At 40.2% G+C, this 65,422-nt stretch overlaps 3 protein-coding genes across 5 annotated transcripts; 1 reads left to right on the top strand and 2 right to left on the bottom strand.

Annotated features, from left to right (window-relative positions):
* Positions 1–11,415: 11,415 nt before the first annotated feature.
* On the top strand, positions 11,416–22,680 carry LOC117271673 (uncharacterized). The gene is made up of 5 exons (XM_033650000.2): positions 11,416–11,488; positions 13,315–13,849; positions 15,552–15,632; positions 17,643–17,723; positions 18,040–22,680. The coding sequence occupies exons 1-5, from the start codon at positions 11,465–11,467 to the stop codon at positions 18,963–18,965; spliced, it is 1,647 nt and encodes a 548-aa protein (XP_033505891.2). The 5' UTR covers positions 11,416–11,464; the 3' UTR covers positions 18,966–22,680.
* A 1,913-nt stretch (positions 22,681–24,593) lies between these two features.
* saga (S-antigen; retina and pineal gland (arrestin) a) lies at positions 24,594–49,507 on the bottom strand. 3 transcript variants are annotated; one of them, XM_033650002.2, is made up of 16 exons: positions 49,219–49,507; positions 43,569–43,651; positions 40,480–40,540; positions 38,261–38,305; positions 37,321–37,520; positions 36,338–36,397; positions 35,686–35,753; positions 35,443–35,578; positions 35,006–35,090; positions 34,758–34,830; positions 31,992–32,129; positions 31,801–31,878; positions 29,922–29,936; positions 29,404–29,456; positions 29,148–29,157; positions 24,594–26,151 (listed from the first exon to the last, which is right to left on the bottom strand). In XM_033650002.2, the coding sequence occupies exons 2-16, from the start codon at positions 43,614–43,616 to the stop codon at positions 26,028–26,030; spliced, it is 1,194 nt and encodes a 397-aa protein (XP_033505893.1). In that variant the 5' UTR covers positions 43,617–43,651; positions 49,219–49,507; the 3' UTR covers positions 24,594–26,027. The 3 variants fall into 3 exon arrangements, with proteins under 3 accessions (XP_033505893.1, XP_033505894.1, XP_078028924.1); XM_033650003.2 differs by lacking the exon at positions 29,148–29,157; XM_078172798.1 differs by lacking the exons at positions 29,148–29,157; positions 49,219–49,507 and adding an exon at positions 46,600–46,708.
* Positions 49,508–52,836: 3,329 nt separating this feature from the next.
* Positions 52,837–62,550, bottom strand: cldn15la (claudin 15-like a). Its single transcript, XM_033649884.2, has 5 exons — positions 62,147–62,550; positions 55,698–55,862; positions 54,972–55,053; positions 53,622–53,735; positions 52,837–53,323 (listed from the first exon to the last, which is right to left on the bottom strand). The coding sequence occupies exons 1-5, from the start codon at positions 62,361–62,363 to the stop codon at positions 53,245–53,247; spliced, it is 657 nt and encodes a 218-aa protein (XP_033505775.2). The 5' UTR covers positions 62,364–62,550; the 3' UTR covers positions 52,837–53,244.
* Between the last annotated feature and the right edge of the window lie 2,872 nt (positions 62,551–65,422).

The following is a 65,422-nucleotide window of genomic DNA, read 5'->3' as shown; positions in this document are numbered from 1 at the left end:
ACAGTCGAGAGGAAAACCAGAGAGGACAGAGCTGCAATAATCAATACGAGATGTAACCGAAGAATGAACGAGGATAGCAGTGCTGTGAGGTGTGAGTGACGGGTGAAGACGATCAATGTTGCATAGATGAAAGTATGCAGACTGAGTAACATTACTGAGCCTCAAAGGTCAATGTACTGTCCAGGATGACACCCAGACTCTAAACCTGAGGGGAGGGACAGCCTTTGGAGTCTGGAGTCAATGGTCAGAGAGAAACTGTGGTTTAACCAAAATAGATTTAGTACCTGGTTGTCAAGGTTGTCCCTTGTCACCAATCCTGTTTGTGACCTTCATGGACAGGATCTCGAGGTGCAGCCGGGGGGAGGAAAAGGTCCAGTTTGGGGACCTCAGAATTGCATCCCTGCTTTACGCAGATGATGTGGTTCTGTTGGCTCCATCACACCGTGACCTCCAGCATGACCTGGAGTGTTTTGCAGCCAAGTGTGAAGCAGTTGGGATGAGAGTCAGCACCTCCAAGTCTGAGGCCATGGTCCTCTGTCGGAAACTGGTGGATTGCCCTCTCCGGGTTGGGGGAGAGTTTCTGCCTCAAGCGAGGGAGTTCAAGTAACTCGGGGTCTTGTTCACGAGTGAGGGTAGAATGGAGTGTGAGATGGATAGGCGGGTCGGTGCAGCTTCTGCAGTGATGCGGGCGCTGCACTAGTCCATCGTGGTAAAGAGGGAGCTGGGCTGGAAAGCAAAGCTTTCGATTTACTGGTCCATCTACGTCCCAACCCTCACCTATGGTCATGAGCTCTGGGTAGTGACCGAAAGAATGAGGTAGCAGATCGGAGCTCGGAGTAGAGCCGCTGCTCCTTCACATCTAAAGGGGTCAGTTGAGATGGTTTGGGCATCTGATCCGGATCCTCCTGGGCGCCTCCTGTTAGAGGTGTTCTGGGCACGTCCCACTGGAAGGAGGCCCCGGGGCAGACCCAGAACACAATGGAGGGATTACATATTTCATCTGGCCTGGGAACGCCGCTGGGTCGTCCAGGAGGAGCTGGAAAGCGTTGCTGGGGAGAGGGACGTCTGGGGTGCTTTGCTTGGCCTGCTGCCCCCGTGACCCGGCCCCAGATAAGGGGATGAAAATGGATGAATGGACGGATGGATTTAGTACCTACAACGAGAATATCAGTTTTATCACGGTTAAGTTTGAGGAAGTTGTTCGAAAAAGGTCCAGTGTGTGGGATTACAGGTGATATATTGGCATTAATGGAGTATATATGTTCTCTTAAATGTAGATTCTATAATCTTCACTGGTCTATTTGTTTTTGAGAGACCTCTGTGGATGATTCAGCTTCCCGTAAAAAACCTCCTGAACACTGAAGGAATTTGAACCAGGAGAAGTTTCAGCTGGTTGCAATCTGCAATCCTCACCACTAGATGCAACTAAATCCCCTAAATCTGACACACTGGTCCTTTAATTTCATGTAGCGCCAACATCATTTTATCTTTCCTCCTCTCTCGTTGTCTCCCATTCAATAATGTCCTCTCTTATCTGTTTCTGTCTTCTCACCTAGTTTTTTTAAATATCTTACTGCGTTTGTTTTTGTCTGTGATCTTTAAATAAAAATATTTAAATCATGTTACATTTCTTTTGTTTCTCTTTTGTGTCTGCTCCTCTTCTTGTGTCTTGTTTCCTTTTGACTCCTCTTCTTTTCTGTTGTTCTCTGCTTTTTCATTTTTTTTCCTCCTCCTCACCACTAGATGTCACTAAATCCTCCTAAATTTTGCAAACTGTTCCTTTAAAGGAGCTGTATCAGCTTAAACATCAAAATGGGAAACTTTCTTTACTAAACTCTTTTATGTTGCAGCTCAAACCTGCATTTCACTGCATATCAGAGTGAAAACCTGAGTGTGTGGATGTGAAAAATGATTTGGTTGAACCCAATAATTTATTAATTTAGACAGAGGTTGGCAAAATGCACAGATTCACTTACGATAATTATCATCAGCAAAGATCAGTGTACAATACACCTGTGTCACTAAGTTGAAGGCAGAACAAAATGGAACTTGTCTGTTGACTGAAGTTTCAATAATATCAACAGAGTGAGACGTCCTCTCTCCAGACGAGTCACATTCTCCCAGTTTAACTATTAAAATCATAATAATTTAAACATAACCTTTATAGTTTAAAATCAGGACCTGCAATATTTGGATCAAGTGTGTCCGATTATACAGACGGATGACAATAAAGCCTCTCTTATCTTAAATAAATTGTTTAATTAACCATATTTTTGCATGGAGGCTCATTATTTTTTTATTGATGCTTTTTATTTGTAGCACTTAGAGGGAGGACAACAGGACTTTCACTGAGGATCAGTTTAATTACCTATGAATCATTTTGTCAACCTTCAGCATCTGTATCAGTATTATCAGTATTATGCAGAATTCTGTCTGTCCTGTGGATCTGTTTGCTTTCTAACCATGTTAAAAGGGTGTGTGACTTCGATCAACGTGGATTGGTGGACGTTTAAATATCTGAATATATGAAACACAGTCAGTTGATTCCACATCAATACAAATCCAGAGCAGACAGAAAACATGATGTACCTGTTCAAAGTGTGCGAGCTACAGATGACGACAGACTCCTGCAACAAAAACACAGACAAAAGTCAATGTTAGAAAAATGGCTGATGATAAAGATATAACGAGGCGTCTGAGACCTCGATACAGCTTCTTTTCAATTTGGAATTACGTAACACCCACGCAAACACACACAAAGAGTATAAAGACTGAGGCATCAAATAACTGAGATCAGAAAGATATCAAGACACAAATGGAGATTAGGAAAAGGAGAACATTTCCTCACAAGCACAAAAAAATGTTTATGCAACAGAGGACAGTGCACTGACTTACATGTATTCCCCCGTAGGGATGCCAGTTTCGGTTTATTTTGCTTTCAACAGCCCGACACACATTAACCAGTAACTAACTAATTACGGTCTCAGAAAAGAGCAAACTTAAAATGACATGAACACAAGAGGCCTTTCCTTTTGGTTGGGCGCTCCATCAACTCAGTGAACTCTAGCTCCACACTTAAAAGTGCTTCTCATTTAATTTTTTGCCTTTTCTTTTATTTTCTGTTGGCTTTGCTAACAGACAGCCGACCAGCTGCGCTACCCACCCTGCCCTGTCCACCTTCTGGTCTCCACTGGTTAGCTAATGTTAGCCTTGGTTGCCCTGCACTACACACCATGGTGGCCACCATCCAGTCTCTCTTAGGTTGCCCCGTTAAGTAAGCGGCTTCATTTTGAGCCACAAACCCACTTTAGCATTGTTAACTACGTTAGCACCACTAGCAATGCTGACACTGCTGACGGTGCTAACATCACTAACAGTTAAGTTAATAATGCAAAAGGGGGATTGCTGATCCGCTTTAAGTAAATTTGGCCTGAAAAAAGCGTACGCCACTTCCTACGCAGAAGTTGTGATCTATAAAAACTGACTTTGACCCATGCACACAAATATTTTGGAGATGGGAAACTGGCAATGCAGAGGGTGAGGTGGAGGCCTGACTGTAGTAATTGTCAAATATTTTCTGGCACTCGCCATTTTTGGCTTTTGTCCGTACGTACATTTTTATCATGGATCCTACGCACTATTTTATAACTCAGACCCCAAATGAATAAAACTGAAAACAGTTCCATGTTACTAATCAGTGTAACTCCGGCGCTGCACATTGCAGTTTGGCTTCTTACTACAGTGGCGGATGTGAAAACACAAATGGCCATATCGGGAGCCAGTGTTTGAAAACAAGACTCACTCCCTCTGTAGATATAAACGGCTCATTGTGAGGTAAGAACACAACGATTCTTACTTTCAGGTCATTACACACTAAAGGAAACACTTATGTTATATTATATTCCATTCCTGCTGTGAACAGGTCAAATCAGAGGCCTTTGTGCAGTGTTGGTCATCTCTGCCTCCAGTTGTCTGCCCTCCACCTTGACAACGCACTGACGTATTCCTAGAATTATAAGTTATCAGGTCTCTGGCAGAAGGAACCATCATCTCCATTTTATTATGAATGAAGCTCTGTATGTTGAGCCATGAACAGACCAACATACTGTTTGAATATCATGTGTCACAGTGGTCACATGAGCCTCTAAAAACGTGACCTCTCTCCCTCAGGTGACATAGATGACATTTTTTTGTATTCTTGCAGCCTGTTGGAGCTTCAGCTGACCTCAGGTTGCCTGTCAATGCCGCCCAATGCACAGTAAAACCCTTCAAACAGGAATGCAGGTCTTGTTGTTCACTGTGAACCGGTACAGGCGTGAAATCCAGGCCGGCCTCCGGGGTGTTGCAGAGCGCCGCTGGCTGTGGAAACCAGGACAGATATTAAGGTTAACTATTCATCCTCTTGTCTTCTTCTGTGCCTTAGCCTTGTTCCCTCAGCTCGCTTTACCTTTGTGTCCTCCTCTGTTTTAATTTTTCAGACTAAAAGCAGGCCTGGGGACATAAAAGAGACGTCTCTGGTTCCACGGGCGACTCTGTGATGGGGTGACTAACAGCGTTTTGGAATGAGACCGAGGGAGGGTGCGGCTCTGTCCCAAGTGTGTCTTCTTGTGATAGAAGTCTGAGAACTGGCCCGTCGCCTGCTGCTTTGTGTCAGAGATTTCTGTTTGTTCCCTTCACTTCCCATGAAATAGTTTAAGGACGGGATCAGTGTTTGCGTGTTTTTGTCTGCAGAGTGCAATTTGTCTGACACAAGTTTTGTTGAACAGTTTTGATTGAAGGCGCCGATAGTTTGTGTTTATGATGAACTTCAGTTTTCTTTACAACAAGAACTGCAAAATATTCTGATCCAAATAAATTTACTTCCATTGAGCAAATAAAGACTTCATAAGATTTGACACACAAAAATCATCAACTACAAAACACTATCCTATTTGTACATCTATGAGTCACTCAGTGTTACCCTGAACCTGTTTTTCTCACATCTTTACAGAAGCGGTAAACATGAAGATTTATTGATTGGGAACATGTTTAATATGAGAAATCATACCATAAGTTTACAAACTAGGACACAACTCGAGTAGTATAATCCAAGTCTCATTATCCAGTCGTACGCCCAGTACTTCCCAAACGCATGGATTTTTGCTAAATCATAATAATTAAAACCAAACTGACAGTGAAACTTATCTGTGCTCTTTTCAAAGCCAGTCTCCAATACTAAGGCTACTTCGGCAGGTACTGAGCATACCGCTGGTAAATGAGACTTGGATTACACAGCATGAGTTGTGTGAGACTTTGAAAACAGATGTTTCAATATAGTTTTCTGTTGTTAAACATGATCCCCAACCCATCAATAAATCATTATGTTCATTGTTTCCTTGGAGGCATGCAAGAAAAGAAAGTTTGCATCACCAATTCAAGGTAACTCTGGATGAGTATAGTTTGGTTTATTTGCACAAACGTGTGTACAAATAACACGTTTGTGTGTATCACTATTCCCTCTAACTTGTAGCTGTTTTTTCGTTATCTTTTGAATTTAATATGAATTATGGAACCGTTTTTGTCAACGTTTGTTTCCCCCGTTTTGTACAATAAATTGTTGTTTAAAGTTTCAACAAGTTTCTTTTGGAGTGCGTGACACAAGTGTGTTTTGAAAACGACCGCGGACTGTCACCTGCTCAACGCATCAGTACCTTCGGATGCCATGACAGTAATAGATTATAGATTAATAGATTATAATAATAATGTCAAAATATCATTTACAGACCGATTTAACAGACGATCACTGCTGCCCGACCTGCAGGTCCATTTGTGGGTTCCGCGGGTTACAGGTCGACCCGCGCATCACTACTCAGCTCAGTCTATAAAGGCTGTACACAACAGTAAGGCTATAGACATTATATTCTATTCAGTCCGGCAGAACCAGCAGCGCATCGGCTCTACAGTGCACGGCACTGCTGATTCACCATTTTATTGCAGCACAGAGTGTCTGCCAGCAACGGTTCTGATTTAATCAGAAGACAAATTAAACAGGATGACTAGCCAATGTGAAAATCAAAAGAAAGCATAGAAGCATGTACTGAAGGAGACTGTTGTGCCATCACATTATTTTGTGGTTTGAGAGCAAAGATCCGGTCGCCGCTGTGCAAAAATGAAAAAAACCCGGAGTCCGCCTCCAGAGCCCTAAACAGAGATTGTGTTTTGCGTTTTCGCAAATTAGAGTCCTTTTCAGATTTTTTTGAATAGTGATAGTGAGATGCTGGCTACAGACTGTATTCATAATCAGTACGCCACAATAATATAAATAACCAGCAGCAATTCATCAGCCAATGAGAATATGTGTGTGTGGGCGGGGCATAAGCACACACAGCCAGCAGCAGCAGTGACTCGCCGCAGCAAGCCAACAACCCGTCTGCGGTCATTTTGACTTGACCAGCTGACTTCACTACAAGCTGATTGGCTGTAGAAACAAGTGACGTGCTTTAAAACCAGCCGCCGGCCATTTGACCAGCTGAGTGTCAGGTGACGCCATCAGCCGGCTTGAGTCGAGCTCAGACCGACCAGTTCACACTGCTGACACTTTTCTCTGCAACGTTCTAAAAAGATTTTGTCTTGTCACGAATCTTTGGTCTGAACTGGGCTTAGTTTTAAAATTTGAAGGCTTTTAACACATTATTTATTTGAAGTTGTGAATTCTGGTCTGGGACAGGTTTAGAAGTTAAAAAGTATCTTAAAAACCAAATTTATTTCACATATGTAAAACCTTTAGAAAATAATGTTTCACCTGAGAAGCAGAATTAGTCCATTGATAAGTTAGGTAGAACATTATTTGTCCCAATTCTCGATCTCGAATGGGGTTTCAAGTTTAAGTTTAAGTTTATTTACTTTATTAATCCCCCTGAGGGGAAATTCAATGTTTTCACTCTTGCTTGTCAATTACACACAGGTCTGAAAGACACAGACATGCACAAACAGGACCTATACATGCACAAAGTGGAGAGATGTCAGAGTGAGGGGGCTGCCCTTGGTGAGGCGCCCCGAGCAGTTGGGGGGTTCGGTACCTTGTTCAAGGGCACCTCGGCAGTGCCCAGGAGGTGAACTGGCACCTCTCCAGCCACCAGTCCACGCTCCATATTTTGGTCCGGACGGGGACTCGAATAGACGACCCTCCGGTTCCCAACCCAAGTTCCTATAGACTGAGCTACTGCCGCTAAAACGCTAAAAACAAGAGTTTAGGTGGGAGCTACTTCCTGGAATTATTTCATGACGAACAATGTGACTTAACTGAATAATGATTTAACTCATAAACCATTTTGTCTCAGCTTTAGTTCACTTTTAGTTTCTCTGCAGTTGAATTGTTGCCTGAAATTCTGTCTTTTTCACAGGATGAACTGAGGAGGAGCGTTAGTCTCGACAACAGAAGCAGCAGTGAATCTTCTGAGGGAGATTTGTTTACAGTCTGAGCTTCTTATCACACACTGACACCAAAATGACAAAGACACCACAGAAGAAAAGAAGAAAGGAGTAAAAAGAAAAGTGAGATGGAGGTGAAGAGAGGGAAGAAAGTAGCCATATGTACACAGCTTTACTGAAGTAAAAGTGTAGAGTAGTTTCAGCGATCATGCGTCAGCATAGTAAACTTTATGTTTGCAGGACATTTGAGTAATGAGTTTCATTTTACATTGGTTTATTTTTTCCCGTGTTTGTAATTAGTTTGATTAATATCGTGGACATGGATATCATTACAGAATGAAGTCATTATCGTCTGCTGTTAACTGCTGAAATAATAAAAGTAGGCTCCTCATTGTGAGGACTGGATGCTTTCACAGTGTTAGATTACTGTATTGTTGAGCAGCTGCTTGTGCCACAAGAGCTGTTTGTTTAGAGGATGGTAAAAAAACATTCTGCAAAGTACACTGGGAAAGTCATTCTGGTCCATTACGGAGTCCTAAATACTTTGTTTTCCCATATTTCAACTTGTCAAAGCACTTTCTGGTGGCGAGTGTTACTAAGGAGACGGAAAAAGAAAAAGACACTTGTTCACAGAAAAATCTTGTTTGACTTTATGTAATTAAATAATATATAATAATCTAATCACTCAGGCTGAGTGTTTCCTCACTTGTTCTGAAAGTTTAGTTTTCCAGGTGTGGTGAAGATATTTTTGTTTAATTGTAATTTTAATTCATTTAAAAACCGGAATTACCACGTAACAGCTATACCTTCACACACCAGTCAAGTTGCAGTTACAGTTTACATCCATGTCTGTCCAGACTCATATGAAGCCATGACAGCTGACAATCCTTCAAATGTTGCTACAAATTCTTAAACATGGATGCTTCACACACAGAAGATCTATACAATCAGCACAGTTTCAAGATTAGAGTCACCAGTTCAGTATCTGACCAAATGTCTCCCCTTCTCTTCCTGAGATATCACACTGAATAATGGCCAGAAAAGTGTTTTGCAGAACATTATGATATCATCACTTCATTATTTTATCCTATTAGACATTTGTGTGAATTTGTTTCATAATTAGCATACAAATTCTTGAGTTACGGCCAGAAACGTGTTCTGTGAGGTTACATTGACCTTTGACCACCAAATTCTAATCAGGTCATCCTTGTGTTAAATTAGACGTTTGTGCCAAAATTGAAGATATTCCATCAAGGTGTTTTTGAGCTGTCACATTCGCGAGATTGAGAGAGACAAGCTGACAGTGACCTTGACCTTTGACCACCAAAATCTATTCAGTTAATTGAGTCCAAGTGGACGTTTGTGCCACATTTTAAGAAAATTCCTCAAGGCGTCCTTGTGATATCGTGTTCATGAGAATGGGACGGAGGGACAACCACTGTCACTGGCGCAGAAGCATAACAAAGCTGACTATAGAACTGTTAATCTGAGTATGTAATCTGAATAACATGTAAGAGCTAACAAACGAGTTCACACTATCATCTTGTTCACAATAATACCGGTATGTTTTTGAATATCATATGAAAAATTCATATTGTGATACTCGCAATATTTGGACTTGTTGACATACAGTACTGACGTCATACTGTTACCCCCGGCAACAACAAACATGGCTGAAAGCGAAATAAATTATTACTCTTAGTGAGTTACAGTGAGTTACCCTCCCTGCAGAGGGAACTCATTCAGCGGCTCCTCTGGCAGCTGCACAGCGTCTCTCCCTCTCCTCTCTCGCCGTGCGCACACAGGAGTCGGTGTCGACAAGTGATTAAACCTTTGGTGATGTAAACCTACGTGAATAAACTCCATATATGTGAATGTGTGATAGTTGTGGTATCATAACAGCCTGTCACGGGTTACAGCCTGATGATTAGAGGAGAAATGGCCAAGCATAAAGGTCCAGGTGAAAAAAAAACAACAACTCAATTTAGGATTTTACTAAAAGAAGGAAATCACCTGCTGATTTACATAAAGAGATCCCAGGGGACTGGGAAATGTGTAATTTGTGGTAGATTTGATTTAGTTGTACTGTTAATATTGTAACAGAATCTGAATCTCACTCTGAGTTACTACCGTCAGATAGAGGAAGTGGCTGATATCAAGAAGACCTACCAGTGGCTGGAGAATGCTGGACTGACAGACAGCATGGAGGCACTAATCATGGCAGCACAAGAACAGGCCATAAGCACAAGGGCCACAGAGGCCAGGGTCTACCTCAGCCCATCAGACCCAAGGTGCAGGCTGTGTAAAGATGCCCCTGAGACGGTACAGCACATAGTGGCAGGGTGTAAGATGCAGGCAGGATCAGCGTACATGGAGAGGCACAACCAAGTGGCTGGGATAGTGTACAGGAACATCTGCACCCAGTATGGACTCCAAGTACCCAAATCCCGATGGGACACAGCTGGGAACAACAGGGCTAAGATCCTGTGGGACTTCAGCTTCCAGACTGACAAACAGCTGCTGGCTAACCAACCGGACATAGTGGTGGTTGACAAACACCAGAAGAAGGCAGTGGTGGTAGATGTGGCAATACCAGCCGACAGCAACATCAGAAAGAAGGAACAAGGAAAGGTGGATCAAGGGTTGAAAGAACAGGTGGAACAGATGTGGAAGGTCAAAGTTGACCCCTGTGGTAGTCATAGCACTCGGGACAGTGACCCCCAAACTGACAGAGTGGCTCCAGCAGATTTCAGGAACAACATCTGAAGCCTCAGTCCAGAAGAGTGTAGTCCTAGGAGCAGCTAAGGTACTGCACAGAACCCTCAAACTCCCAGGCCTCTGGTAGAGGGCCCGAGCTTGAGGATGACACAGATATTTGTCATATCGTCATTATGTGTGAATTTTCAGAGACATGATCAGAGAGATGAGCTAATGTGTCCCAGAGGCCGAAAAAAAAACATTTCAAGTTACATATCTGATTGTGTCTGCAGGTCCCAATCCTGTAGTTCTGACCCACAATAAAGCAGAAATGACCTAAAGCCAATCAGCGTGCAACATACAGAGCGATGTAAATACTGTTTATCGGGGGAGGGGTAGTAACACCTGCTACAAGACATCAGCAAGCAAAACCAACAATTCCTGCTGCCTGCATCTCCTCAACCATTCTTGCACTGGTGCTATTATTCTTTGAGAATTATTCCAGTAGAACAACAATGTGGATTAATCCGCCACTGTAAATAGTCCACAGAAAATGCTGTTTCCTTCTGTTTGTTTAATAAAAACTACAGTGACCATCTGCTTAGTGCGGAGACTTTGAAAACAAGTATTAGTTTGTGTTTTTAAAGATTCAAGTCTTCTGTAGGACCCAAGGTGCTTGGAGCTGACAGCCACAGACAGGAAGTCAGACAGCATTGAGAGATGAACCAATATGTTACTGGTTTTGGTTTTCTTATGGGTTTTATTGATAATGGAAAATTGTAAAATATCACCAGCCTAATTATTTCAAGTGGAGTTTAGTTTACGCTTTATTGTTTCTGAAGGTTTCAACTGCTTTGCTGCCCTAACAGGAACAAAACTCTGCAGAACACAAGATTAAAATAAAGAAATTAAATCTATATGTAACTGTGCAAAATCTGGGACTTTTCTGTCCAAACTGGTCAAACGATGAACGTGATGATGGATAAAAAATAGAGCTGTGAAAGGAAAGATTAAAAAGAGAATCTTGTTTTCTGAAAGAATGATGAGAGAAAAAGGAGGGTGGAGAATGATGGAGAGATAAACAGAGAGATGTCTCTTCTTTCGGCTCTATAATATATTTTAGCTGTTTCATGGTGAAGGAGGTCACATCGCAGGCAGAAGGCCCAGTTCTTCCCCAGCAGGACAATGAAGACGCACCTCTCCTCCCTCCCTCCTCCTCCCTCCTCGTCCTCAGCCTTTGTCTGCAGGCCCAGCAAGTGAGCCGGAGGCTGAAAGAAGTTTTGTTTTGGGCGAGGTTTATAAATGGATCAAAGCCTCCTCGATAGTGCTAATCTTCTCACAAGTCCTTCTCAAGACCATGTTGCACATCTCAGACGGAGCGGTGAGTCTTTCCTTTAAATACCTCGCAGGATTTTTTTTTTTCAAGTCTGGCAGCAGTTCAGGTTCACTGGAATATATTGAGTTTAATTTTTTTTAAAAAAACAAAAATCCACTTTTGACTGGTTGTTAAAGCAGATTTCTGCAAAAGTGAAATCAGTAAAGGAGCAGGAAAAAAAGTGTGTATAAAATTATACACATTTTTTCAACTATAGTCAACTCAAAGCTCTTAAATAGACGATACAAATATTCCAGTATTTTAAAATTATCATTATTTTTTGTTTGTCTTGAGCCTTAGCAAAAAGCAAATTTTTAATGCATCCAACAAGCATTTCAGATTGATTGATTTGATTTGATTTAATGCACTGTGCTCCAGTCAATCACATTCAATCTTACAGAAGGCGCACCAAGCTATTGTTTATCTCATCCCTGATCAGTTCAACCACTAATTAATCTGTGGGTGTGAGCGAGAGGCCGTGAGGATGATAGAGCTTTGGTCTTGACCGTGGTTCAAAAACGGGACTCATCCATGTGACTGTTTGTAGATATCAGTTAGTTATCCCGCCTAACTGCTGCTGTAACTAAACTGCTGAAGTGCAGAAGTTCATCTTCTGTAAGTTATCAAACAGCTTCAGGTGCATCACTGCCTTCCTCTGAGCCAGTGGCGTTTTGATCCTAACTTATAACATAGCCCAGAAAAAAAGACAGACTGTAATCAGATTTGTGATTGAAAAAACGACACCTGATTCTGAGGAAATCCTGAAACAAACTGATTTGCATTCTATGAGAACTATTTTTTAGTTATGAGGGAAAATATGGACAAACAGACTGAACACTCAACCTAAGGATGTTTAAGTGCGGGCGAAGCAAAAAAAAAGTGTGTAACGATGTTGCATCATAGAAAAGCTTTTACTAACCACCCAACGATTGAAAAAGGTTTCATTTTTAAAAATCTTTAAAACATTAACAGTGTTCGCTGCTCTGAGATGCTGGGGGTGTTGCCTCTGAAGGCAGTGAGCTGAAGAACGAGCCACTTCAGAGCAACAGACTCTTTAGCGGCCTAGATGAGCTATAACTGTAGCTCCACTTCACTGTGCATATACATGTACTGAGACTCTCATCAGCAGCTAACTCAGTAATACAAAGCATGCATGCATACACACACAAGCACACACACACACCCCAAGTTACAGAATGAGCTGTCACACTCTTGTTAGCAGCAACCCCAGAAGCTTTGGTCTATGGTAGCGCAGCACACACCCTCTTTTGCACATAGATAGCCTCTCGTTCAGCAGCTAATGTTAGCTCAAGCACACACCCACAACAGTGAGCAGTAACTGCCGGCAGGCTGGGTAACTGATTCACTGATTCAGGCTCAAATACTGAAAAGTATGTTAGTGACCACTGTTTTACTTGTGTTTATACCATTGTGGCATTTAACAAAGATATTTATCAGACTGAAAGAACTAAGACAGGTCATGGGACGTCCCATCAGCAGGCGCCCGAAACAACACTGATGCTATGACCTCTAACCTTAGAAGTAACGTAGTTTTTATATATAAGAGGAGAGGTTATGTTAAGAATGGCTCCAGTCCATCATCGCGCCATGATTTCAGGCCCGACCAAAAAAATCAGACACAGAAATATTGAAAAATATAGTCTAACTCCATCATTCTGTACTAAATAGTTCCAAATCTTTTCAAAACATGTGTAATGCGTTTTCTGAAGAAATTATTGATTTTGCTTTACCTGGACTTAAAAGATGCAGATTTTTCCCAGTGTGATTAGCTTACCATCTTTCTCTTGCCTCCCATCATCCTCTTCCTCTAGATGTTGTCGAGGCTGCTGGGACTCCTCGTCCTCTCCTCCCTCTGCTCAGCCATGCTGAAACCAAATTTCAATGACTCCAGTACAGAAGACCAAGGCACCAACTGGTCTCACCGCAGCCGTAGCATGCCGATGCCCTCCGGCTACATGCCATTCAGCGAGGGGCACCCTGACGACATGGACTCCAAAACGCAGATGAACCAAGGCGACATGTACTCTGGCGACACGGACTCCAATGCGCCGATGAACCAAGGCAACATGTACTCTGACAACATGGACTCCAACACACCAATGCGCTATGGCAACATATACAACATGAACACAGAGGACACAAACTCTGGAGACCCCCCAAAGACCATAGAGTCCCGGATGTTTGGAAGCACCGATCCAATGATGCCCCCCATGCCTGATACTGGGATCTGTGAAATGCTGATGAACTCGGCAGCGCCTGTTGACCAGATTCCTTTTTTCTGCCTCTGTTGGCACTGTAAGGGCACCGTGGGGCCCAAAGGAGACCGTGGAGACCGGGGCCCTGCGGGTATGTAGATCACTTTAAGTTTCCCGTTTTGGCAGGAAAGCAGGCTACGTATGAAAGCTGACAGCAGCGGTGGGTTTCATTTTTGGTTAGACTCCTCTTACAGGAGGCTGGGGGTGATACACAACTGAAGTTAAACAAATCTGATTCTCAAAGGAGCAATGATCAAATTAGAGTGCTCGGATGCTGCAAGAAAAAAGGTTCAGGTTTGCAATAATCACTCAGGCAGCAACATGTAATGAACAAGAAGCACAGACTTCTGACCAAAAAAGGAAGAAAAGGTGATTGTCAGTGAGCTAAAACATTAAATTATAAATATGAAGAAGCTCGAGACACAAGAGATGCTCTTGAGCATTTTGTTGTTATGTGTAAAAACTATATACTGCATAAAATAATGTACGTAGCCACCGGGATATCACCCATTGGTTTATGGACTCCTGTTTTGAAGCCTTGAGCGTGGCGTTTTGGCGATCGCCTTTTGGAGTTTTGGAGCCAGAAGTGACTATTTGGATGAGAGGATGCAGCTCTGGGGGAGAGAGGGGTGGATCTGACGCAAAAGCCCTTTTCACACAGAGATGCCGCTATACAGCCGCTACAAAGTCCCTTCTTTACACCACAATTGCATTTTGAAACAGAACCAAATAATGGCGACATCATGCCACTCCAGTGTGTGATTTCAGACAAAAGGGGCGTGAAGGGTGTGACGTGTAATGCAACAGCATTGGCCTTAAATGTAACATACAAAATAACAGCATAACATGACAATAATAATCATTTATCATCCCTGTTATATGTCGGCTGATCTCATCCTCTGCTCAGAGGGTAAAGAGCTCCTGGACCTCATTTTTTTCCTCAATCTGAGGACATTTACAGCCACTGTTCTTCTTTGAGTTAGCTGCTAACTGCTTCTTGCTACTTTTTAAATTCCCGGCCTTGGGTTCCTCACACGTTATGTTGTCAAAAGGTCAACATTGTTACATCCATTTTGTTTGTTTTTTTACAGACCTTGTTCTGCCGCTGTAACTACCTCCGTTGCCGGCTTAAAGAGGAGGCAACTCTGTCTCCCCAATCCGTCATCATACCTTTTATACAGAACAGCGAGGCGGTGTAATGGCATGAATTTCCTGCCTTTAGGAGGCAATGTAAAAGAGGCTGTAGACTGTGGTGATGCATCGTAGACAGCCTGTCACTTAAGCAGCCCCGTCCTTTACAATGCATAACTTAACCCTTAATTAAATGTAAATGGGTGAGTTATATAAAAAGTCTCCCCCTCGTACAGTTGTCAAGAACAGGGAAATAAGCTATAAAGATGTATATTGGTTTTTTTGCACCGGGTTGTAAACATGTTTATTTCTACTGTGAAGTTGGACATTTTAAAATAGGAGTCTACGGGGACTGACTCGCTCTTTGAACCAGCCTCATATGGCCATTAGAGGAACCACAGTTTTTGGCACTTGAGGTTGCTGCTTGGTAAAAAACCAAAGAAAGACATTAAAGTATCTGATGAGAAACATGCATGAAAAAAAGACATGCAGCTCATGACTTAGATAACTTTTCAATAAAGTTCCTTTTTTGTTTGTTTTGAAACACCAGGTGTTTGAGAACCACTAGTCTCTGCAAGAGGAGTGAGGACTGTGATATCAGCAATAAAAAAAGTCAGTGAAACAAGTAACCAACAACTAACCTGAGTGTAATTTTTTATCAGGTGCACCTGGGAGTCCTGGAAGAAGAGGAATGATGGGGTTCCCTGGTCAACCAGGATTCACAGGCAGTCAAGGGGTGAAGGGTAAGTTACACATCAGGAACTCTCCATCACCTCACTGTTAATGACAACATAACAAAACATCAGTCTTGGGCTGCAGTTTTGGCTTTTTTCTATGTCTGGTTATCAATGAAGAAAACACCTTTCAACAACATTGAAACTGTCTGTTTTGGGCCATCTTCTTATCTGATACTGGATTAGACAGAAAAAAAAATGTTGGGCTGCTCTACAAAAGCCACCTTGTGCCCCAACAGAGGGGGACCAAAAATGGGGACGGTAAGGAATGGTTCTAGTGGTACCATCCACAACTTTTCACAGTGGAAACAGAAAAAAAAAGCGTACCAAACTAAATTAAACGTATCGTACTGCTCAATGGAAACGGGCCTCATGTGTCTCTGTTCAGCCCATTCATCTCATACAACTTGTCCACCAAATCAGATCTGGTTCTTCAACCAATTCCGTCCAGGACTCTTGGAAACGGTTGTTGTACCATGCGCAAAACAAGAAAACAGTAGGAGTAAAATGGCAGAACACACTGATCACCTGCCAACTTCTGTTTCATTATTGCAGATATTTGTTTTTCTCCAACTATTAATGAGACCAATGCACGCCATCCACGTTTCCCTCACTTGCATCTCTTCCTTGCGTAGAGAAATGAGAGTCTTCTCCTCTGAAGCGCCACGTGAAGCGGCGTCCATTATCAGCTATAGAAACTTTTGATAGAGTTTGTGTCTGCACACACAAAATGTTATATATACATATATAATGATAAAGATTCATTTCTCAGTAGCAGAGCAGCAGTGTTTTCTCTCTGTCTAACAATCAGCTGCACATGAACAACAACCTGCTTTCTGTATTTATAATCTATATCGATATTCTGATTGTGATCATCCAATAACCCAGAATATGATCGCTATGTCTTTGAACACTGGAAATTATTTATTAGGCCAATTTTTTCAGGGAAAATTACAATTCTGTAACTCACCGACCCGATGCTCAGGAATGATCAGCCTCAGTGTGACTGAATGGAAATGATGGTCAGTGGTGTAAAAAGTGTTACTTGCTGACAGACAGACTCTGACTTTGATTGTATCGATGATTGAAGTTGATGAGGGAAGTACCAAATCGTGAAAAGAAAGATCTTTCTAATAAAACAATAAAGTTGTCTGTTTCCTTTTCTTGTTCAGATTTATAACTCGATGGTGAATCAGAAAACAAATTAAATCTCAAACGTGGCAGTGATACACTTGGGTTTAACCTCTTACCCATCTTCACTCTGGTGTGAAACTCCAGTGATGTTGTGATCTATCAGACCAGTCTGATCAGCTGTCCAATCAATACCTGATATCCAATCAGGGGGGTGTGCTGGTAGGTAAAGACTTCTGTGAAGCTGCACTCACATATCCTCGGTTCTCTCTCCTCGACTCCTTGGAGTCCATTTAACGAACTGAGACGTCCTTCAAGATGGTGAGAGTCGATCGACTTCCGGGTCAAGTGATCAAGGATAGAGGAGTCGAGGAGGAATATTGGGATGAAACCCAGATAATGTAAAACACAGATGACAGTAAAAAGAAATCTGGTGCACTATGACGTCATACCCAGAGTAGAAAAATCTGTAAACAGAGTATTCAGAACCGTCAGAAACCTGAGGATTTTCCTCACAAGGATCACTTTAACATACGTTTACCTCATTATTTGAAACTTTGGCCATATTCAACATAAACATCCTTCATTGTAACCTTCATAAAGGTCGCCTTTGTATTAACTGTAGACCATGCAGATGCCTGTCATGCACACTTTAATGTCCCCAACCAAGGTACTAGAGCTGAAAATCGGTCTTCAAAGACAAAGACAAGACATGACGCAAATGTTTGATTAGTCACTGTAATGTGATTACTGAATTCAGGAACACTAATGGGTTACATTACTGGGTTACTGACAAACAATGTGATTACAGTAACACTGGTCTTAATGCAGGTTACCTCATACTGCTTTTCATTTCTTTTGTAATAATCATTTTCTTTGTCGTTACAGGTCAGAAGGGAGACATGGGGGAGAAAGGACAGCCCGGCACTGTTGGTTTCACCGGGATGAAGGGCAGCCGAGGCTTCAAAGGTCTGCTAAGATCTCTCTGTGTAAAAGATTCCTCTATGTAAAGGGCTAATAGTGTTACATGAACACCACTATCAGCAGGACAACATCATTCGTCATTGACAAATAAAACAGTTGTATGATGTGACATTGCAGTAGTTAAGTTTTGGTTGAGTTTAGGCGCAAAAATGATCATGGTTTGAGTTATGGCTTCATGAACGTTGAGGGACGTTCCTCACCATGGCTACAATAATAACGTGTTGTTTTAGGTTGATCGTGGTTAAAATAAACTCATGTTGTGTCTAAATGTAATGTAAATATTCTTGATGCATGTCTCCAGGAGAAAAAGGGGAATCAGGAATGGAAGGCCCCCCAGGCTCACAGGGCCCTCAGGGAGAAACCGGTACATGCCCTGCCTCCTGTGAGAGTGTCCAGGGTCCACCAGGTCCACAAGGCCCCCCTGGATCAGCCGGAGCCCAGGGCCTGCCTGGGGTCAAGGGAACCATGGGACCTCAAGGTATTAAGGGAAATAAGGGTGACCTAGGTAGACCCGGCGACCCCGGCATGGATGGCCAGAAGGGTGAGCAGGGTGAGCAGGGGATGTGTGAGTGCACAGATGGAGCAGATGGTGCTGATGGGAGACCAGGAAGTAAAGGAGCTAAAGGGGTCAAAGGTAATACTGGTGTCCAGGGTGTACAAGGCCCCATGGGGCTAAAAGGCAACGAGGGTGACATGGGTCTCATGGGGCCACCTGGGCCCTGCTCCCCAGCCATCCAATCGGCATTCTCTGCGTGTATCAATGAGTCGTTTCCTATTCACAACTGGCCTGTTGCTTTCCCAATCGTCCTTACCAACCAGCAGGGGCACTTCAACCCACTCATGGGCATGTACACGGCCCCTGTCAATGGCACCTATGTGTTCAGCTTCCACCTGGCAGTTGCCAAAAAGGTTCTTAAGGTCGGCCTGTATCGCGAACACTACCCCATGGTGAGAGCAACAGAAACAACCCATCAGTCCACCACCAGCCAGACTGTCGTCCTCCACCTCATCATGGGACAACGGGTGTGGCTGCAAGTGAAGGATGAGACCACTAACGGCATGTACACCGACGCTGAGAGCAGTGGCACGTTTTCTGGATATCTGCTGTACCCCGACTCCTGTGATATGCCCATGGGCCGACATCACTGGCCTCAGCAAATTAGTACAGGATTCAAGTGGGACTCTCCTTCCTCATCTACCACACCTTCCCCCACCCCTCCACAATAGCAGGCTCCAGTCAGTCAGTCACTCAGTTACAGCAAGGCATCCACACACATCCAATCAAACACAGTGTATTTATAGCTGCAAGTTTTAGAGGGGTATTCTGTCACACAGAACATTTAAGTGACATTCAATATTCAATCTCTTCCATTTGTGGACTGAATCTGAGTTGTTCTTGACATGAGGTAAAAGGCAGGGTGGACAAAATAGCCAATATGAGTTTTGTTATTACACCACAAAAAATAACAGTAATAATCATGCTTATCAAGTCCTGTTTTAATAGCCATGCAAGTGACTGAACCATGAGGCTGACACTGGTGGTTTGTGGTGAAATATCTCAAAAACTATTGAATGGATTTCCATGAAATATGGTTTAGAAATTCATGTTTCCTGCAGGGTCAAGTGTAATCACTTTGGTCATTTTGGGTGGGGGGTGGCATGTGTGTCAATAAACTCAAAACAGCCTGTTGTACTGGAGTTCTGGAAACCACATAACAACATCGATAAACTATAAGATTTATAAAGAAATGAAGAAGAATGTGATGAAGAAAATAGCGGGAAAATACCCCCCCTCTAAAATGTGGACATAAATTCACTTATAATTCAACACTCACTGAAATATGAAATCGCATGTAGGCTTAGTCGTACCAGTTTGACAAATGCATTTGATCATGCACTCTGAAGTCTGTGTAAGGCAAAATCACTGATTTCTTTCTAAACACATTAAACATGTTAGAAAATACTTGTTGAAAACATGAAAAGACTGAACTGTGTAGTGCTGAATTGTGGAGTTAGATTGCTCAACATATGTCCAGGTTTTTTGAGTAGACCCTGTATTTATTAGTCAGAAAACCCTAAGACAGCTTGCAGAAAGTAGCAAACTCATCGGTTTGGGCCGCACACCCATACTGTCATATACTGCATACCCTGGTAAAATTTCAGAAAGGTATGAAGGTATGAAAAAGTAGATACTGCCCATGCCTTGAAAGAATATAAGGCAATATATGAACATTCACATCCTGGATTGGTGTAGTTCTGGCTAATAAATCCTTAATTTTGCTTTTGGAAGAAACAGCTTTACAATCAGGTAAAGGAAATACTTCCCAAAACAACCCAAAGTCCAAAAATAACAGAAGCTGTGGGTCAATCTAGACAACTCACCGAGGATCTGTTGAAGGCTTAAGCCTCACTGATCTCTGTTTTAGGGCTGTTTCCAGCCCATCAGTTTATCTCCATGGTCTCTATGGTAATGGTGGTGAGTACAATGATCTCAGGCAACCAAAATGGCTCACTTGGTTGCCAGGCTTGATGAATTGCATATCAGAATCGGCTGCATTGTGGGTTGATCGGATGGCTGAGGTTGACACTGGCCCAAAACCAGCTAACTGAAGTTGATTTTTACCAGAGATTGGTCCAAGGCCTTTCGCCCAATGCCCATCTTTTTCAGTGCCAGCACACAACTGTGCCGACACTCAGCCACGAAGGAGCCAACTCAGCTGGCCACCTTGGTCATAAGCCCCTTTTATGCTGCCTCTTCAAGGCATGAATTTCATGCCTTTATGTCGCCTGTATAAAAAGTACAATCGCGGAATGGGGGAACAGAGGTGTCTAACCTTTGAGCCGACAGCAGAGATAATAACAGTGTCACAACAACATCTGTGTAAACGAGACAGCCAGCAGGATGGGACCATGGATGACATGGGTGTGACGTTTTGACAACTTTATGTGTGCGACCCACCCCCAGGAGATTTAAAAAGCAGCTGATAGCAGTTAGCAGCTAACTCAAAGAACAGAAAAAACGAAAAACAATGAAAATAGTTAGGTCCAGGAGCTCCTTACCCTTCAAGCAGAGGATGAAAACGAGGTAAATGACTGTTATTGGCCTGTTATTCCCATTGTTATAAAGTGCTGCCGATGCCTTTGTTAAACTTCACACTAAAGGGTGATGATGTTGCCGTTGCTTGGTTCTCTGAAAAAAATGCAAAGGCGCGATAAAGAAGGGACAGCATAGCGGCCCAACAGCATGATATCTATGTAAAAAGGGCTATAGATAAACTAACTGAAACTATAAATATGAGTCATATTTGTAAAACTGATTTTTCCTTTAAGTGTGAATACAAATATGACAGTTCAAAGCACCAGTGTGTAGGCTTTAGTGGCATCTAGTGGTGAGGCTGCATACTGCAACCAAGTGAACACCCCTCCACCCAACCCTCCATTTCCAGGCATGTAGGAGAACCTACAGTGGCCTTCACTTTGATATAGAAACGCCTAAGTCCCTCTCCAGACAAGGCTTTCAAACGAAGGCTGGGACACAGTGTCATATCACATGTTATCATTAAAGTAAAACACACATGCATTCAGTGTGGTCTGCACTTGCTCAAAGCCTAAATAGCTGGTGCACTATCATAGAACGGAGGAGTCTGCAATCAGCCTTGGGTCAGAATATTTGTTGTAGGAGAAATACAGATATAGGTGAAGATAACAGATCTGCAAATATTGAAAAGATCTATAATATATGATGATAAACAAAAAACTTTAAATTGTATTGACCGCCGCTCCAAGCATACCCAAAAATTTCTGTCAGGCTGAGAACACCCAATGAGCACCTGAGGGAACACCATCCCTTTATTTCTGGTGTTGTCTGCTGTAACCCTCCAACATCACAGCTCCAGTCGCATTGCACATGTGTCATAACCAATAGCACCAATGGGTCAAAGACTGTGTCTAAGATAATGAAATTCTTAGTTTCACGGCGACTTCTGAAACATAACTATAAATATTATATTCAATTCCTACGCACTGCTCCTACAACTTTTAATAAGTAAGTTTTTCAATTTAAGTCAGGTACCCGTCACACTCCATCAAAATTTAAGGATTAGAGTAAGAGTAACTCATTTGTATTGAAATACATCTGCAAAACTAAGAGCGCTGATTTAGTAGCAGAGATTGTGACAGGAATTTTATTTTTTGGTAGAAAATGTAAATATGTGAATTGGCACTGTGGGTTACAGTAAAATCAGACGGTTTGCTGAGATGGAGGTTTGTTAGTTAAAAGGTTTAAATGGCGAAGAAGCAGTAAGGAAGGTGCTGTGAAGGACATAAGACGGTGGAGAAATGAAGTCATGTACAGGTGGGGTCCTGGGCTGGTTAAAGAGTAATGGGTAATGTTTTGTCAACAGTGAAATTCTCCATAAAATGAGTGAAAATAGTCTTGAGAGTGACAAACTGCAAAAAATAATCTATTTAAACAGATAGCCAGATTAAGTCTGGGAGAAAAAAAATATTGCTTCACGAAACAAACATGAATAAATGAGCTGTTGAAGTGAGAGCATTTCTAAAAGAAGATTAACTGGTTTTAAAACTTGAATACCAGTGCAGAGGCTAAGTGAGATTGCACAGAGAACCAGTGGAATTGACAAACTAAAAATCAAAATGAATAAAAATGCCAATAATAGCCAATGATTTATAAAACTCACTGTGATGAATTAAAAACACATCAGAAATAAGAGCTGAGATTCTTGAGCGCTGTAGGACAGCTACAGGTGAATTCTGGACGTTTTTGGACGATGCAGGTGGGGAACTGAAGAAAGAAACATGATAAAAACATATTCAAACCCTCACTGAGGTGATTTGAGCAATGATGTAGTTGTGTGTCACATGCTGCACTCTGTCCACTGTGGTTTTTGTCTGATAATTAAAAGTTGACTTTTCTCCTTTCTCTTGTGTCTGGTTGTTTCTTCAGCAATTTAAATTTTTTGCATAATTCATAAAATATAAAATCAGCCGATTCTGATCCCAAATTGACAACAGGAGGGACATTACAAAATAATTAAATATTTAAAGTGTAGGTTTGATGATATTCTACATACTCAGACGCTGAATGTATCTACAAGGGATGCACCCATTTATCGGCAGATATTTTCCTTGTTGCCTGCCATGGGCCTATCTTCAAATAAGATGATATTCAGCAATGGTGTTGGCTGACGTTTTTCTGTTATGTTACATCACTTTTGCGCAGCCAAAAAAGCTTAAAACTAACAGTGTCCTGTTATTTCGGGGACAATAGAAAACATGTTTGGGACAACCAGAGATCCTCTCCAGGGTGCTGTGACGCAGTAAACTCACTATAGACGCCTGAGAGGACTTCCAGTTGCTTCCGGTGCCCGGACCCAACTGCTGACAGAGGTTACACTGTGATGCTTTCAAGCTCTATTCAATAAAAATGAGTATTGGGCGAAGGTAAAATAGAGCTCTTTGAAGAAGAAATGCGTTGGTGTTTTCACAGCAACGTAAAACAGATGTTATGGAAGTGAAATATATATATATATATATATATATTACACACACACACACACACACACATATATATATATATAGTAAAAAGACATAAGCCTTGTTTTAAAGATATTTTTTCATGTGAAAGAAGTTTTTACTAAAGGTCTTTTGATAAACTTGTATGAATTAAGTTGTGTTTATTCAAAGGTAGTGCCATGAAGGACTGAATGACTTCAGAACAGTTCAGTTATTTCTATTATAGAGATTTCTTTGGACAAGGGGGAATAAATAACAAGAACAAATAAACAAAAACAAAAAAATACACTGGTATCAGCCATACTGTTATTCAAAATGATGATGTATCACTAGCATCAATAGGTACCTAGAGCCTGTTAAATCTTCTTCCTATGTGCCAAAGAGCTCCATTGTTCATGCCCATTGTTATTACATCAGTGAGCCACACTGTGTCACTGGGTGACATGTTCCTTAATACACACATGCTGTAGTTTCACCCAATCCCGCATACACCGTCCTGCTGCAACAAATACTCTCTAGAGCAGCTCATGTGGATTAATCCACTACTGAACATAGTCCCCAACAGAGGCACAGTTTCCTTTTTGTGACACAAACCACAGAGAGCAGATGTTTGAGCAAATAACTGATGAAACTTAATATTTGTTTTTACGTCATGTGTCAAATTTGCGTCACTGAAAGGAGCTGAATTGTAGCTGAATGCCACTGACAGGAAGTCAGACAGTACCGAGGGATGGACTTGAGCCCTTTTCACACAGAGATGGCGCTATAAGGCTGCTACAAAGTCTGTTCTTCATGTCCCCTTTACATTTTTACACAGAACCAAGCAATCAAGTCGTTCCAGTCCAGTGTGTGAGGTTTGACAGCATGCTGGCATCACGAAATCAAGAGGTGTGACTGGCGTGACGTGCAACACCATAGCTTCAACCTCTGTGTAACATATGACATCCGTGTTGGCAGCACTATATAAACAATAACATGTCAATAACAATCATTTACCATCTCTGTTATATGGTGCCTGATCTGGTCCTCTGCTCGGAGGGTAAGGGGCTCCTGGATCTCATTGTTTTCACTATTTGCAGATGTTTTAAGCTGCTGTTTTTCTTTGAGCTAGCTGCTAACTGCTACCGCCCTGTTACTACCTCTGATGTCGACTTTAAGGTGAGACAACTATGTCCGTCCACTCTGCAATGGAAAGGCAGTGTAAAAGGGGCTTTGTATTAAAAAAAAAACAAAAAAACAAACAGAGATTTAAAGAACATAAGGAAATATTTATTGTAAAAAAAAGTCCCATGAACTCCCGCATGGACCCCGGACCTCGAGCCTGAGAAACTGCACGACACCAAGAAAGAGCAGCTGATGCAAGAATAGATCAACCAGCTTTTATTGTCAGAGATCAAACTGCACAGAAGTCACACACAGCATCACACCTCCTTTAACTGCCAACTAGAGCTTAACCTTTTACATACATGTTGCCACAGTAAAACTAAAGTCAGCAGCAGCAGTTTTACAGTGTGATGATTTCCTTCAGAATCAAGGTAGCAGGAAACTCAGCCATCCGAATTGTGATAAAACAGTTAAAAGCAAACAAAACTAATTCACATATTATTTATGAGCTTGCACTTTTGTCAGATTATATTAAAAAAAAAAGTTAGTTCAGAGAAATGTTGGGAGATCATTGCCTTTTACACATAGAATACTCGTATTCTAAACCAGTTATGAGCTCAAGTCAAGCACATCTAAACTTCAGCTTCAGTAAACCAACTTCTTTGCATTCTTGAGCAACACATAGTCCACCTGTTCTGATTGTACAAAAAGAACAATTGACTCTAGAGTCTGAAATTAGCTGCGTATCTGTAAAAGCATAAAAATTATTCTTACAAATAACTTAAGAAGAATTCATCATTTATTCAATTCAGAGACCATATCAGTGGAGTTGCATGTTGGCTAAGAAATCATCTTTAAACGAGATTTAGCTACAGTATTAAATGTTATGCACCACCAAACACTGACTCTAAGTGGGGCCATTCTCCTTTTCATGTCAGCCACAATAGCTCACAACCCCTTCTCAACGAGAGCGCCAGAAAACACTTTTTTTTCTTAACGTAAAAATATTTTATTCAGTGTTTATAACAGTTTAAATTACTCTATCCATTTGTTGTCGAGAGGTAGATACCTCTGCAGATAATTTGTCTCCTGGCAAAAAGGTGAACACACATTTAATCATCAGAGAAAATAGGTGCAAACTCAACAGCAGGTGTTGGGCAAGCGGGCTGTCTGCGACGTGCCAAACAGCAAAGAGAGAAGAGACCTCTCTGGATAATTTGGCTCTCGATAAAAAAATAAACTATGAACACTTTAGGAATTATAAACAGGAGAAGTTACAGCTGGCTGCAATCTGCAATCCTCACCACTAGCTTACACTAAATCTCCCTACATCCTCCGTACTGGACCTTTAAAATTATACTTACATGAGACACTCCAATGGGATGATCACGTGTCTGCTGGTTGTAAAAAAAAAAAAAAAAAGCAGCTGTCTGGTAGCATGTTGGCCTTGTCAGGAAGATGTTTTCATACTGTTAAAGAGCCTTTCTGCCCCTGATCAGTGTACTTGGTGAACTATGTACCAAAATATGCAAAATCACAGATATGGTCCTTTAATTAAGTCTCAATTTTTTTTCTAGCTCAAACTCTGAGTTGACTCAAACTCCCAGCTGTCTTTGCTTCAGCTGTCATCACTCCGACCAACTCTCTCCTTTATTTCTCTTTGGGCGCCATGTCGTCACCCCCCGACACATTGCCATCTTCATCCTCGTCATCAATCATCCCCTTCAGGTAGGAGCGTTTGAACTCTTGAAACTCCATCTCCTCCTCCATCTCACTGCAGACGACACAGAAAGATGACAGCAGTGTTAGAGAGGAACTGCAAGCATTTACTGTCACAAACAATTTACAAGAAATTTATCACATGTAGGGAGTACAGAAAGGATCAGATAATACTGAAAACAGACTTGCACTTCACTGAGACCGACATGAGGCAAACTTTAACTGAGCTTTGACTCGTCATCTGCATGATTAAATCATTCACTGCACACAACTATATTTTATAATTTCAAGAAGTTATTGCAATGTCCAGATTCAACAAGTAAAAAGCAAACATGGTGAAAATCATCTCAAAAGACCTTATACATTAGTTTATAAGTATTTTCCCTGTTGAGTCTTCTCAGGACTGTGTGGGCTTGAAGACATTCTCACTCTCATGTTGCACCTGCTTAGATGCAAGGATGTACATTTTTAATCCTTCAGCATCAACATTCATGTTTCACCTAGCTGAGACAAGTGTGAGAAAAAAAATCTGCAAAGTCAGAGATCTATTTCAGGCACCAGTGGTTCCAGAAGTCATTTTTCCCCACTCACGGCTGGAGCTCCTTCACAGCAGCAGTTAAACCAGAACAAGTTCGAAAATATCTGGTTCTTTAATCAAAAGTAAAAAGACCTAAAAGGGCCTGTGGGCACAAAACCAAAGATATGCTAAAACAGAAAATACTGCATTACAAGCTGTGCAAATGGTACGAAACGCTACACACTTCCTGTCTCCTAAGTGGGCGTGGTTGTCTCTCCCACACATACCCCTACTTTGTTTGGAAGGGTAGTTCATGTTGTACGGATGTGGATCAGATTCAAAACAATATGACACAATATACAGTACAAATTTAATGTTTGTTCCTTATTTTGCTAGCTTAATGTCTGTTAGAACACCTCAGATCTCCCAAGAGTGTGCTGCTAAAACAGGCATGTCTCAAAGTTAATTTGCTCCTGATTTGTCTGTATGAAAAAAATGCCATTTTAGTGTCAAAATGTCTGGAAGGATTGGGGCTTGAGAAATGGATACAATATTTACTTTGGTGACTATGGGGCGGTCATCATCTGTACTCACATTCACTTTTCCCCACTGGAGGGAATAGACTCAAGACTGCTGTCAGTCTCCTAAAGGGGTGGGGCAGTGGTGAAACCCACACATGCACATGCAGGAAATGAATTTAATGTGGGCCGTCTTGGTTTAGTCTGTCTCTAGTAACACTTTGACTTCCACTGCCAAGATGCATGTATGCAAAGCTTGCTGTCATGTGTGCCGCTCACGGTGGGTCAAAGCTAAAGATTTAAATGTTGAGAAAAACATAAATAAAGTCTGCAGCTGAAATGAATTCACTTTCAGATTTTTTTTTTTTTTTTTATGAATGAAACAACAACAGCACCGATGTGTTGAACATTCGGAAATCACTACTGCTGTGATTCACACACTTGACTGAGAAAAGCAGCTGAGGCTCGTCAAACATGAAACAAAACATGATTTCTTGGGGGTTATCCAGGAGAGCCACATGTTTCTTTGTTTTGTAATATCAAGTCTGCAGTTTGAAGGAAGTCTTTAAAATAGAAACACAGCATTCAGAAAAACACTTCTGGGACCAGCGAGTCCTTCGACTTTGCAAATAAGGAGACGCACTGACTCCAGTGATTTCATGTCATTTTCTGTAAATCTACGTCCAAGGTCTACTGAACCAGAACAACTGAAAACACGCATGGGTGTCAGCATCTTAAATCTTTTCCTCTTAGCAGTCTGAACTTTTATTGAAACTGATAAAATATAAAAACTAGAATTATCACTTTGCTGTTGTATGCCTCTGAGAACCAGTCAGTTACAGTCTCCATCCATGTCAGTGAAAACATGGATGCTTCACACACAGAAGATCTATACAATCAGCACAGTTTCAAGATTAGAGTTACCAATTCAGTATCTGACCAAATGTCTCCCCTTCTGTTCCTGAGACATAAAAAGTGTCTGGGTTTTTTTTGTGGAACATCACATTGAAGTCACTTCATCACATCATTTTATCCTGTTAGAGATCTGTGTGAAGTTGTGTCATAATTCACATATGACTTGAGATATCATGTTCAAGAGAATGAGACAGATGCAAGGTCACAGTGACCTTTGACGACCTTTGACATCTGACCACCAATTTCCAATCAGTTCATGGTTTAGTCCAAGTGGACATTTGTTCCAAATTTTAAAAAAAATCCCTCAAGGTGTTCTTGAGATATCGTGTTCCCAAGAACGGGAGGGACAGACAACCCTGAAAACATAATGCCTGTGTGAAGGCATAAAAGAGGGTGCGAAGAAACAGGAAAACAAAGAACACGAAAGATGACACTGCTGATGAAGATACAGGGATATAAACAGGATCCAATGGAGAGATGGCCTGGAAATAAAAGCTGATGAGGTGATGAAAGATCCTGAAACATGATCATCAGGGCTTGAAGCAAGAAAAAATCCTGTGCCTGAAATTTTTTTGGAGAGCATGAAGGGGGGGGGGGGGGGGGGGTCTGGGGGCACAGACTGTGAAAAGGCCCGCCCTACTCTGCCTCTGATTGGATAGAACTCCTTATTTACCTTGAGTAATGTGATACTTAGTAGTTGGTAAGACTGGAAAATATTCCTGCAGCAGAATATTCCTGCGCCGGAAATCAGGCACCATGCCAGATTTCCGGCCCTGGATCATGTCGCCAGGCCGCCATTGTAAATAAGAAATTGTTCTTAATGACTTGCCTGGTTAAATAAAAGTTAAAAAAAATAAAATAAAAATGTCCTGAGTGAACTGGATAGACGGAGGACATTTACACCAAACATCACAATAAACACAACAATATTCATCTTCAGGCACAATAAGAAGACCTGCTGTCTGATTTAAACAGTCCTGTTCATCCTAACTCAGAGGGACTGACGCTTATTTTAGAGAAAAACAAGACTATTAAAATAAATAAATAAATAAATAAATAATTCACTGTATTTCTTTTGTTTTGCGTGGAAAACTGTCTTACCTCTCCTTCACTGTTGGCAGCAATAAGAAAAGACAAACAGGAAGGTTAAGTTGGTCGACATTCTTTCAGCTGACCTTGAAAATCCTCTATGAACACTTCTATATACACGATTAACTGCATCCACTATTTAGTTGTTATGGAGTTAATAATACCTTTAACTACATGTAGATGCTTTTGGTAGACTCACATGTAATCAACAAAGAACCATACAGCTGCTATAAAACACACACACAGAGTGAAATGTCTGTTTCCTTACCTGCATCAGGTTTAGGATGCATCAGTTTGAAGGGAACCTCTAGGCCGACCTCGCTGCAAAACAACCAAACAAAAAATCTCACTGCAGCTGTGTTAATGAATTAATACACAGTACATGATGTCAACAAAATGTTATCAAAGAGTTAAAGGTAATAAATACATGCTATGCTGAATAAAGAGTATCAGAAGCTTTAAATTAATAACATGTTACTATCCCAAATATTAAATTATATATATTATTATTTAATAATAATGATGCATTTTTACTAAGGGTGCACCTCAAGGACATCTTACAAGACAGATTTAAACATGCAGCAGAGGCGGAGGAAGCTTTAGACACTGGAAAACATCACTGATAAAGATTTCCATGATAACTACTTGCAAGAGAGAAAAGCAGACTTCTATTTTCTCAAAGGCAGAAAAAAGTGAGTCATTAACGCCGATCTACATGCTGTTGTTCTCTTACAGTCTACTACTCTACTAACTACTACTGATGAAAATAAGTAAACATGAACTTACCTTGATCCCATCATCCTGTGAGCGCAGCAGTGACAATAATTGGGACAAATACAAAAAAAAAAAAAAAGTTGAAGGTTTTGATTTGAACACTGCACACCAACAGCAAACATTTGGAAGACGTCACAGTCTGCAGGCGGTGGGTTCAAGTCGACCCAAAAATGTTCACACAAGATACCACAACTCCATAAATAATTTTAGGGACTAGGACAGACAGACAACCCCGAAAATATAATGCCTGTGTGGAGGCATAGAAAGGGGGTGCGAAGAAACAGAAAAGGAAAACGAACACTAAAGATGACACCGCTGATGAAGACACAGAGATATAAACAGGATCTAATGGGAGGGATGAAGGCCTGAAAATAAAAACTGATGAAGTGATAAAAGATCCTGAAACATTATCTTGTCCCTGAGTGAACTGGAAGGACGGAGAACATTTACACCAAACGTCACAATAAACAATATTCATCTTCAGGCACAATAAGACGACCTTGTTAATAATAATTTTAGTTTAACCTCCAGTAACTGACTGTGCGCAGCAGTCTGTAATGTCAGTCCAATATTCTCTCTCTTTCAGCTCGGTTTTTGGTCTCCACCAGCTCCTAAGGGAAATATCTGTCTCTTTGACTGCTAAATGCTCTGCTATGTTCACCAGGTTGTTTCTAACTGTGTCTGTTTGCTGCTGATCGTTCACTACCAGAGACACCCGACATATGGTTACAGCAAAAGCTGTGATTTCAAGATTTCAGCAGATCCATCTCAGAGTGGAATACAATGAACTCAAGATTGTTATCACAAAGTGAGTAGGTGCTGTATAAATCATATGGTGCCTTGGGTTTATTTCTATTTTTTTGGCATAAAAAAAGAATTTGAAAAACTAGAATCACCGCCTCGCGGTTGTATGACTGCCCTAACCCGTCAGGTTGCACTTATAGTTTATATCTATGTCTGTGAAAACATGGATGCTTCACGCCCATCTTCAACCAGGCAGCACAGAGGAGCCACGTTTGAGGAAAGTCCCTTAAGGCCTTCTTGAGATATTGCGTGAATGAGAAAGATACAAGGTCCCCCAAAATCGAACAATTTCATCCTTAATTCCAAGTTAACTTTTGTGCTAAATTTGAAGAAATTCCCTCTAGGCATTCTTGAGTTGTATTCGGCGCAGAGGCTTACAAAGCTTTTATGCTTGTGTGAGGTGAGAAAGTTGGTATAGCGATAAAAGCAAAATGCAGCAGAGTGCAATGGAAACAAACTGAGTGAATAAATTAAGACGTACATAAAGCATGTGACTTAAACTGAAGAGCTGACAACATCAGATCTGTTTAGAACAATGAGACTTTAACCTTCCTCACATTAATGTATTAAAAGACAGAAATCTCTTATTTTGTCTTTAATAAAGAACTTGTATTTTTAAATTGTACTCTATTTAAAGCATCTTTGAGGACACTGAAAAGCACTATGTAAGTGTGATTTATTATTATATTTTTTTCCCCCAGCATTTGAGGTTTGACTGGAGCCCTTAATGACATCATTTCATTGCACTCTTTTAAAATAAAAGAACTGAACCTGGCACCATTTTGTCATGTGAGTGGACCTTTTTCACAGCAGACATTTTGACTTGTCATAGCAGGTGAAACTGATAATATTAACGATGGTTCAATTCTATGTAAGCTATTCAGTTAAGCCAGCATACACAATACCAGAGCATCTCCTAAATGGAATGCAGCATCCAAAAATAGGCCTTTTCCAAATTGTAAACATGGTTTTTGTCCCCAGTTGGACACGCCATCCCCAACTAACTAGTCTTTAGTCTGTAATGTGTCCCATGGGTAGCCTGAGTCATAACATCCCACACAAACACACACAAAAGGGGAAGACTGACCCTCCGACGATGAGCTTCACCATGACTCTGTACGACACCATGATCCCCATAACTTCTTTCAGCACACCTTCCTTGATACTGAAAGAGAAGAAGAAGATCATTTAAATTATTCAATCTAGTAAAGACACGTTCACCTCCTGACTGAGCTGTCACTTCGTTAGAAGAGGTGGGCTGTGTGAGTGTTTGCTTACATGCTGGATGATGCCAGGTTGGTGTCCTCATGCTTCAGTTTGCCATCCAGAGCGATGCCCCTCCTCTCTCTGTTGTTGGCCAGCACGGGCAGCAGCTTGTAGACTTTCTGCAGGGTCGCTCCAGGAGACACCGAGTCTCTGAGACGTCAAGACACAGATGCACAATGAGCTTTAGGAAATAACTTATGATACACTGATTTAACACAGAGCATCCAAATCTTAAATGTCCTCCCACTCACTTTCAGATTGTGAAACTCTGCTCAGTTCACAGTTGAATTAAGAACAGCAGTGAAGACGTGAGGAAGGTTGAAGATTTAGGAAAGCTTAATTTGGACATGTAGTATGATCTCTGCCAGGTGAAAGCCTGGAGGGGACGAAGCATTTGGTTGTGTTTGTGAGAGTGTGTATCCTTCTATCTGCAGCGTATCTGGCTGGATCCACCAGCCTCATATTTTGTGTGCACATGTATGACTGTATGCTTAAAGGAGCAATAAGCGAAATTCATCATTTCTAGATTGAAGGAATTAAAAAATTGCTATGTGAAGAACTAGAGGTGTAATTTCATCTGGAGTATAGCATGACCTCACACACCCTCTCTCTGTGTTGATCTCCAGCCCCTTGTTTACAAGCCGGTCCGGCTGCGCATTCATGTGAATGGGTCAGGCGTTACGGTTGTGTTAGGTGAGTAGCCCAGCAGCCCAGCTAACATTTGCAATTAGCATTGTAAAATGTAGCCCGGTGGGCAGCCTGGCGGGCTGTGTTTAGCTATTCCCCTGCTTACTTCAATGATGATGGTCCCTGTAATAAATGTAATATATTTGCTGAGATGGAGGCGAGGCTCAGTGACTAGAAGAGCTGGTAGAAGCGCTCCATAGCTGTAAGTTACTCAAGTAGCCATAGTAGCTCTAGTGCTAACTCCAGGAGCTGACGCTAACGTCCCTACTCTTAAGAGTAGGGACGTTAGCGTGGCAGCCGACTAGTGCTAACTCTAACAGGAAAGCAATGAAATAGCTAAAGAGAGAGAGGGGGGGTGGAGAGCAGAGGTAGAGGGAGGAGTGGTTCATGACACACTTTGTTTTGGTCTACAGGCAGTGCACAACAGCGAACCTAGCGGTGAAACGATTTCGCTTTTTGCCCCTTGAAGGACCACTCATAGTTGCTGAGATTTGTAATTTTTGAAAAACCTGTTTCACTGACCATTTTATACTGTCACTGACTCCTGACTCCACTTAACCAGTCAGTGGGGGCCGCAAGTTCTCTCTGAGCCTCATCACTGCTACAAACTCTCCCTTCACACTTAAAAAGGCACAAACCTCCATCTGTTCAAACTCGTATTTATTTCTTAAAACTTCAAACTTGTCTTGATTATTGTGACTGTTAAAGTTATATTTCCTGATCTTCTGTCTCACTTGATCTGTATCTGCAGATTATTAATGCTGTGGTAGCAGAGACTTTTATTTGTTGGTTTGACATGAGGTTTATAAGACCAGAGAGCTGTCATGAAATAAATCTTTTCCTTTTTTTGAGTGAAAGCTTTAATGTCTACATGACGTCACTGACTTAGTTTTTCTTTTCATTATGAACAAATGGAAATACTAATTTAGTCTTAATTTAGATTTAAAGATACAGTGGGGTCCAAAAGTCAGACGAAGAGTCAGAAGAGTCAAAACCAAAATTTTATGGCATTGACCAACTTAACTCCTTTGGAGAAAAAGTAGCCCTTCTATTGGAGCACAAGTTTAGATGACATTCGACAGAACTAAAGTGGGATTCATACGTCTGTATTGAATCAACACCGTGCATACAGCATACCCAAGGCCAGAGTCTGATGTGCACCTCCCCAGAAATGTAACTACATGTTGCTGCAATGCAGACCCCCTGTTTATTTTTGTAAGCTGACAACAAAACTTTTATTTACTTTCATTTCACAGGTCTGAAACAATAAATCGTAAAGCACGTTAAACCCCCACACAATAGCATTTAAAGTCTTGTGTGTGATTTACCCTGGCTTCATAAGAGTAGAGGAAACTCTGCAAGCCACTACTATACTGAACCCCCAATTGCTGAGCGAACGTGAAGTCTGTATGGTAGCCTCAGCCACCAATGTGTGAATGGGTGTGTGAGAGAGTACATGTGACATGTAGTGTTAAGGAAAGGTAAAGTAAAGTAAAGGAAAGGAAAGGTATACTTTATCACCCCTCATTGAAATTTGTTTTGGACTAAAAGCTGCTGCACCATACAGCACACACACAAAAACACATGTTGACATCATAAATTGGAACACTTGGCGCTGACGTGCCCAAATACACTAATTCCATGTATAACAAAGTGCTAAAAAATAATTACGCTCTTGACGTGGTCAGAGCGGAGGACTGAAAAGGCGCGAGTCCAGTCCATTTACGATAAAGATCAAAGGAGTCCTGACTGTCATGGACTTTCCTACACAGTCACTGACATCATCTACGACAACCACTCAGTGGCATGACATGAAGCTCTTTGGATCTTTGTCAATGCCATCTGTTGTCATGCAAAGCAAACGGGGCAAATACCAAATGCTGAGATACTCCGACATTCATATACACTGCTGAAAGATTCCTCTTTGCACTCAAATTGTTAAGCTGATATCATCATTTGTAATTTTAAAAAATAGTGTTACATTCGAAACAAATGCAAAACAGAAGTATCTTGGCTACTGGTCTCAGACTATGTGATAATGAAAACTCTTAATTATAATTTGTGTACAATTTAGTGTGAGCTGTGTGTTACCCAGGTTCCTCGATGGCCACAGATTTGACGTAGCTGTCATTGGAGTACAACACCACCGTAGCCACCTGATCCACTGAGGAGGACGAGAGAAGAAGAAAAATGACTTGGAGGCTACATTTAAACTTACTCATGCAACAAAGGTCCAACATGCAGACAGTCAATAACACTTCTCTATATTACAGTGTGGGCATATTTTAGTTAATGAACATCCCTTCTCTCACAATGAAAACATGAGCGACCGTATTTACCAGAGACGATGATGTTCTTGATGTTTTTGTTGGAGTTGTTTGTGATGCTGACGTGCACATTGACAACTTCACCATGGTAGTACATCTGGAAACAAGACGCAGGGTGAGAAAACTAACCCTAACATCAGGGAGGCATAATCTTGGTTGTCATATTGTTGATATCTCTCAGATTTCAGATCATATTCCTGCGAGAACATGTCCAGCTGTGTCTAAGAGACTGGCGCTAAAATAAGGCAATTCAGACAGAAGTGAAATTCAGGTGTTTCAGCAGAGGTGTGACGAGTTCTACGAGTACAACGTGCACCAACCATGGAGAATTCCATCCACTGAGACTTCAGATTCTGCAGCTGATTTTGAAAAAGTACTCCTGCATGTACTGAAAGAAATACATTCACTGCATTGTGTTTTGTGCTACAGATACATGTGAAGCTACGAACCTCTTTGTCCAGACTGGCCTTGACAAGCAGCGGTTTATCCGACATGACAAAGTCCCTGGTGGTTTCAACAGAGGGCGCCACTCCCTCGTTCTCTGGAGCGTATTGGACCTTCCTGATCATCAGCTTAACTGTGCTCCTGTTGGACAAAGAAATATTAAAACATACAAAGTCCGTACTGACTTGGAGCTGTTTTAGTGTCATGAATAAATGGATATAAATTCTGGACAGATCAGCTGGACTCACCGTTTGCGAATTTTAGCGTCCTGGCTCTCAGCGCTGAACGCTTTGATCTCAAACTCCACAGCACATTGCTACAGAAGAAGAGAAAAGAGGCGTCACCATCCCATGGTGAGCAGTAAATAATTATACAGGCGGGCTGCTAGGCCAACATGAACCCCCACCAGGCCAAAAAAATCTTTTTTTATGAGTCCATAAACAAGGCAGGTGTCTGTAATTTGTTCACATCTGTAATAACAGCAGTCAGTGGAATGAATGTTAGCTAAACTGCTACAGACAGTTAAACAGGTGAAGTGAAGATAACCCTGTCGATAGGTTACCAGTTACAAACAGACTCAGTAGGCCCTGTGCTGCATGTCATCCCCCCTTTTCCCCACGTCTATTTGAGCTGTTCTATGAACAAAAGGCAAACAATGCCCCAACAAAAATCTTTAATAAATAAATAAATAAATCAGTGATGATGATTTTTGCCGTCACTGTTTCTGTAAAGTTTGCCTGGTGTTCTTCACCTCTGTTTTGGAGGTAGGAAATAAAGTGACAGGCGAACCAGCCTTGAGGTCACATTTATTCCTTTTAAGCAAGAGCTTTGTGGTATGTTAAGAGTGTTTCATGTGTTCACTTAATCAGGACTGATTCGATCCCCTAGTTGGGCTCTTACCTTGCCGACATCATGAGGTGCTGGCTGGAGAGCCACTGAGCAAGGCAGGTTGTCAGGAAACTGAGAAGACAAAAAGACAGGGGTCAATCAATCAGTCAGCCTTTACTCAGATAGTGCTGTTTGTGCAAACACACGCGATGAAATAGACTTTACCTTAAAAGCAAGATAAAAACAGATCTAGTAAAATAAATAGTTAAATACATATAACAAGCAATAAATTAATAACTAAGAAAATCAAGCCCCAAAATTAAGCCCCAGTCAGACTGGATGAATGCATCCATTAGAGGTGGGGTGATTTTAATAGTATTACTTGCTCTGGTCAGTAAATTTAATCCTGCCAGTATGTGGGTCATTTTCATCCCCACCCCATTAATAATCACAGCCACTACTGCCTCCTGTTTTTCTGTCAACTTGCTGCTTAACCTGACATTTAAGTCCTGTCCATGTATTTTAAACTGGATCTCTGAGTTTTTTCTTCTACTTCTTTTCTTTTTTTGTATCAGCTCAGTGGAAATTTAACTTTTGTGTGATCTAAATCTATTTTAAAAAGTCAACCAGTTGTTTAGACTGAAAACTGTTTACCATACTTTATTTTTTCCAGTCTGAGAACATTAACACACACATTACTCGAATTCTAATGTGGTCTAGAGCTGAGACACAGCTCCAGAGTTTGTCAGTTTTGTGACACACAGTCAGTGGTTACATCGTATAAAGTGAAACTCCATCTTTTCTTTTGTTGCTTTCTCTCTTCAACTGATTTGAAAGCACCAAAATCCACAAACTGCAATTTGAGTACAGAGTTGAGTACATTTCCCTGCTGATGATTGTTTAGTTTCATAACAGTAACATATTAAATGCAGGACTATAACCTGTCTTTGAAGTATGTCACTGTGCTGTTTCCTCTGTCTTCTTCCTGACAGTGCAGCTGTTATAAAAGCACCTTCATGCAGCCTGGGGGTCTCTAATCAGCGATCACTCCTCACCTCAAAGAAGAACGGGTAGGCGTTGTCTCCCAGCTTACGCAGCAGCTTGGCCTGCATCCTGGTGTGGATTCCCTTCTCGCGGTCCTGCAGAGGCGGGTACACCTGGCGAGTTGACAGGTACAGCTCCCTGCGAAAGGCGATTCCCATCACATCCATGTCATCCCTGCCGTACCGGAAAGTACAGGACAGGGTGACGAACACTGGGGGGCAGAGGACAAACACTGTCACTGTGATGATCAGGTGTCCCTTTAAAGTCATTAGTTAGGGTACAAATATGACACAGCAGTGTATTTAGTGATGGAATGTCATGGAACCACCAGTATGATTTACAAATAAAGAGAAAACTGAGAGGAGGATGGCAGATGAGTTTCTTGTATTTTAACTTTTTAACACCAGAAGGACATGTCAGTACCAGCTCATTTTGTGTGATTTTGTTCAATCCCCCAAATATTTACTTCAAGCTCATGGAGATCTCAAAGTTTTAAAGATATGAGCTGAGCTGTGTTTTGGGATCATGTGTCAAAATGAACAAATACAGAGAACATATTTAGCTTCAGTGAGGATCTGGAACAAGATGATACAAACATGATGTGTAATGCTTCCAGGCACTGTGGAATAAAATTACAACCTCATGGCTACTTCAAGGGAAACAAAAGTTAATTTGAGAGACACTAAAAACATCCATAAAGGCTTCATGTCACTTCTCTTATCTGTGAAACTGGACTGTCAAATTTTTTTCAGCAGGAAACAGTGCTGTGGACAGAAGTGATCACACAAGTGTGAGGAAGAGAAACACAGGTGACGCCTGTGGACGTCTGAGCAGCTTCAAATGAAATAAGTCTCTCAAAATGTGTGGGAAAATGTGAGATGTAAACTGAGACCTGAGCCTGGACCAACATCTTGTGATACCACTGAGTGAGAAGTGTGTTTGGGTACTGACCTTTCCTCCCCTGCAGAGCCTCAGGATCAATGATGATGACGCCATCTAGTGGTGAAAAAAAAGTTCAGCGCTCTTAAGGCAACAAAAGTGGAAGTGTATTTTTAAACTGAGTTCAATCATTTTAATAACCAGGATAATCGGAATGTGTCCTACAACTAAAGACACTTTCTTTTCTGAGTGTGAGGAGTTGAGTTTCTGTCATTATTCAATCAATTTCAGCCCAAATCATCTGCCAGAAGGATTTCAACAGTAACATTTCTATTCTAAACTTCGGGTTTATGATGTCACACAGAAAACTACGCCGATCAGCAACATCATGGAAAATGTCACATGGGTAAAAGAAAAAAATATTGAAAAAAAAAAAAGATTTAAGAGATACTGAGATATCATCATTATTGAAAAACCTTCACTCTTAAAAAGTAAAACATGTCAAACACTTGTTCTCAGTCCCAACGGTCACACAAAGGCTTTAAAATAAAATACTAGCATCAGCCTGAAATGAACATTTCTGTCGATACGTGACTTGAATTATTTGAAACAGGTCAAACTTGCCCTGATTATGACTTCTGTCAAGATTGTCTCTGATGGATTTTACAATTCTGTTTGATAATGTTCCACAAACATAAATACAGCATGTTTCACATTAGGGCTGATGACGTAATCAACATCTTCGATTATGGTAATATGTCAAATGCAAGCTGTGTGTCAGCATGTCGCAATTAAGTAAGATGCACACTGTTAAAACATGGATTCCAACAGAGAGCAAGCTGCAGCTAAAAAAACCTTCACCCACAAAGTGGCAGTAGCTTATCACAGCAGTACAACTGTCATGCACGCACACTTGAAGCAAAGCATCCCAGAGACACATATATATGTGGATTATCATCATGCAGGATGTGTTTCTGTCAGTGGTATTCACTTAAACTTTCTGCTCTACTGCTAAAGTTACAGCATGCATCATCTAATGTCGTTATTTGGCTGTTTTATATTTTCTGATCATTTTAACAATAATGCATGAGTGAGAAGACAGCATTAACTAACACTACAGACTGTTGTTACAGAGTGTGACTGCTGTTACAGCCTTTAAATCTTTTCAGTTTTTATCCTTGTCCCACACTGATGCAAAAATGCATGTGCCAGTTATTACATAAAGTGCATATTACACCAGTGATGAAATAAAGCCATGTCCTAAAATCAAAGTTAAGTACTAGTTAAGTACTTAATCTGTGTCCAAGCAATCCAGTTGATTTGGAGGTCCAGTACTTTCTGATCAGACATCTGACACACAGGGCCTATTTCATTATTAATATTAATATTATCATAACACAGCAGCGACATGGGAATTAGACAAATTTTACAATATGCTGTTATTATGTTTGTAAGAGAAAAAGAATGAATAAAATGCTCTTAAATGAACAAGAGAAGTTTCTAATATTTATTCTGGAGGAAATTAAGTGTTATATTGAAAAATTGAGAGAAAAATACCTTTTTGAATAATCGATAAATTAATCATTAGATCAATCAACTCATTTAGAAAATAATCACTAGATTTATCAATAACAATAACGATGAGGTGCAGCCTTATTTAACACGAAACCCTTTTCTTATTTTGCCCCATGCATGTGAACATTGTGTTGTGTGCTTTGTATTTCATGTCTGTATCTGCCAGTGGGACGTCACTAAAATGTAAGCATAATAATATGTTGACTCCACTACAGGAGCGACGTGATGGTCTCTGCGATTGGGTGGAAAAAACATATATGCATATATCAGCATTGGCCAAAATGAGATGGAAAAAATTGCGGGCACTTTAGAGAACGGCAAAAATCTAACACTGTGCGTCCCTACTGTAATGCTCTATAAATGAGCAACATTAAAGTACAGAGACACTCTTGTGATCCCAGACACTCTGCATTTATCCAGTAAAATACACGAGACAAACGGACCAATTTGCTTTTAACAAAAAAACAAACAAAAAAACCACATTTTTTGGTGTCTCACTGGAAGTTTGTGGTGACTTTATCTGACTCACCCACAGAATACGTCTCACCGTCAATCATCAGATCTACACTGCGACGAAACACTGAGTGGCCCACACTTTTGATGCATCAGGAAGCAGACAGATAAATCTGACTGCAGATATAACCTCAATGGACAATACATCTGACGTGGCTGCTAGTTTACTGGCGGATGTTTGTTTATCGGTGGAAAAAACTCACCCACTGGATCCACAGAGTCAACGCGGTCGACAAAGTCTCTTCTGCCCATGTAGACTCCGACCTGAAGCAGGAGAGGAGAGAGTTTCAAATATCTGGCATTAATGACACTTTGCATCATGATGTCTGTGGATGAGCTCTCCATGACAGCACAGAGCTGGGACACTTTGGTTCACATAAAACAAAAGACAAATTAATTGGTATTAAAATAATTTGGTAACTTTGGAAAATTGCTGAGGTTAAATACTGTAATTTTTTATTTATTTTTTCTTTTCCACTTTTTTTTTTAATCAGTTGAATCACATTCTGTCTGTGAACACAGCGCACATGGAACATTTCAGTTTGAGTCACGGGGTGGATAACTAGCCAGTCAATACGATCAGAGCTGATCAGATCGATGGATGAGAGGAGCAGTAGCTAGAGGAGAGTGAATGCAAACTTTTAGACACAGCACAATGACCAGCTACCTTTCACTTTCACTGTGCCTGACAGTCTGCTTCTCCCTCAGTGCCCTGAGTACGCTCTGCACTCTGAGTGTGTGGTGCAATAAATAACCAAACAGTATATGTTCCAACAGCGCTCCCAACGAGTGTCCAAATCCAAAAAATATGAAATCAATATGTTGAGGCAGATGCTGATATCATGGCAGGCCTCGACAAATGAAACAATGTGTGGAAAACCCAGAGTTTACGAATTTCAGCTAACGTGATATTATTGGAAACATCAGAAATAATAGTTACAGTCCTGTTTTAAAAGTAATTACTTGCTTTTTTGAAAACGTACTACTTCACTGCTTGTTGGGTCATTACTGCAAAAGCTCATCTCAGTGAGTCTGCGACTTGCCGCAAGTCAGTTCGTCTATACAGAAGATGGCTGCCGCTTTGACCATCTTGCTATGTGATCTGTGTGGGAATGTCCCTTCAACTCTCATTTTATTTCGGTGTTTGTGGCTTTTAGTTCCACATTGTACAAAACAGCGAATGGTACTTGTCACCAGGTAGCTACAGGTATGACTATTAGCATCTATCCCTGTGTCCTCATCACCAGAGGAGTTTACTGTAAACTGAGCTGAACAGAGACTGCAGCAAACACCACAACTATCTGATACGTGGAAATACCTGACCCTCATTACAATACATTTATACAGAGCTATTTTTTTCCATTTAGAGTAATTAAAGCATTAAACATTAAGCAATTAGATATTCTGGACTGGCTTTAGACAAACAGACAGCTGAAATAATTACATGTACACAAGATAACCTTTCATGTGTTACTCAGAACGCTGCTGTAAGATGTAAACTTCATAACTACAGATTCTACTAACATCATTTTCTGAGAGTAAAAGACAGCTATTCAACATTTAAGGTCAAACATTTAGATATAATAAAACAAACATCTGAGCAGCAGTCACCTGTTATCTGACATAAAGCTGTCAAGCACACAGCTCAGCTCACGTTGTCGTGACTTTGCCTCGACCTCCTCAGGATCAGCACGCAGCTCAGCTGCTTTACAGAATTAAATTCAGTGAGATGGAAAATTTCACTGAAGGTCAAACATTTCCTGATCTACTGTATCTGATGCCAATAACTCGTCTACTACCAGACCAGCATGAGTAATAACTATTAAAAAAGCAATGTTTGAGAAAAAAGAACAGGTGGGTCATCAGGGGTTACCAGTCAATACCTGCAAGATTTCTTAAAAATAAATAAATAAAAAGCTTCACAAACTTAACCAGAGTTACGCAGATATGCATCTTAAAGGAATACTTGGATACTATATTCACAAAATGTCCACTTATGAATCACTTAGTCGTGCCTTGTCACCTTGATTCCATGAAGGAAACTTTATTTTTCAAGCATGCCTCAAAGTTCAAGTTCAAGTAAAGTGACATGTAAAAAATCAAAATGAAATGCTTGTGTTCAGTGGCACTCTTTGACTACACAAGCATCACAAATCTCCAGACAACAACAAGTAAATAACATGACCCACAATATACCGGACATACAATCTACACGCAGCAATGTGCAGTTCATATATGCAGCTGCTAAGGAACCTAACTGCCTGAGGGAAAAGCTATTTCTCAGACGGGTGGTGTGTGACTTAACGCTCCCTTAAAGTGATATTGATGGGAGGAGCAAGAACATGAGCAGAATGGCAGGCGTCCTTAATGATGTTTTGGGCTTTTGTTTTGCAACAAGTGGTGTAAATGTTAGGGCTGTACCTGACTCAGAATTATGTCATTAACATTAGTTTCTGCTGTTAAACAGAGATATTCAACTATTCTTTCCTTTTTTCCATGTAGAGTTTGACAGTTTGAGCAGGGTTCACTGGGACGTTCAGGTTGACAGTGACAATCACGTAACATAATAAACAAGCTGACTTTGCTTGTGACGGATTGGAAATGTGCAACAGCATTTTGTCTGACACTAAATATTAAACAAAAGCCAGAGACTGTATCGTATTAAGTCGCTGTGGGCTGTGAATTCACCACTTCTAAGCAGAAGAGAGAAGATAACATTATTTCAGGGCCTTGCGGGGCAAAACTTCTCCTCCTCTGCGCCACATTCACAAACGCCTGTATCAAAGGTGGTGTTATAGTGAGGAGCACTCACTCTGCAGCTCAATCTGGGGACTAAAATGTCCCCAGAAATACACTGAACAGCACACTGACTGGCAAAAAAAAAAAAAGTTCGACTTGCAGCAATCCCGGCTGACTCAGGGGTCTCCGATTAGTGCCAATGAGTTTCCCTGCTGTTGTTACAGTCCTTTGTAACCGTCTGCAGTCCTGAGCAGTCAGGTTGCCAAACCACACACTAATACTGCCCATCAGAACACTCTCGATGGTACAGCAATAAAAACTCACTAAAGTTTTGGTGCTCATACCAAACCTCTTGAGAGGTGATGCTGTAACAAAACATGAGACATTAGGGCTCCAATTTTGCAGACACTGAGATGGAGGTGGTATCTGACTCTGGGTTGGATGTTTAATGATATTATGCTCATTTTAAGAACAGCCATGAGTCAGTGTTGGACTGTGGACACCTCCAACACTACAAGCCACACGCAAAGATGCAGTCAGCTGTTTCACTCACCGACTTGTCTTTGCAAATCTTCTTGAAAACAACATTTTTTGGACTCATGTTGGTGCAGATTGAGGGCAGCGAGTCAGCAGCACCTGAAAGAAAGAAAGAGACAAAAATATTTGTAGGTGATTTCTTCATTGGCTCGTTCTTCTGTGTGAAATGATAAAACGGCAGGCGAACCTGAACTTAATAAAGAAGGTTCACATTTGGTTTTCACCTTTAGTCAAAGGCCTGCAACAAGGGCAGCAAAATACACCAGCATAAACTAAAGTCAGTAAATTGTCCATTATGTGACTTTAACTCAACACATTCAACAACCCATCGCACAACTTCATTAAAACTACACACACTTAACAACAAACAGCCCAGTTGATCTGAATCTGAGCCTTGAACCTGGGTGCAAAGAATATGACTACCAGAAGGAGGCGCTGATCCAACAGACACCAACACAGATAATCACACCTGCAACGCTCAAACATGAAAAGCTACATCCCACAGCAGAATCACTGACACATGGTGGCATCTGATTGGTTTGCATTTAAGTCCACACTTTGAGAAGCCAGATTTTGCTCTTGAATGAGCCATGTTACAGCTACGGCTCAGTGTGCAGGACCTTTAAGTTACCTCACCGTTAGATAAAACTTAATACTGAAGTAACTTTATTTTGTTCTCAAAGTTTCCAGAATCCTTAAATGCTCTTCAAACTGTGCACATTAAAAAAGATGTTTAACCCATTTCCCTGAGTTACACTGCACTTCTTTTTCCAACACTCACACAAAGATGGCGACTGGAAATAAGGGCTTTAACTAACAATTATTTTCACCCTTTATTATTTTCTGAATTAATTGATTAGTTTGGTCTATAAAATGTCAGAAAATGGTGAAAAATTGCCATCAGTGTTTCCCAAAGCCCTGGCTTATGTCCTCAAATGTATACTTTTGTACAGGGTGATGTTTCGGGCCACAGAGCTCTTCCTCACACTTCTGATAGGTGACAGAAAGTTGCCATCCTAAATAGCAATAGTGCTTATTTTTACAGCCTACGGTCACGTGACATGCCACACCTGTAGCCCATATTCATGATAAAAATAAACCAAGAAAAAAAACATAAATGTGCCTGTGTACCCCAATATAGTGCCAAAGCTACTTTTACACACATACATCAAACAACACATCTTGATATGTCACATTCACTGCTGATCAGTAGCAGAATTTATTATAGTGTGAGCAATGAATCAGAAGTCTGAGGGAGAGCCGTGTGGCTTGAAACGTCACTCTGTGACGTGTGTGTGTGCATGTGTATATTTTGAATTTTAGATTACCACTTACCTGTTCACATATCTGGCACTGTGCACATTTGGTTTTGTACCTTCTTGGTATTCTCGCCATTTTTAATTTCTGTGTTTGCCCTCTTTCTCACTTTGGACTGCAGCCAGTGATGGAATGTAACCAAGTGCTGTGTTTAAGTATGAATATGAAGTACTTGTACTTTACTTGAGTCTATTCTTTCTCTGCCACTTTAAACTTCTAGTAGAACCTCTATACTACTACTCTACAGAGGGAAATATTATACTGAGTGTTAGAGCGATATACCGGTTCCATAATATAAAAGCTGACAGTTATCATACCGTGTACATTTTCTTATTAACGATATTAAAAAAATGCAACTGGACAGAGAATCCCCCGATTATTTGAGTTATTTCCAAGGGGAGACTTTCTACACATATTTCCATCAACAAATGGTTTCAAGTTTCAACTGTAGTAACAAAACATTTGTTCCCCACAACAACCCTTGTTTTCATTCCTTTAAGGGTCACTCTGACTGACAACAATATATATTCTGTGATACCATGAAACTGCAGTATTATCTGAGACTGCTATCATATCGTTAGTTGCAACCCTTATTGTTTTATTTATTTTACTTTGTTGTCATTTAAACCGTTCATACAAGTAGAGCTGAAGAGATTAGACAAATAGCCAGTTAGCTGTTTGAGAGAAAAATGAATTGTCACATATTTGTTAAACATTACCGGGCATTTTCTAAATTATTTTGAATATTCTGAGTTGCCTTTTTCAGATTTTTCTGCAGTGGGTGCTTTTTTAATACTTTAAATACATGTTCCTGCTCATTTTCGTTACTTTTACTAAAGTAACTATTATATTGCAAGACTTTTCCGTGTAATTTTCACAGTGTGGTATTAGTACTTTTACTTGAGTAAAGGTTCTGAATACATTCTCCACCACTGCACAACAGTGGACCTTTTTCACAGCAGACATTTTGAGCAGGTAAAGCACAGGTGAGACTGATGACATCAACGACGGCTCAGTTCCATTAAGTGTCCCAGTAAGCTACTCCAGTGAGCCCGCATGAACAACACCACCAGGATCTCCTCTAAATGGAATGCAGCCATCACTAATACACCTATGCTCTCTGACTATGTGACAAAATGTCTGTTTTAACAAAGGTCAATTTCCACCAACCGCCACCGCACCCCCAAAACACTCAATGTGTTAGTTTCCAAGTGTATAAAAAAACAAATACGTTATTTTTCTTATACGTTGTCCGGTAACTTTGGTGGACATATCTGCAGTTTGGTCCAAATATTTACCCTGGTCTAAACCAACATTTACATGTAAATTTCCACACACTTTATCGCTCCACTTTTAACCTAAACTAACGTAATGTTAAATTATATTGAAGTGCGTGTAAAGTTATCATTTAAACGTTGGTTTCGACTCTAATAAACATTTTACAATTTTACGTTCATTAAAAACCAATTTTAAAGTATTACTCGCAGTTTGACAACAGCTTTAAGAATATATGGACGTGATTTAACGTCACCGTTGTGGTTCTCGTTGCTAATTTAACGCTAACGTTTACAACGTGAGCGAACCGGAGTGACGTTAGCTAAGTTAGCTTAACGAACGACGTGCTAAATCACGGATGAGGCTACAAGCTAGCTCGGTAGTAACACTCGACATTTGTTCAGTTTAAACTAACGTTAAGTTTATTAATTCTTGTAGGCTTTCGAGCTCCGTACCTGTAAACCTGGACCTCCAACACGTTTATCTCCGGGCGTCAACACCGACATCCTTAATCCAGAAACAGCGTTCCGCAGAGCCGCGTGACTCACAGCAGTTATCGCTGGTACTACTTTGTACCTAACAAATAGTCCCTATGAAAACTGTTACAAAAAATGTTTCAGTGATTGTTTTGAATAACAGGAGCACTGTTTTTGGGAATAGTTGCTGTCATTTAATTTTTTAAGTGTAATATTCAATTTATGTCAGCACCATAAATTGCCTTCCCTACCACTGTACTGGGGCGGAGGCAGAAATCTTAAACTATCCCACCTGTGTATCAATGGGCATGGTAATGGATGGTGCTTTGGCGCCCTCTAGTGGCGTAAAGATAAACTGCAGTATAGAATCAGAGGTGTAAAGTAACTAAATACTCCATTACATCTATCTGGACACTTAGATACTTTGCAGATTCATTTTAATGATACAGAATATAATCAACCCTTGAGTTATGATGTATGATTGTTGATTAAGATAAGACTTTAGAGTTTATTATTAAATTCATAAGCTACCCCGCAGTATAAAATGAGCTCCACCTTTACCTGCTGCAGCAGTGAAGTGGTGAACACATTAATGTATCAATAACTTTAATCCAGTGATATACTTTATGATAAAGACCACTTTGGGTTGTGGTACTTTAAGTTGATACTAATACTTTTGTACTTTTACTTAAGTAAAAATTTTTGATGATTTTTTTTTTTTGTAACAGTATTTCTGCACTGTACTTGTGTTTAAGTAAAATATCTGAGTACTTCTTTCACCACTGCAGAAAATGCATGCACTTATATTGATTCTTTAAAGAATAAAGTATGGGTTATTATCTTTAATTTTCTACCCAAAATTTTATATAATTTTTTAAAAATTCCAGCCCAACCCTAGAGGCACCATGGCACTGAGTAAACACACATATAACTGAAGTACATCTCAACAACAAGTGGACATTTTCTCTGTCACACCTCCATATTTTTGGTGGTTCTGAATATAAATATTGACAATTTTACGCTGTTGAGTTAATCGAGTTGAGATGACTGAGCGATCTAAACAGACATAACTCTGCTGAGCTTCTTAATCCTTTCAAAACCTTCTCAGATGTGTTTCACCTCTCCTCACTGAAAACCACACACACACACACTAATGTCATAAAATCTCCCTGGACTTCCTTTGACTGTTTTGGGATCAGCCAAGTTATCAGACTCCTTTTACAGAAAATCAGTGATGCACTTCACCGTATGTTCGAGCTTATAAAACAGTACTGGTACTGGTGTTTACAAAGTGGGAGGGCCTGCATTAACCTGCTTTGACCCTGTGTCCTCATATAAGGACACTTTTATCTGCCATCTAGTGGTAGAAAAAGCACAATAGTCAATGTAAAAACAAGATGGCAGCCATGTCTGCAAAGTCAGTCTGCTGCTGCTTTCAGCACAAAGGTGGACAAAACCTCATCAAATTATTCAACTGAAACTTGTTTATTTACGCTTAATAATATTTGTAGTTTAATGTGGCGTGCACATTTGACTAGTTCCAGTAATATTAAGAAGCTAAGACTATATTAAATAGGAACAGGATTTAAGGACATTAGGACTTAATTGTCGTCTCGTTTGAGGACATTGGGACTATGTTACTGTATTATTTCACACAGGCCAATCAGGTGTAACAGACTGTGCCTACAGATAAAAAGGACACTCCTAGCTTGGAGTATGGAGCAGAGAATATTCATACAGAGTTACAAAGCAAACAGTTCACAAGGCTTCTAGAGATGTTGCATTATTTGCAATTTTGTTTTTGCACAGCCGTTTTCAGACATTGAAATTAACAGTTATGAACAGTTTAAGCCTCCAACAGTGACCACTAACCCACAGAGGTACAGAACACTGAACAAATGTTGCTTTGTTTTTGCACAACAATTTTAGACTTTGTTACACACTTGTGACTATTAAAAAATAAATCCATCTCCAAACCTACTAATTGTTCAAAGACAATGCTCAGTTTTTTATACTTATCAGATCCTACTGATCCCAAATAGCTTGAAGAAATTAAAATGCACACCAAACAGACACTCGGTCTCAGGAAGCTAAAAAGGCAAATGTGTTTACTGCAAACCTTTTACAGCTTAAAATATTAAACTTAAAATATAAAAGTAAAAGAAAAAAACTATAAACTTCTGTCAAACTGTGTGCCTACACATGGATATCAATATTGTATTAATTTATCTCCAAAAGATAAAGCAAAACATTTCTGTCCAATCTGTCAAATCAGGTCAGTTTTGTTAATATCACCCAGAGTCACAGATTTATCTCAGATGGCATCACAATACAAACAACAAACAACATTGTTTGTCCTCTGACCCTCCATCTGGATAAAGAATTTCTCTCATTTTAAGGCTTTGAGTCATAGAAATCATATTTTCCTTAAATAAGTCAACGAAGATAAAATCAAACCACAATGAAGTTCCCCCACAGATTTCTACGTGTTCGTCACGTCAGAGGAGTTCATGTGAGACTCTCAGGATGAAAACAAACAGTCAGAAGGACTGAATAAATGTCAGCGTGAAGATGTATGTGAGGATCAGAGAGACTCACCTGTGTTGCAGCAGTGGAAGGTGTGATGTTGGATCAGAGGGGGAGACGATGCTCGGTCTGAGAGGCTCTATATGTAAACACCTGCTGTCCGTCACAGCCTCCCTCAGCCAATCAGGTGACCAGGCTGTGAACTTTGACCAACCCTGTGTACCCTCCTCCTCCTCCACCAACCACAACATCCAGACAGACAGACAGACGGACAGAAGACAGACTTCCTGTGAATGAGCCGACTGAGAGGATTGAAGCTGGTTCCCCCTCAGTCAGCACAACAGAGTCAGATTAGAGACAGAGAGGGCGGACATGGAAAACACACAACTACATTCAAACATGAGCGCATGAACATACGAAACGTTCTGCAAAAGAAATGGCAAAAAGAGTTTTTTTATTTCCTAGAGGCAATAATAATAATAATAATAATAATAATTATGACTTTTTTGTATTTCAATTTTTCATTTCTAAGCTCCTTGGGGCGATAATAATAACAACAATAACTGATCTTTTTGGGGGGAATTTCCTTTTTTTGTTTGTTTTTTATTTCCTTGGGCAATAATAACAAAATAATTATTTTTGTATTTCTATTTCTATTTTTTTTATTTCATTGGGGCACAAATTATAACAATAATTATGTATTTTTTGTACTTCTATCTTTATTTTTTTTATTTCCTTAGGGACATAAAAATAATTATAACAATAATAACGATTTTCTTTTTTGTATTTCTTTTTTTAATTCTTTGGGGCACTAACAATAATAATAATAATTGTGTATTTTTTTGTACTTCTATTTTTATTTTTGAATTTTCATTAGGGACATAAAAATAATTATAACAATAATAAGGATTTTTCTTTTTTGTATTTTTAAGTTTTTTTAAGTTTTTTAAGTTTTTTATTTCCCTTGGGCAATAATAACAAAAATAAATATGTTTTTTTTTTTTATTTCATTGGGGCACAAATTATAACAATAATTATGTATTTTTTGTACTTCTATTTTTTTTATTTCCTTAGGGACATAAAAATAATTACAACAATAATAAGGATTTTCTTTTTAGTAGTTTTATTTTCAATTGTTTTTATCTACTTGGGGCGATAATAATATCAATAATAATGATTTATTTTGTATTTCTTTTTTTAATTACCTTGGGGCACAAATAATAACAATATTTTTTTTATTTTTTGTACTTCTATTTTTATTTTTTTTATTTCCTTAGGGACATAAAAATAATTGTAACAAAAATTTGGATTTTCTTTTTGTATTTCTTTTTATTCCTTGGGGCACTAATAATAACAATAAATATGATTTTTTTTTTTTTTTTTTTTGTATTTCTATTTTAAATTGTTTAATTTACTTGGGGTGATAATAAAAGTAACAAAAATTATGATTTTTTTTAATTAATTAATTTATTTTACAGACCCCATTGTTTTTTTAAATATAGTTTTACGTAGTTTTTAAATATTCAAATGGTTGGGAAGTCACTTCCTGGTATTTGTAAAACAGTTTTTGTTTGTTGTGTGTGATTCCAACTGATACCAGGAAGTTGTTTGATTTTGTTGGGCAACATCCTGTTTTCTCCTGTCTGTTGTATAAAGTACTAATGTTATCACATATCTGCCCTTTAGTAAAAACCTATTGATTCTTCTTCTTCTTCTTCTTCTCATTATTATTATTATTATTTATTGTTATAGCTGACATACAGACCTGAGGAATTGTTCTTAGTTTCTGTTTACGTCTGGATTTCATTCAAAATGATCAGATGACATTTTTGTTAGTTTTTGTAAATGTGTGTGAAACAAAGACGTGTTCAGACTTCAGACGTTCAGAGTTGGTCCGGAGGCCGTCTGCAGGTTGAGCCGCAGGTTTGATCCGGTCTGCAGTTTGTGTGAGGAGGTCTATAGATAGACAGAGTGATGCTGTGGAGCTTTAATCCACAGTTCTGCCTGTCAGCAGGTGAACAGACAGAGGTGGATTACTGCCCCACAGCGTATTAATCATCATTATAACACAGGAGATTACAGCACACTCACACACACACACACACACACACACACACACACACACACACAGATAACATACACTGTAAAATATTTGACTGTACCTGTACAGTAAATCACTGGCTACTAGTTGTGTCACTTTCACAGTAAGTTATCGTGTCATTTTTACAGTGAATTATTGTGAAACAACAGCTGTATAATCTGTCCTTAAAGTAGTTATTAAAGATTGAAATTACTGTATTCAATTACCTCACAGTTAAAGGCCATTACAATATTGTGATATAACAGTATGTTCCTGTAAAATTACTATATTTAACTGTAACTTCACAGTTTATGGACATTGGATTGGTGATTCAGCAGGAACTCCCATAGAATTACTGTATTTCACTGTAATCTCACAGTTAAACTCCATATAGCAGTATACTTCTGTAGAATTACTATATTTACCTGCATGAATTTCACAATGAAATTCTGGATTCAGTTAGTTATCACAGTTGCAGCCTTACTGTGATAATAATTTAATTTATTGTGAAATATTACAGTTACATATTAGTGACGTCAAATAAAATTTCCCCAAACATGGTCTCTGTCATTTTAGGTAGTTATCATCACGCTGGTGTATGTCCAAGTGTTCATTTTCTCCGATTAGTTTGGTTTTCATTCGTTATTTGATGATATAAACACAGTCTGACCATCCGGGCTTTTATTTTGGTATTTCCGCTGACCGGCAGTGTGCATTTGTATATTAACATATAAGCTATCTAGTTTCACCAAGCACATTAAGACTTAACATTTAGATTTAACATTTAACATTTAGATTTAGATTTAACATTTAGATTTAACATCTAACATTTAGATTTAACATTTAACATTTAGATTTAGATTTAACATCCAACATTTAGATTTAACATTTAGATTTAACATCTAACATTTAGATTTAACATTTAGATTTAACATCTAACATTTAGATTTAACATTCAAGATTTAGATTTAACATTTAGATTTAGATTTAATATTTAGGTTTAACATTTAATATTGAGACTTTACTGTGACATTATAGTTAACATATTTCAAATATTGCTGTAAATGTGGTAAAAAAGTGACTTTAAAAAATTCACACCACTTTTTTAATCGTTGTTTGAAGCTAAATGGCAAAATGTTGCTGTTATTTTCAGTGTGAGACACTTTACAAACGGCACCCCATAATCAACTGCTCTTTAAGTGTTTATTCAGATTAAATGGCCATCACATTGTCAATGATTTATCTGATGACAAAGATATCCACAGACAGTGTTAGAAGTTGTATGCACAGGCTAATATGCTTAATATGCACAGCTCTTTGTAGAGCACTTTGTACCTCGCTGTATATACTGCCCACTTGTGGCGCTCTTACAGGAAGAGCAACATGCAAAGACTCAATGTGGCTTATAATGATGGCATCAGACTCCATGATGGTGTGGTGCCAGCCAAATGTTTGTGATTGTGATTTGATTTATGTGATTTGCAGGACTTTTTCTTGTCACAGAGTGACACCGTGTGGTATTAGTGTATTTACTTAAGTAAAGGTTCTGAATTCATCCTCCATCACTGGTTTGCAGGCACTGCACCTTTAACAACAACCAAACACCTCAGTGGTATGTAATACAAACTTTATTCCGATAAAAATAAACTCCAGACAGAATTACACAATCATTAACAGTCATTGATTAATTCACATGTGTTTTCTAGATTTAGAATTTTAGAAAATCACGTCAGAAACTCTTTAAAAAAATAAACAAACATTTCAAAAGGACAGAAAAAGAACTACATATCCATATTTTAAGAGACCAAAGCAGTCAGTAGATATGGCGTGTTTGAGTTCATGTGATGGTGTGTGTTTTCCTGTAATCATTACATTGTGGGGACTGTCATCCCATCTGGGGACAAACAGCTGGCGTCCTAATGAAACATATTTTTAAAACTTCAGGACCAGGTCAAAGTTAGGGGTGTCAGGAAATGAGCAATGCCCTTAAAAATGTACAGATGTGTGTTTGTGCGTGGTTAGACGTAAGCTCTGGCTGAATCTGGATCGGACTTGGCTGTCGCCGTGTAGACCTTTGTCTTGTTTCCATAGTAAGCGCTGCAAAACAAGAGAGATAAAGTCAGGCTCAAAGTGTAGCTACAAGGCCTTTTTCAAAGCAGACGTTTGGGCGTGTCAGAAACTCTTTGGTAATGTGTTTCCTTGTCTTTATTTGAAACTTCAAGTTATGATATCTTGTCTCCTGATTGGCTGCTGACAGCTCCATCAGCTGATGAAATAGTGTCTGGTAAAAAAGTTTAAAAAAGACATCTGAGCTGTGCTTCCTTTGCACTTCTTGTCTTTGCTAATAAAGGACAAAAGAAGACAATGAAACTCTGGTGAGGTTCGTAGCACTGACCCTTTCTTGTGTTCAGGTGATGCTCTCTTACAGGCGGAGCAGAGAAGACTCCCACCCAGGATGGACAGACAGGATGCACCCCATCCCAAGTAGAGGCCGGTACCCAGCTCAAACCTGCAAACACAGGGTAGAGTCATACCAACTGCACAACAACACACAGCACAATGAAACGACACACAGAGGTGTGAAACAACACAGCAGAGTGAAATAACACATGCGAGGTGAAACAACACACAGCAGAGTGAAGCTACACCCAGAGAGTTGAAACAACACACAGAGAGGTGAAACAACACATGGCGAGGTGAAACAACACACAGAGAGGTGAAACAACACATGGCAAGGTGAAACAACACACAGAGAGGTGAAACAGCACACAGAGAGGTGAAACTAAACACTACACACAGCAGAATGAAACAACACACAGAGAGGTAAAACAACACATGACAAGGTGAAACAACACACAGAGAGGTGAAACAGCGCGTGGCGAGGTGAAACAACACACAGCAGAATGAAACAACACACAGCAGAATGAAACAACACACAGGCAGGTGGAACAACACATGACAAGGTGAAACTACACACAGTCAGGTGTAACAACACACAGCAGAGTGAAACTACACACAGAGAAGTGAAACAACACACAGAGAGGTGAAACAACACATGGCGAGGTGAAACAACACACAGAGAGGTGAAACAGCACGTGGCGAGGTGAAACTAAACACTACACACAGCAGAATGAAACAACACACAGGCAGCTGATACAACACATGGCAAGGTGAAACTACACACAGTCAGGTGTAACAACACACAGAGAGGTGAAACAACACACAGAGAGGTGAAATAACACACAGAGAGGTGAAACAGCACACAGAGAGGTGAAACAACACATGGCGAGGTGAAACAACACACAGAGAGGTGAAACTACACAGAGAGGTGAAACTACACAGAGAGGTGAAATAACACACAGAGGGGTGAAACAACACACAGAGAGGTGAAACAACACATGGCGAGGTGAAACAACACACAGAGAGGTGAAACTACACAGAGAGGTGAAACTACACAGAGAGGTGAAACAACACACAGAGAGGTGAAACAACACACAGAGAGGTGAAACTACACAGAGAGGTGAAACTACACAGAGAGGTGAAATAACACACAGAGAGGTGAAACAGCACACAGCACATAAATAAATAAATAATCATTGAATGAATACATTTCGGCATATTCAGTCTGTGAGAACTTATCTTTTCCTTTCTAAAGAACCATTAGTAACTCTAATTTGATGCTGTCACACCTCGTGTCAGAGGATCATAGTAAAGTTTTATAGGATGTGTGTTTGGGTCGACTCACTTCTCACCACCGACGAAAGGGTCGTAGAAGTCCTGCACGACTCTATAGGCGTACCAGGAAACTGCTATCATGCAGCACAGACCTGCAACACATAAACAACACAAACATTGAATCTTCCTATTCATTACTTTCCTCCATAACCTGCGGTGATGCCTCGGTGCTGTGGATGCTGCTGTATTATAAAAGTCACTTCCTGCTTTTTTTTCTGTCAGATATCTCAGTGTCAGGGGTCCACTGTCAAGGTCAGTGTTTTCTGCTGCCGTTTTCATTTGCTAATAAAATGTAATACTGCATATTTATTATGAATTTAATTTGAATCTAATACTTGATATATTAATAATAGTATATATTTATGGACTCTATTTATTTATCATTCAGTCATTTTCTGTAACCACTTATCCTGTTATGGGTTGTAAGGGGGGTGGAGCCTATCCCAGTTGACACTGGGTGAGAAGCAGGGTTCACCCTGGACAGGTCACCAGACTATCACAGGGCTGACACATAGAGACAGACAACCACTCACACTCACATTCACACCTACGGACAATTTAGAGTCACCAATTAACCTGCATGTCTTTGGACTGTGGGAGGAAGCTGGAGCACCTGGAGGAAACCCACGCTGACACAGGGAGAACATGCAGACTCTGCTTTGTTGAGTTTTGCTGTCTCTGCTCTGTCACATGTGCCCATGAGTGTAAAACTCAGTCTTTGTTGCGGCTGACTCACCAGCGAGGATGCTCAGGATTCCTCCAGTGACGGCAATCTTGGCCTTGGATTGGTCGGTGGCTGACCCAATTTTGATGCATTTCAGCCCGAGCAGAGACACGATCATGGAGGCAAGGCCGAGCAGCAGAGCGATGATCATTAGAGCACGACATGCCTGGACGTGAGCTGCAGAGGAGAAGATAGAAATATCTCAACATTTATATCATCAACAGTTTCACCAAGACAGCTCAAAATAACTCATCCTCACAGAGAGGCTGCTATACTGACTTTAATACACTTCATATACATTCAGTCTCTGCTGCTCTGTGCATGGACAAACATTGTTTCCAACGTGTTTATCCTCTCCAGGGAGGCATTCGATGATATAAAGCAACGGGGCTGATGGGAAATGTGGTCTTACTGTGGGTAAACAATAACTTCAGCATTACCAGTAGACTGATGGAGGTAACTGGATGTTTCAATTGTGATTTCAGCCTGAAGTAACTACAGTGTGCATTGTTACACATAAATTAAAGATATAATATGCAGGATTTTCCTGAGAAAAAAAAATGTATAGACTTACACCAAAGTAATTCCTCTCAATCATCCCAAAACGGAATCTGTGGATTTTTCAATTGTGTTCAGCAATGACCAAAAATCAAAAAAAAAAAAAAAAAAAAAATCTTCTTCTTTTTTGCTTATAACATTAACAATAACATTTTTTTAACAAAGATAATCTCACACAATAGAGTGCCGAAGTCACGCCCCTTCCGGTGAAGCTCATGGGACCTTAGATCAGAAATATGAATGGCAGTGAATGAGGAGAGCAATATTATCTTTTGGTCCCGTTTGAGTTGCGACATGAAATCCAAATATGTCGTTAATGAATCAAGAAAGTCAAGAAAGTCATACTTTGTGGTAAAACTGTTGAGATATAAGCTTTTGAAAAAACGTAATTAGAAAAACTACACAGGAGGCGGTCGCGTATGTGACATCATAGCTTTCGCTCACTTCCTGCAGCTTGGAGTGACTGCAACCTGGCACAAAACACACAGACATCTTCAATCATAAATCGATTAATCATAAAACAGTGGAATTTCAGCGGGGATGCCAAGCTGCAGGAAGCGAGCGAAAGCTATGACATCACATACGCGACCTCCTCCTGTGTATTCTTGAGTCTTTCTAATTAAAAAGCTTATATCTCAACAGTTTTACCACAAAGTATGACTTTCTTGACCTTAAAATTTATGTTTTAAAATCATTAAAGGGCCAGTGTGTAAAATGGGTTGAAAACCGTTGAAAACAGTGACATCAGTGGTCAGATTCTAGATTGCAGGGCTCACTCGCTCACCCCTCCCGTCAAGTAAATGACGGTGGCCTCATAGGGACAAAAAGCCTTGCACATGAGTTTTTCAGGAGTAGGTCTATCTAGCGACAAGGTGAATGTTTATTTAGAAATCTAAACCATGTTACGATATTGTAATGAATCCCTCACGAGCAGGAGACCAGAGGAGCGTTCGGGAAAAAGGCCAGTTTATTTGAGCACTCCAGAAACTCCGGTAACACTCCAGGGGGTAAAAGACTCCGTCCTAAACTCTGACTCTTCTGGCGTAACAGACACACTCCATAACTTTACACACATATATTCGTTTACCATACTAAGTGGGGACCCCCCTCCCCTCTCTGCTCCGCCAACCTCCAGCCCGCACACTGACTGACAGAGTAGCTGGTAAAAAGCGCTCAGCTGTTTATTTAGCCTAGCAATATCTCCAGACTACAGTAGCTGCAATGGACGACTTTGAACGCGATTTTGAAGAGTTTCTTGTAGCGGACACAGATCCAGAGCCATACCTGTTTGAGCCGGAGCATACAGATGAGGAACTCCATGTGTTTGATGCTGAGCGGGTGAGAAGAGAGGCTGAATGCACAGAATGGGATTCGGTGCTACTGCTGCCATCGTTGGGGAGATATATCATCAGGAGGAAAAGCGCAGCAGAGAGTGCATCACAAGGAGTGAAGTTGCGTCTTCTTTTCCTCGCAGATGACGATTCGGGTTCATTCTCTCCTGTTGCGTGGTAAGTGTGGTCCATTCGCAAACTTTATAACTAAAAAAACTTTTCACTACTCTCTATCGACGAACTACTAACACTCTGCTGTTTCCTCCTCCTTCTTCCTTCCTTCCTTCCGCTGTCTTCGCTGGTTCATTTATACACGCGAAACGCGTTCTCTGGCTGGCTGGATTGTCCACTCGGTCTGCTGTACATACATGGTGGAGCAAGATGGCGACCTCTCTAAAGCAAGGCCCTTGATATAGATATATATATATATATATATATAAAAGCATAATTATAAGGCTACGAAAACCAAACAAATTTTATTTTATAGCGATTATACACTTGTATAAACATATTAATGGGCTGAATATTCAGATTCAGATTCAGATTGACAATAAACCATGCCAAATATTACACACTGGCCCTTTAACAACATATGTAGATTTCATGTCGCAAACGGGAACAAAAGATAATATTGCTCTCCCCATTCACTGCCATTCATATTTTTTCTGATCTAAGGTCCCATGAGCTCTACCGGAAGGGGCATGACTTCGGCACTCTATACATTAAAACCTAAAATTATCTCAAGTCAACCCAATTTCACTTCGATTTCACTTCGATTTCACTTTGAAACTGGCAGTGTCAAATGGAAACACAGCAGGACAGCGACAAAAGTAGAGGCAGTTGGAGTCCGAGTAGAGTCGGTGTGACGAGTGGTGGATGGGTCCAACAACCATTGACTTCCACCCAGCAGGCTGGTGGTTGCTTCCTGTATGATAGTAAAGTCAAACCCTGCTATAGTTTCCTAAACCCAACCACATGTTTGTTGTAGAAGGGAAAAACATCAATTCGTGGTGTTGTACCAATGTAGTGCTTTTATTTTGAAGGAGACTGTATGTAAACATTAAACTTCCTGTGAAAACAGAAGTGTATTTTGAAAACAGACAATGCATGTAACAGGCTGAAGTTGACACGGCGTCCCAGAACGTCAACAGCCAACACACCCAGGGTACCTTGGACGTCACATGTGGACGTGGAAAGTCGACGACCAAGTGTCGATATGTGACGAGGTCGGAGCGAGAATGTGTTGGATGTTCAGTTTGAACTAATCAGAATGGTGATCAGATGAGGGTGTACAGATATTTGGATATCATAGATCATAGACAGATCCATGAACAGTATCAGTCCGTAGTATACAGATAGAATTGTATTGAATTAATTGTGTTTAACAGACGTTTCCAGCAGGTGTTACAGCTGACCCTCTGCCTGTTACAGTTAACCCCACCCGTGTTGTAACATTTCACCTCCGTCACTTCTCGGCGCAGCTGTAGAAGAAAAAGTACAGCTAACAGCTGTTCATTTGTAGCAGAGATGTGCATGTTGTTAGAATAAAATAATTAAAAAAAATCATCTTTAACAGTTTTGATAACAGCTAGCCAAAACTAAAATGTGTAAGGTTGTGCCCCGCTCTCACCTAATAATAATGATAATGATAATGAATATGAGATTTGATGTCGGTTAATGACTCGTTAAATCCTGGTTTAAGCATTTTTATCCAAAGCAATCATGGTTTGAAAGTTTACCTGTTTTTGCCTCGAATTCCATAGACCTTTTTTAAACTGTAATGTTGCTCATAATCCACCTCACTGCTCCTGTCTCTGTCCTGAAGTGGAATCAATCACTGTAGGAAAATGGTAACACTACAAAAAGAGGCCTACGTGTATATTATATAAATGAATTCACAAATTTGTTTTGAAGAAGAAAAGAAAAGGAGGAACTGGAAGTAACAATATATATATATATATATATATATATATATATGTGTGTGTGTGTGTGTGTGTGTGTGTGTTTTACAGCACTCAGCTGTGATGCTGTGGTAATTTATTGACAGATGACCTCTGATGATCATAAAAACCTGCCGCACCTCTTTATGAGCCTCACACAATTTCAGGAGAGAAGGCTGGTTACAAAACAGGCAGAAGGGCTGAACAGTGAATCGTACTCTTTGTTGATCATATTGAGCTCTAATATTTATAATGTGTGTCCTTTTTTGGGGAATCCAATCAAGTGTTTTAATTTCAAGTTATGTTGTCCAAGCCTTTAGCTTCTTAAACTCTCCTGACACATTTTATATTATCTGGATTTTATGCAGTTTTATGAGTGTGTAAATACAATAAAATGAAAATAAAATATATTAAATTGTCAAACCTATAGTAGGCTTTTTTTAGGTAATAAAACCAACTTCAGCCCCCCACTCTCACTGCAAACCCCAGTCCGTCCGTGACACATTTTAATGTAAAGTCGACACAAATGCCCCAAATTATCAAAGTGACATAAAAACTTTATGCTTACTTGACACAAAACTCATCCATTGTGAGCTTAACATATTTTTCCCAGCATGCTGTGAGACAATGTGTTAAAGGCCGTAAGCCAAAGAACACTGTGTTTAAATATGTTCTAGTTACCCTAGCACAGTGATTAATGTTTCTGCATTTCACAGTGGTTCTAATGTGTTACAGTTAATGTGGTAAAAGACATTTTGCACCATGAGTTAAGTCGTATACACAGTTAGTGACATCCCGCCTGCACGAATATTAGAGTGTTGAACATAAAGTTGTGCTGAGGTGAAATAAAGAGCACTTCCTGGTTCAGAATTATTGTCTTTACTTTCTTTTAGCACTTGGAAAACCTAAATTTGTCATTTTATAATTAAATAAAATTTAGTAAAATTTTCTACAAGACCAGGATGTTCATACGACATAGAAAAACATGCTCAAACAACAATTTATTTTGTGAAACTGACATAAAATTCCTGTCAGACAAGGGTCATGTGACACATTTATTTTGTGTCGAAATGTTTACATCACTTTATTGAACTAAACCAAAAGTTTTGAGTGCGAGTAGTTTCCAAAAATTAGGGTTTTCACTGCGTCTGTGGCTCCATTTTTAAAAACTTCTATTCAAACTCAGCTGGCACCAGACGTCAATACGACAGCAGAGAGAAGTTGGACTTGTGTCAGCCAGATGTTGAATTTTGGTCAGAATAGAAATCATGTTGACGATATCTAAATGCACAATCATGTCAGAATTTGACGTTATGTAGACAGTAACATTGTGATGCAGATGTTGGGTTTTGTTCTCTGCACCTTACGACTAAATGACATTATTCAAGATGATGTTGGCATGAGACGCTTGGAAGACATTGGGTTTTGGTTACTTAACAACACCATTAAACCAACAAAATATCAGTATTTATGTCAGCATTAGGATTTTAGTCACCCAGTGTCACAACCTGAATTCAACCAAATATCTGGGAATTATCATTATACAAAAGTATGTTAAAATAATTACAGAGTACATTTATGGGAGAAAATTAGTGTTCAAGAAGTTAACCAGCCATTTTTCCGACTAAGCAAATCTGTAAGATTTCCCCTTAAAGCCACACGTACAACCTGAATGAGTATTCAACAGAACAAAGCCTCTTTAAAGTGAAAATAAAGCTGCTCTTTCTCTTTGATAGTGACCGGTGTTTCCCTCCATTTTATCATCAGCAGTGAAGGAGGCTCAAAATGGCGCCCAAAAGATAACATTATATGACAAGTAATGGAAGGAAAAACAACAAAAGTATTCACCATACAACAACAAAAATGAAGTTGGGTATAAAGTTGTGTTTTCTATGCAAGAGTCTGAGCAGCAACTGATCTTCATTCTGTTTCAGGCGGGAAACTTCTGGCCACATGGCATGCTGGCCTACTTACAAAGGATCGAATAAGCTTTTAAAAAATACAAAAACCTAATTTTAGAGAGTTAGAAGAATTAGAAGCTCCATCGATCAACCTCGTGAGCCTCAAAAGATTAGAGCTGATTTTATTTTTAAAAATGTTTTCTGCTTTAAGAAGCTGAAACCTGGTCGCTTCCTGGTTTCCTTCAGCAGCTTTATGAGCATATACGAGGAAGCTGACCTCAATGCATTGTCTCAGCTAACCAGGTCACTTAACCACTCTTAAGTTTTTTATTTGTTTTAAAAAAATGTCAATGAAAACCTTTCAAAAGTTTTATATACATTTTTTTATTTCTAAATCAGTGCATTCAAAGAATCATTTCTAAAGACAAATGCAGCAGCAAGAAGACAGGCCCCAATGGCTTCTTATTTTACACTTCACCTTTTGCAGGTGAATTTGATGAGGGTATCTGTTTTCTTTTATTAAGTCCTTATATCCTGTTTCATTTTATATCTTTTAATGCTGAATATATTACAGACTCAAAAAGCCTTACTGGATATTTGGAAAAAATCTTTAGATCATAAAGGGAATCAGATGTGCTCTTTATTCTCTCATAGGGTACTCACATGGTTTTTTATTTTAGAAAATACAGGCTAAGGCCTTGAAAGTCAGTGGGTCAGTGAACTTGTCTTACCGGGGAGGGCGAGGAGCGATTCAAAGTCTCTACACTCGGCGATGCCGGCGCTGTTCTCGGCGCAGGCATGCCACAAGTTCTCAAACTGCCTCTGGGAGATGATGACGCTGCCGGACACGGAGGAGATCTTCCAGTAGTCGTTTGCCAGCGACGCTCCGGTGACCAGCCAGCTGATAATGCACATGATGAACCCGGTTGCTTCCAAAGCCGTCGACATGTTGGCAACGTTTCCAGAGAGATCCTCAGAAGAAATCCAACTAGTCTAAAAAACAATGAAGCCTTAAATACGGCAGGTTCAAAGGGCCCGGTCTTCCTCAGTAGAGCTTCAGTGGGTGAAGTCAGAGTCAGGCTGGGTTGTTGGAGGCTCTGGTCTCTGTCCTGCAGTTGTTAATCTGACGTCTGTGGCTCTAACAGGAGTACTTTACCCTCTGCCAGGGGCCATAAACTGCTGGGAGCCACTCCCTGTGGTTCCCCACCGCCTTCCACTCAGTATTGATCACAGTGATGATGATGATGTCACACCTCTCATAACCTTGAAAGCTATCCATAGTGTTTGTGTAGACTGTGGCAAGAGTCCTGCCACTGTCTCCAAAGTCATACAGCTGCTTTCCACACTGGAAACATCAGTCAGAATAAGAGCAAAGGCAGGAAAAGCTGTGGAGAACATGCACCTGTGCAGGTAAAAGTCACCTGGTCACTGATGAAGACTTGAGTAGAAGATTGTTGTGGATATTGCCAAGTATTGGTAGCTGAGATGTGGTGAGATGGCTTTGTGCAGAGATCACTGTCTAGCCTCCTGGAGGTGTCGTGGGACCAACCTGCATATATGTTCTATAGACCAGGCATTTTTCTGCAGCTGCTGAGGCTCTACAGAGGCACACACGTCTGCATCTCCCAGCTGTGAGGTCGTTCTGTCATTACGTGACAGCCTCTTAGCGAGATCTGCTGTGATGCTGGCGACAGCAACAGGTGTGTCTCAATGAGCATAAGTTTCACAAGGCTTTGCTCAGCAGAGGCAACTGACTGTAAAGACTTAAAATCAAGCTGCTGCTGCTGCACTGTACGCACTCAAACCTCTGGCAGCGCAGCTCAAACTGCATTGTGTCTGAGGGAGTTAATGCAATACATATGCCTATGACTGATGATAATCATATTGGGCTGTTTCAGTGGCCCTCCTGCACTGGTGCCCAAAGCACAGCGTGTGATGCACATGCCCGTAATGGCTGTGATGATCAAAGCAGTCCCTCCAGGATTTTGCAGCCTGTTTTTGGGATTGTTGAGATCTGATTTCATGTCATCTTTTCTGAAAAACTTGTGATGTATGTTGCTATGTTTATAGTTTCTTTTTTTTGTAATGAAATTGCAAGGGCAAGTGAAATTTGAAACATATTTATGATGCCGTCAAAGACAAATAAGACCTTATATTTGTAAAAAAAAAAAAAAAAAAATAGTGCTCAGCATAGATGAGGACACTCCAAAAGATTTGTCAGAAAACCTTTAGTTTCCTTTCAGAATCAACATTTTCGATGGGATACTATACTACAAAATACTCCCGCAAATGTGGGCCATTGATTGCAAACCAGATTTGTTCATTTGTACACACAAAAAAAGTAATTTTCCAAACAAATTCATTCAAAACCATGTTGCAAAAATGAGTTCACCCCAATGAAACTCTTCTGAGCAAAGCTAAAGTTTAGACTACAAAATTCTAATTAGCAAGAATTCAACCACAGGTGAGTCTATTAAACAGGTGTCCAGCAGACAGTTGGCTATAAAAGGGCGTTACTTATTAAAGAAAACCCCTCCCCGTTTCATGCTGTCAGCGATGGCACCACGTGGAAGGAAAATGTCACAAGACCTGAGAAAGAATATCATTTCTTTACACAAGAAAGGTGAAGACTACAAGAGGATCAGCAAACTTTACTTATCAGTCAGGATACTGTAGCAAAAGTGATACAAAACTTTAACAAAGATGCGGCTGCAACCATCTCACAGAGACGTCCAGGCCGTCCACGGAGGTTAACACCTAAACAGGAGCGTCTTCTGATTAGAAGGGTTGAAGAAAATTGCCATGCAAGTTCACTGCAGTGAGCTAAAGAAGTAGAAAGCCAAACTGAGGCGACTGTTTCCTGTGACACAATACGGCGTACACTGCAGAGGAATGGCATGCATGTGTCGTCCACGAAGAAAGCCCATGCACACAAAAGCCCACCTAGCAAAAGATTAAGAAGACTACTGGGACTCTATACTCTGAAGCAATGACACTAAGATAAATGTTTTTGGAACTGATGGCTTCCAAACTGTATGACATCGCAAAGGTGAGGAGTACAAAGAAAAATGCGTGGTGCCTTCAGTGAAACATGGTGGTGGGAGTGTCCTTATGCGGGGCTGCATTTCATTGATGGTATCATGAATTCACAGATGTACTGCTCTATACTGAAAGAGAAGATGCGACCATCACTCTGTGCCCTTTGTTGTTGTGCAGTTTTCCAACATGACAGTGATCCAAAACACACATCTAAGGCCACTGTTGCATTTCTGAAGGACAGGATGAAAGTGATTTGGTGGCCGAGTGTGGCTCCTGATCTGAACCCAGTCGAAAACCTATGGGGAATTCTGAAGAGACAAGTTAAGCATCACTCTCCATCCAGCATCCAGACTCTGAAAGAGGTCATTCTTGAAGAATGGAAAAAGATAGATGTTGCAGTATGTCGCCACCATGTTCATTGCATGCCTAGAGGACATGCTGCTGTCCTTAAAAATCATACAAAATACTAGATGTAGTCGTTTTTGTTGTGGGGTCTATTCATTTTTGCAAGATTTCGTAATCTAAGTTATATTATTAACCTTCCTTTCATGTTATGAGTTAAACAAATGTTCTATAAAACTCAGTCTCGTCTAAAAGACATTGATGAAAATCTTACTTTTCAAAGGGGGTGTACTCATCTATGCTGAGCACTGTATGTAAAAAATGTTCATTAAGTGTTGTGTTGGAAACATTGAAGCCGTGGGAGGGGAAACAGGACAAACACACGTTCACAGCTTGAACATGAAACATAAGCAGCAGCAGTTATTGCCATGAAACTGAGGTAAACATTTATTGCAGTGAAGTTTCACACACAGCAGCTCAACATCAGTTTCAACATTTCTTTTTTTGTTTGTAATATTTGTTGACGCACAGAAGAGTTACTGCTTTATTCTTGTCTTACACTGAAGTTCACCTTTAACATGTTTCCTCCAGTGAACCAGCAAACTGTTTATGATCACTGAGGAAAG

This window comes from Epinephelus lanceolatus, chromosome 12 (assembly GCF_041903045.1).
Source record: "Epinephelus lanceolatus isolate andai-2023 chromosome 12, ASM4190304v1, whole genome shotgun sequence".
Taxonomy (NCBI): domain Eukaryota; kingdom Metazoa; phylum Chordata; class Actinopteri; order Perciformes; family Serranidae; genus Epinephelus; species Epinephelus lanceolatus.
Note: the sequence above shows the minus strand (reverse complement) of the source record. Positions and strands in the feature narration are given on the sequence as shown.

What these genes read in the sequence shown, in the direction of transcription:
- LOC117271673 (XM_033650000.2), top strand. Translation starts at nt 11,465, where the DNA reads ATGTTGCACATCTCAGACGGAGCG. An exon ending in AGGCAGTCAAGGGGTGAAGG is followed by an intron (nt 15,633 to 17,642) that starts GTAAGTTACACA and finishes TTGTCGTTACAG; the next exon opens with GTCAGAAGGGAGACATGGGG. An exon ending in GGGCAGCCGAGGCTTCAAAG is followed by an intron (nt 17,724 to 18,039) that starts GTCTGCTAAGAT and finishes GCATGTCTCCAG; the next exon opens with GAGAAAAAGGGGAATCAGGA.
- saga (XM_033650002.2), bottom strand. Translation starts at nt 43,616, where the DNA reads ATGAGTCCAAAAAATGTTGTTTTCAAGAAGATTTGCAAAGACAAGTCG. An exon ending in TGACTCTGTGGATCCAGTGG is followed by an intron (nt 38,306 to 40,479) that starts GTGAGTTTTTTC and finishes TTTCACCACTAG; the next exon opens with ATGGCGTCATCATCATTGAT. An exon ending in CACCTCATGATGTCGGCAAG is followed by an intron (nt 35,754 to 36,337) that starts GTAAGAGCCCAA and finishes CTTCTTCTGTAG; the next exon opens with CAATGTGCTGTGGAGTTTGA.
- cldn15la (XM_033649884.2), bottom strand. Translation starts at nt 62,363, where the DNA reads ATGTCGACGGCTTTGGAAGCAACCGGGTTCATCATGTGCATTATCAGC. An exon ending in ATCGCTCCTCGCCCTCCCCG is followed by an intron (nt 55,863 to 62,146) that starts GTAAGACAAGTT and finishes TCTCCTCTGCAG; the next exon opens with CTCACGTCCAGGCATGTCGT. An exon ending in AATCCTGAGCATCCTCGCTG is followed by an intron (nt 55,054 to 55,697) that starts GTGAGTCAGCCG and finishes TATGTGTTGCAG; the next exon opens with GTCTGTGCTGCATGATAGCA.